The sequence below is a fragment of the Natrix helvetica genome, assembly GCF_964273705.1.
Source record: "Natrix helvetica genome assembly, chromosome: Z".
Taxonomy (NCBI): Eukaryota; Metazoa; Chordata; class Lepidosauria; order Squamata; family Natricidae; genus Natrix; species Natrix helvetica.
In genome coordinates this window covers 55,728,240-55,800,328 of record NC_138554.1, presented here as the reverse complement: position 1 = coordinate 55,800,328, position 72,089 = coordinate 55,728,240, and the positions used below count along the sequence as shown (strand labels likewise).

General features: G+C 41.3%; 1 protein-coding gene across 2 annotated transcripts; it reads right to left on the bottom strand.

Annotated features, from left to right (window-relative positions):
* Positions 1-14,648: 14,648 nt before the first annotated feature.
* Positions 14,649-61,243, bottom strand: LOC309381579 (bifunctional methylenetetrahydrofolate dehydrogenase/cyclohydrolase 2, mitochondrial-like). Of its 2 annotated transcripts, XM_081932738.1 has the most exons (8): positions 61,114-61,243; positions 42,587-42,771; positions 41,139-41,261; positions 29,874-30,026; positions 26,938-27,045; positions 26,319-26,411; positions 18,350-18,475; positions 14,649-15,617 (listed from the first exon to the last, which is right to left on the bottom strand). In XM_081932738.1, exons 1-8 carry the CDS (start codon positions 61,230-61,232, stop codon positions 15,505-15,507), a joined length of 1,020 nt encoding a protein of 339 aa, XP_081788864.1. In that variant the 5' UTR covers positions 61,233-61,243; the 3' UTR covers positions 14,649-15,504. The 2 variants fall into 2 exon arrangements, with proteins under 2 accessions (XP_081788864.1, XP_081788865.1); XM_081932739.1 differs by lacking the exon at positions 41,139-41,261.
* Positions 61,244-72,089: the final 10,846 nt, after the last annotated feature.

The window sequence follows — 72,089 nt, the reverse complement described above, 5'->3', positions numbered from 1 at the left end:
GCTACCAAAGAGCATCCAAAGAGCACCTGTATAAACAGCCCATGCTCTTCTCCTTATCTCTTCTATAAACAAGCTGAAGCCTTTGAAGTGCAAGGTCAATATGATCAAAGAGAAAAAAAAAGAAAAAACAATGTTTCCAGGACTCAACCTCCAATCTCCAAGTGGCAGTGTAACTTCTTTTCTCTCTGAGGTTACTAACCCTTTATATTCCTTTTATATCTTCTTTATGTTTCAGGCTTAGAAGAAACAACATTCTTAAATGAAACAAAATAAAAAGAAAAAATCCATCCCCACCAGTATTGTAGAAATAAAGAAAAAGATTTAATCCATAGGTAAAAAAAGAAATAGAAGAAGAAAAACTGATACTTTCACTTTAAAAAGTAGAAAATGTTTACAGAACTTCCATTCATAGAAAAAAAATAAAAAAGATAACACACTGTCCAATAATGCTTAATTTCGCCACTTCTTTTCTTTTCTTTACCAGTTTAGTTTAGCTTCAATCTTTTGGGGGCAGTCTTTTATAAAAATAAGATTTCCTCACCAGATGAACACACTTTCTCTTTCCGCTTTCCTCCCGTTGCGGAGCTGTCTCAACTTCAGCAGCTTGGGGCTGTGATTACGTTGCCAGCAAGAAGAGATTCTCTTGGATCAATCAGGGACTTTGTGGTGTCCCTGAGATCAGCAAGACGTACTCTTCCCTATCTCTTCAGGATGGTTTAGGTCCAGATGGTCCATCCAGCGGCAAAAGTGTCGACTGCGATCTCGTGTTGTCGCGATGTCAACTCTCTTTCCATCAAAAAAATATCATTTTTTAAAATGTATTTTCTGTTGACTCAAGCCAGGGTTTTTATATTGTACTCTGTGCTTTAATACCCTGTACATAAATGTTGGTTATTGTTCCCTATAATGGGAAGCTTACTGACCTCCACTACATGAAACAGTGCAAATTTAGACTTCTTTTGTTTTCTTACAAATTCAGTTACGGTCATTATAACAATGGGTCTGTCTTTTAATTTTGTTTATTAACTATGAGAATTCAACAAAACTTCTGCCAGTCTTGTTTACCTTCTAGCCAAAGTAACAAGAAAACTGTAATATTTGCCTGCTGCAGTTGTAGAGCACACACAGATGGCCTGAATGGATATTTTAGGCAGAAAATCTGAAGAATTGAAGCCAAGATCTTTGGCAAGAAGGAATATGACACACTTTGACATCACTGCCCCACAGACTATGCAATTGAGATTGTGCCTGGGGTAAGTTGCCAAAGCCAAAACTATACTCGATGACACCTAGGGAGATGGGGGAGCTCTGCACACTCATAGAAAAACTTTTAACCAGGGCCTTCATTCAACCGGATGGCAGCCGCTGTGTTTTTCAAAGAAAAGAATGATGGGTCTCTTAGGCTGTGTGTCAATTATATATGCTGAACTGTACAGTATATGCTTGGTGAATATGTACCTACTACCTCTAACGAAGGACATGTTGGGCCATCTTGAAAAGGGGAAGATTTTCAGGAAGTTGGGCTTGAGGGAGGCATATTACCAAATGAAAATTAAGGAGGATGAATGGAAGATGGTGCTCAACTGCCCTCTGGGTTGCTACCAGTTCCAGGTGATGCTGCTTGAGTTCCAGGGCCCCCCAGCAATGTTCATTCAGCTAATAAATGAAGTCCTTGTGTACCTGGGCAATATACCGATCTATATGAAAACCAAAGAAGAGGATGTAAAATTGATTAGAGCATTGCTCAAGAAACTGCAGAGGACTTTTCATGAAGTTGTCCAAGTGTGATTTCATGTCCATGAAGTTCCTGCAGTTGGACCAACTGTGCAAGAAGTTGGGCCCCCAGTACATAGGTCCTTTCCCTATCATCTGGATTGTATATCTGGTGACAGTGGAATTAAAGTTACAAAAAAACCCTTAGGTGCATTCACCTAGTGTTTCACTGTAGTTTGTTAAAGCCCTTCCTTAGCTCACTGCTAAGGCCAGCCAGCCATTAAGCTGTTTCCCTCCCTAAACATGGGTAGGCAGAGAGAAGCACTTTCAGGTCAGAGATCCCTGACTCTCGATACCACAAGGGGAAGTTGGCATTATGAAAAGGGTTTCCCTTGGCAGAAGCAGAGTGGGTGGCAGGGAGGAAGGTCCATGCCCCCTAGGCTTATTCAGAGGTTTCACTCCAGGTACCCAGACTGAATCTGATAGAATGTTAGTGTGAAAAGAACGTAGTATAGAAATAATGTCTCTCTCTCTCTCTGTGTGTGTGTGTGTTTGTGTGTGTGTTTCTTTGTAGGATCAATCTTCTTTCTGGAGGGTCAGCATCTCATGGTTGACTTGCTATGTATCCTTGCTTGCAACCAGACAACAGTAATGGAAGGGGAGAGGGAAGGCATTGGCATGTAAGGGAGGTTTGAGAGGGAACTCTGGAATGCATGTGTGCAGCCTGGAAGCATGAGAAAGACCCAAACCCCAAAGTCATCCTTGGGAAAAGGAAGACAGGCCATTTCCAAAATAAAGCAAGTGCAACTGATTGGTGGACAATGGAAGGTCCCGGGGGTGAGGGGAGTTTTCCTATGCTATTTGAGCATGAAAATGTCAGAATTGGCTTTTCTACTTCTGAACCCATATGGCCTCTCAGTAAAGTTATATTCTTGAAGAAAAAAATGTCCCAGGAGTTTCATTTCTTGTTTAATGCTGTGGGATGGTTGACAAACTGCATAGATACAGCCTAGGTGAAACTTTGTTTAATACCAGTCACTGCAAGAGGGATCTTGGAGTCCTAATGGACAATCATTTAAATATGAGCCAACATTATGCAACAGCAGCCAAAAAAAGCTTATGCCATTCTAGACTGCATTAATAGAGGGATAGAATCAAGATCACATGAAGTTCTAGTACTGCTTTACAAAGCCTTAGTAAGACCATATCTAGAAATTAATGAGAGCAGTTATTCACTTAAGAACCATGACAAGAAAGATTGTAAAATGAAGCCAAACTCACAAATGTCTTGTTTAGCAAAGGAAATATTGAGCTTAGTTGTGGTCGTAAGTTGAGAATTATTACCTGTATTTGATGTTAGTACTATTTGGGTGTTTGCCTAGGTTTTGTTTGTTTTGTTTCTATGGATTTGATACAATGGACGGAGAAACAGGATTCTATATATTTGTGTGAAAAGAGGCAAGGAGAAGTGTACCTTCCTTTATGTATTGAGTTGTCTAAATATAGAAGATCAGCACTTTCACATTCCAGAACAGGATATGGTTTCTAGATATACTAAAATATTGTTGGAATGTTGCTGGGTGAATTTTGCCTTGGATCAAAAAAACAAGTAAAGCAGATTAACCTATGAATTAATCAATGTCATTTAAATAGAATGCACTGGGTTATTAAATTAATAATAGTATAACTGTACTACTTGCAATTATATTTACAAAGATGGTAACATATGATTGCATTTAAAAAAAAAAATTCCACTAGCAAGTTGTTTCTAAAATCTCTCCCGCGGTATGCAAGATAATCTCAACATAATTTTATGAGTCTCATGGGCAACTATAAAGAGGAAACTATGATCTTTATACAGTATGTCAACTGTAAAGGAATGAGAAACTCAAATGCCCTCAGGAAGGAATGTAAAGTATTGAGGGTACAAAGGTTGCCTACCTTTCTGTCAGAAATCAAAGAAAGATACAAACACAAACTTTTCTCACAAATGAAGGCAAACATAGACTTTTCTGTTTAAATAATGCCTGGAAAGCATGAAACAAGAAAGAGCACAATCTTAACAGCCACTTTGACAAAGTTCAACTGAAGATAAAAGTCATATTTCTACTTCTTTGTCAAAGAAATGAACTTGCTAACAATGAATAAACGAAGTAGAAAATAAATAACTAAAAATAGTTTTAAAGCACCATTAAAAACCAATGACTAAAGAAGCACCCACCCACCCAAATTCGTCAGCAAACTCAACATGCTTGCCAAAAGCCTATCTGAATAAAATATTTCTCCTCTTGGCAGAAGATAAGAGTTTACCTGGAATCTAGAAATCAGCCACCAACAAAATGTCCTTTTGCGGTGGCACTGAATCCATCAATGTTGTTTTGGCCTAATATACAGCAGCATAGACTAATAAAATATAATATCTAAATGTTGCCACTGAATAAATAAGGTAGCTCATATATATGAGTAAATATAATTTTAATAAACTAATATGGAAATAGAAAAGTCACATAGCAGGATATTTTAAAATTATTTTAAGCAGAATGGGATTAAATTTGTAAGTAAGCTTTACGGGGGATGCGTTTGGCATGCTTCTAATTGTTCTAACTTTTTTTTTCAAATTTCATCCCATTCTGATAAAACCATGAAAGTTACAGCCTCTTATTTATTCTCTCTCTCTCTCTCTCTCTCTCTCTCTCTCTCTCTCTCTCTCTCTCTCTCTCTCTCTCTCTCTCTCTCTCTCTCCCTCCCTCCCTCTCCCTCTCCCTCTCTCACACACACACACCTTTGCTACATAATGAGAGGGTGGAAAAAAGATTTCCAAATAGAGTTTGAGAATTATTGGCATGAGTGAGGTCAAGATCAACATAAAGTCAATTCCTGAAAATTCAGAAATAATTTATTTGCTAAAAAGTTTTTTTTAGTTGAAGTTAAATTAAGTCACAGTTAGTTCATTATTCTATAGGATCAGGTAATACTGCGTTTATGGAAAAGAAATAACACCCATCTATCAAAAGTTCACTGATCATCCAACTACCTTTGTATGAAATCAAATCAATACCAAATTGAAAACCAATTGGGAATTGGCTATATGCATTGGCTATATGTTTAATGTATTCTTTAGAAGAATGGGCAGAATGGCAGTATGATTAACTAGATTTGACTAATTATCTGTTGCTGGAAATTGCTTGAAACTGATGAGTGGAATACTGTTTTCCTGAACTGAAAGTTTGCTATATTATTCAGTTGAGTGACTTGGGCCAATCACACCCAATCTATCTCACAAGTTTGTTGTTGTGGGGAAAATAGGAGGAGGAAGGTCAGGGAATATGTTCGCCACCTTGAGTTATTTGTAAAAAATAATATAAGTGGGATATAAGTAAAATAAAGTAATAAGTAAAGTTATTTGAATTCATATAGATATATTTTTATTGCCAGCCAGAATTAACATAATTTAGAAATCTTATATTTTACACGTCTGTTTGTGTCTTGAAGTTTAAATCCAACCCAGTTGTCATTGCTAGTGTCAACCCTGGAGTCATCTTTGAGTGTCTTCAGGGTTGCCACAGCAGGGGTGGATGGAGCTGTGGGAAAGGGAAGAGGAAATAGAGATAACTGAAGGGAATATGTAGGCAAAATAACATTCTTTCTTCTGTGAACCAAGGACACTCTTACCAGCACCTGGAGGGGTGTGGATAGGAGGCATCCAGGATGGGGAGAGAAACCTGATTGTGGCAAGTGATGGTTGTGTGTAATGTGGGGAAAAACTCTGGATTTGAATTGGATGGGGAAAACCCAGGGGACATCAGATTCGGGTTTTTACCAGCTGTGCCAATATGACATACCTAATAAATCTATACTTTGAGGAACTGTGCCTTGGAGTTTTGATTTCCTATGTGCTGTTACTTGGAATCCTGACAGCTAGCACTCCAAATGTCAGCTTAATATACTTTGGTTGTCTAGCCAACTGAAGCAACAGTTCACATGCTTTAGTAGAACTTACAGAACTGCACTAATTACTGTTCAAGTAGTTGGCCTAGTCTGTTAGTTTAGAGTGTAATAAACTGAAATTTATGACTACTCTTATCAACATGGTTACAATTTTAGTGCTCTCTGTTTCTTATCTTTTGGTCTTAATACATCCTCTTCCCAACTTGTTCAGCCTCTCCTATTAGTCATAAAAAGCAAGACGTCCATAGATTTTCAAAGGCTCTTAGTAAATTATACACAGGAACATTCTGATGCAAACCATCAGAGGCTTACAAAGGACAGCTTGAGCCAATGAAGGCACAGAGAAGAGTGAAAAGGAGTGGTCTCGAAAAGGTAAAGCAGGAGTAGGGCAAGGATGAAGTCCCAGATACCTATCTTTTCATCTTACTGTATGGATAAATTAGGTTTGCTGATTAATCTTGGGATATTGTGAGAGGTTGATCCTAATTATTTTTATAATTATGAAGTCTATCAGAGAACATATTTTATGCTGTGCTACTTCAATTACCAAACTTTCTACCCAACAATGTGCACGCAGTCAACTCTTCTGAATGGGAAGAAGGTGCTCACTCCTCCAGGATGGGCCTTTTAATGAAAAGATTAAACTCCTCAAACCTGAGTACTATATGTCAGGCACGTTGTATCATGTCTAGTTTGGCCCTCAGTTCCTGTTGCTCCTACGTAGGCCCAGCCAGAATGATAGGAGATTTCAATGATGCAAGAAGGGCTCCAAGTCTGGGGGGGGGGGGCAGGATGTAATGTACCCATATAAGGCATTTTAACCATTGCTAAAGTAAGAAACATTACTCCTTTCAACTGAGCAAGCATACAATTGTTTTCACTCATCCCAATCTAATCAAATCTTGGAAATAAAATATCTGAAGTAGGTTTTATTTGCTTTTTATCTGATTTTTCATGCTTAAGGAAGGACTAGATGACTCACTTCCTTGTTCCTAGGCCAGCACCTTAATCATTAGATCACTCTTGATCAGGGGTGTCCAAACTTGGCAACTTTAAGACTTGTGGACTTCAACTCCCAGAATTCCCCAGCCAGCAGAGCTGGCTGGGGAATTCTGGGAGTTGAAGTCCACAAGTCTTAAAGTTGCCAAGTTTGGACACCCCTGCTCTTGATGGTATTTTGATTCTTGCCCAGGGTAGAACCTACCAATTGGATGACCAGATTCACAAATTGAATCTTGAATGGATCTCTGCTGAAGCCCCACTTTGGCACCAAGTCAGTCATTAGGCACTTGACTGCTGCAATGATATCTGCCATTCTGCCCACCAGCAGGATAAATTACTAAAAACAGAAATGGAGCCATTTTTGTTATTGGAAGAGAGGTTGGCAAAATACAGTTCAAATAAAAGTGGCCAGATCAAGCTGGGGACTAAAGGGAAAATGATCAGAAACAAAATCCTCAATATGTGCCTATGGAAAAGACAGCTAAGCTGTCAAATGCTACCCACTGGTCAACTTTCAAGCCTTCCTCCCTTTTCTTTCCCAATCCCATGGGCAGCAGTAATATTAAGATTTTGGAAGGAATACCAGAAACTACGTTTTACATGTTTTCTCTTTTTATTCTCTCCTTGTCACAAGGCTGCACACTTGGGAGTTCAGATATCCAGAGTCCACATCCTGAAGTTTATAACTAAAGGTAACAATAAAAGATTTTTTTAAAAAAATCCATGGAGTACCTTTTGCGTTTAGTCTGCTAGCTGTCTGATCAGGAAGCTGCTGTTCTGTGTGGCTATCCAATCATATTTATTCCTCTCTTGTTCCTTTACTTTAGAGGAGGCTGATGAGTGACCATGCATTTTTACTATGAGAGAAAAATCCACTCAATTGCTTTTCTTAACAATTCAACATTTTTCCCCTAGAGCAAAATTATAACAGTAACTTATTGCTTGTTTTAGTCCTCCTCTCTTTTACCAGGCAAAAGGTTACTCTGAAATGTCTTGATTTCTGCCAGAGCTTTGCTTTGAGGAACTTATATATAATGAATGCATGCCTCCTCACTATAAATGAGTTGTGGACTGTTTGATCCATTTTTTTTTCTTTTCTGCAATCATTTATACAAAAACCAAAGAGCATGGATATAGATTGGGTGAAACCAGGCTTAAAAAGCAGTAACTGTGAGAAGGATCTTGGAATCTTAGTGGACAACCAAATATGAGCCAGCAGTGTGCAGTGGCAGCCAAAAAAGCCAATGCAATCCTAAGCTGCATTAACAGAGGGATACAATCAAGATCAAGTGAAGTAGTAATACTACTCTATAAAGCCTTTGTTATGCCACACCTAGAATACTGCATCCAGTTTTGGACACATCATAAAAAGATGTTGAGACTCTAGAAAAAGTGCAGAGAAGAGCAACCAAGATTATTAGGGTACTGGAGACTAAAACATATGAAGAATGGTTACAGGAACTGGGCATGGCTAGTCCAGTGAAGAGAAGGACCAGGAGAGACATGATAGCAGTGTTCCAATATTTGAGGGGCTGCCACAGAAGGAAGGGGTCAAGCTATATTCCAAAGCACCTGAAGGCTAGACAAGGAATAATGGATGGAAACTGACCAAGGAGAGATTCAATCTAGAAATAAGGAAAATTTTTCTGACAGTGAGAACAATCACCCAATGGAACAGTTGTGGGAGCTTCATCACTGGAAGCTTTCAGGAAGAGATTGGACTGTCATTTGTCAGAAATAGTGTAGGGTCTCCTGCTTGGGCAGCAAGTTGGACTAGGTCTCTTCCAACTCTGTTAATCTAATCTAAAAAGTTTCAGTGATTCTGCATTCTTGAGTTGGAAAAGTACTTAGCATGCACTCATGAAAGCTGAGTATTCTGCATGCTGTACAGGTAGTCCTCAACTTACTTAATTTTGTGATTGATCAAAGATACAATGGTACAAAAAATTACTTATGACTATTTATCACACTTACAACTGTAGCAGCATCCTGATCAAAATTCAAACACTTGGCAACTGATTCGTTTTTATTTTATTTTATGCACCCTTATGTCCCAGGGTTCACCTTTTGCGACCTTCTGACAAGCAAAGAGAATGGAGAAGCCAAATTCACTTAACAACCATGTTATTAACTTAACAATTGCAGTTGTTACTAGCTTAACTCTATTGCAGTCTCTTCCAATCAGAGTAGAAAATACTCTACTATAAGATCAAAACCTCATAAGCTATAAGATCTTTCAACATCATACTCTGCAAAAATAATTTAAGGTGGATGACAATAATTCAATGAGCCACTCATCTGTAAACACTGATGTCAACAAATGTTCATGTTTCTTTGTTAATTAATCATTCTATATCCATTAACTAATTAAACACAAGAGCTTCATAAACTATGTGGGAAGATGTGGTCTTTCTACACCTGCAGAAGTTGATACAGTATGAATGAAATGGCATTCTAGCCAACACAAATTATTCTGCACATATAAGTTCCAAAGGTGCTTTTTCAAAAGGCAACTGGACTCATCCAAGAAGCGAGACATCTTTAAAGAAAAGCCAGAAAGTCCAGTTGCCATTGGAAAAAGCATCTTTGGGACAAACATGACCTGGATGACTGAGAATCTCCATAGACATCTACATATATAAGGCACTGGCAAGCATATCACATTGATTTCAGACTGTAATCACAAGAAAATGAAAGAAACATTTTCTGAAAATGAAGAAAACTATATTGGAAGAAATGTCATTTTGAACCTAAGTGATTTGCCAACTTGCCTAAATTGAGCTTTCTAGAATCACAGAACTATTGTTGTACCAAACAGACAGCAATGAAAACATGAAATGACATATAGTGCAACCTAATGAGAAAAAGAGACAGAGAGAGAGGGAGGGAAGGAGGGAAAGTCATGTGATCAAAATTCAAATGCTTTATTTCCTTTTTGCACACTCCCAATGCAGCTGCAGGACAGAGGCAAAGAGGAGATAGATATGGCATTCCTAGATAAGCATGGTCTTTCTAGGATTTTTTTTCCACTGGCTACAATCAGGAAGGGTTAATGCTCCAGTAAGGTTTCTCAATCTTGATCACCTTAAGATGTATAGACTTCAAGTCAGGCAAACATGGGAATCAAATCCTATTGCCTGGGGAGTTCTGCGAGTTAAAGTCCATAAAATTTAAAGTTGCCAAGATTGAAAGTTCTGGCACTTGGAGAAATGACTTTGTGTTAAAATTACCCTTATCTAAGACACTGTTTTCACATAACATGCTTACTTAAGCTAAGCAGATCTCAAACCATAATATTTGATTTGTTTAGTTAAGCATATACTATAAGAATGAGGCTACTAAGTATCATCATCCTAGTATTGCTGATGTTGATTCTGGCTAAATAGTCATCTCTAGTGTTACATTCTGCTCATTATAGCCCAGATTTTTATTTAAAGTTCTGACTTAGCCAGGAAAAGCCCAGTATAGCAATAAGTATCTAGCACTATTTGCTGATGAAATTGTGATAATGAATGACTTAGTTGGGGCTGAGGAAATATACAAATAGGTGATAATTACACAGTTTTATCAGTTGCACGAATCTGGATCAAATATCAGCCACTGTTTAGAACCAGGTGGGTATCCTTTTAATGGTGTTATGTTTCAACTGCCCATAAACCTAAAGGTTGTTTAATCCATTATTGGATATTGCACATTTGGATTGCTAAAATATGTATGACTGCTAGAAGGCAGAAAAAGGATATACTAAGACAGTAATGGCGAACCTTTTTGGCACCAAGTGCCGAAAAGGGAGCACTTCATGCATATGTGCCACAACCACAAAGAGGGGTTGCCCATGGGACATGAGCGTGCTGGAAAATGTACTTCTGGTTTCCGGCGTGCATATGCACGTTGACCAGCAAGACTTCCAGTTATTGCCACACATGAGCACATGACAAAACAGCTGGCTGACGCGCATTCTTACTCCTATGGAAGTGAAATGGAAGACCAGATCTTCTGGTTTCCGGCACTGCCCCAAGCACAAAGACCAGCTGGTTGTCACATGTGCTTGCCAGAAACCTTGAAGAATGGGAGGCGCTGCATGTGCCATACAACATGGCTCCGCATGCCATTTGGGGGACTTGAGCCGTAGGTTTGGCGTCACAGCACTAAGACTGCATTGTAGAGCAAGTCCTTCTAATGGTTAAGGCGCCATGCCAGAAACTATGAGATCATAGGTTCTAGTGCCACTAGCCACAAAGTCAGCTGGGTGGCTTTGATCTAGTAGTCTTCATTCTCTTTCAGCCCTAGGAAGGAGGCAAGTGCAAACCGCATCCAAAATTTTGCCAAGAAAAATGCAAGACCTTGTTACCAGGAGTACAAATAAAACCTGACTTGAAGAAACCAAAACAGAATAACAGTTATTTGCTTCCATCTAGTGTCCATCAAGTAGGATGTCCCAAAGGTGCTTTTTCAAAAGGCAACTGGATCCCCCACCCCGCCCAATCAAGTAGGATGACGTGTTAACTCATTTCTCCCCAGCAAAACCAGCTTTAAAATTGCATATGTCAGACCTGCAGTCATATTCCTTTCTGGATCTTTGGCCTGCCACACTCTTTTATTTTACTATGCTGGTGCATTAGTGGGGAATTGGGAGGGTGTGCCTCAGCATCACCAATACCACATTTGGTATCTCTGAATGATTTCATTTTTCTATATCACATAGAGAATCCTCGGAAACCTTGCTCCGCAAATCTACCAACATTAGAGACACCATACCTGTGCTGCTAAAATAAGAATAACCATTAGAGAAGGTTTTGTGTACCTGTGCTGCTATTTACCGTATTTATTCGAGTATAACGCGCAAAATTTTATACCCAAAAAAGAAGTCAACGTTTGGGTGCGCGTTATAAACAAGGGCTGGGCTGGGGTGGCAGTGGCGAATTGTAAATTGTAAATTTCCGGACTGCAGCCTCGATCCCGGCCTCAGGCGGCGCCGCGCCGTGCTCAATAGTTGCAACTCAGCTGCCTGCCGCCTTTCCCCTCCTTTGTCTCCCCGCCGCTGCTGCCGCCGTTTAAACCAAGGAATCGTCACTCGTTCTACCTACAGAAGGTCCAGCACAGAAGCGAAGCCGAAAGAGATCCTTGCGAGGCTCTGCAGGCTTCCTCGGAGTAAGGAAGGCAACAGCTCCCCTCACCCCCCCAGAAAGCAGCAGGGCTCGTCGCGATGAAAAAGGCAGCCCTGATGCCGAGGAGAGCCTTGCAAGGAGGCGGAAAGGAAAAGCCCGAAAAGGCACCAAAAGAAGCGGGGGGAGCTTCGCCCGCCTGGTGGGCAGCCATCAAGGCGTTTTCAAAGGCGGCACCTGGGAGAGATGGGGCGGCGCTCCGGCGGTCCTGTTGCCAGCGTTCGGCGGCAGCAGCGGTGCTCCGACTATTGCCGCCTCTGCTGCCGCCGAACGCTGGCAACAGGCACGCACAGGCTGCCCACCAGGCGGGCGAAGCTCCCCCCGCTTCTTTTGGTGCCTTTTCGGGCTTTTCCTTTCCGCCTCCTTGCAAGGCTCTCCTCGGCATCAGGGCTGCCTTTTTCATCGCGACGAGCCCCGCTGCTTTCTGGGGGATGAGGGGAGCTGTTGCCTTCCTTACTCCGAGGAAGCCTGCAGAGCCTCGCAAGGATCTCTTTCGGCTTCGCTTCTATGCTGGACCTTTAGCCTGCTCTTCCTCTTCTCTATACAGCAATCGCCTACTCATTACAATGCCTCCCGCGAGTTTGGTCTTATTTTGTCTTGACTAGAGCAAAAGCTGGCGCGCCTCCGCCCCCTTCCCGCCCCGCCGGCGGCAATAGTCATTACTATTACAATGCTTGGTGTGAAACAAAAGTTTATACCGATTTTTAATCAAAAATTAGGGGGTGCGCGTTATACACGTGTGCGCGTTATACTCGAATAAATACGGTACTCATTTTCTGGATCTTTTCAGCCCAGATCTGATATCGCTATTTAATTACAACATTTCTTCACAGCTTTCCATATATAGATTCTGCATAGGACATTTAACAGGACAATTGCTTATCAAATTTGTGTGTGTGTGTATTCCGTTTTCTTTTGTCAATAATTCTCAGACATCTACAGTGCATATCTAATAACACTTAAAATCAGGATTAATTGATAACCATAGGTCAAGTGTGACTTTTTAATTGGATCTTCTTTCACTTCTGGAATCAATCCGTTCCCCTTCAACCCTGATTTTTTAAAATTAAATGAGATTACTTACCAAAGGTCCTTAATAAGCGGATATAAGATTGTATTGTAAATACAGCATTAAAGCTGTTACTATTGTAAGAACCTACATGCTATTTTACGAAAGTGAATCAAAGGGATTTTGAAATTTAATGAATGTAATCAATTATATTAAGCTCTTCTATCACTTAAAAGATTTGAGTTGAACCAGCAATATTGACACATAGAAAAATAAGTATTGACATAATTTCTTTGTACATCACATAATTGAGAACAATTATTCCAATTTATTAATTTTCCAAATGTTAGTTACCTAAAACCTAAATTAATTTTTAAGTTAAGCCACAAATATTTGGATCCTTAATCATTTTTTAAAATAAAACCAGGGCAAAACTACCTTCTAGTAAAACATATATTCAAATTCCCAGAGCCATACCAAGAACAAAGTCATATATTACATCCTCTTTTCCAATTTTTTCTGTTTTGGCCATTTGTATCACTAAGATGTCAATGAGAAAGAACTGCTCATTTTACACTAGTCTTGATATTTTAGCATAACTATACCCATTTTTAAAAAAGAAATCTATTATCTTGGAATATGGTCACTTGTTCAAAAAGTTTCCTCTTAACTCTAGTTATAGTTGTACACCTAAGGACACAGTTCTAAGAATGAAAGTTGATCTATGAAAACAGTGGCATTGCAAACCAAATGTGATTGGTTTAGTTAGAAATACATGAAGAATGAGAAGTCTGTGTTTAAGGATCTCATGGAAATATGAAATTAAAGAGAAAATACAATGAGATAATTATTATAAACGTACCATGTTAATAAAGTCTCTCTAGCTATGGATTATGGCAAAGAACTTAGGAGGAGACAAATTTATATAAATTAGTCATATAATGTATTGGAGCCATGTTTGTAATTTGTATTGCTACTACATATTTAAACTTCCAGGAAGCTAAGCAAGGTTAGTATAGAGGAGTTGGGTGTGGACTATTTGGGAATTCCAAAGACAGCCTACAAAAAAATAAATGGAAAAAAAACATTTCCATAACTATGCCAAGAAAATTATAGCAGGCAACCAGAAGAAGTTGTGTTCGGTCAGAGTGTGACCTTTCCCTTTTACATGCTTCCTGGTTTTAGCCTGTTGTAGTAGACAGCTTCATGCATGATAGCTGAAATAACATTATTGATTTCCTCCATATAAGAAAGTTTCTCTCCTCTAAGTAACAATGTTAATTAAACTGTGGAAATATGCTTCGAAGTCCAAATACTTTATATCTAAAAAAATAACTTCATTCTAATTTTAAAACAAGTTTAAGACTGCAATATTACAGGACTACAATATTATTGCATGAAATTATCATATCCCAAACTCGGAATTTATAATCTGGCATATTGTCTATCATTGTTTACAGATTTTCTTTAAATGTTCCAAGCCTGTCTCAGTGCACAAAAATGATAAATAAGCTTTACTAAGCATCTCAACTCTTAAAATTTTTTAATGACTCATATTCTATTTATTAATGTATTTATTAAATTTATCTGCCATTACCTTGCTGTGGGGCTACTCTAGGCAGCTTACAATAATAAAAAGAAAGAAAAATGAAAAGCATGTAAACAGCAGTAAAATAATTGAACAATAAAGTAAACAATGACAAAGAAATACAATGAGAATAAACACATCAATGTAATAACTAAGAAAAGGGAGAGGATTTTAAACATATTTATTTATATTTTTCATATGCAGAAAACCAATTTCGCTCTATTCTGGCAACCAAATAAAAAAGTGTAGCTAAGTGGCTGGTTGGGTTCCTAATAACATATGATCAAATATTTTACAACGTGCTTTATTTGCAAAAATCACAGGTTATCTTTTCTAAATATTCATTCTCACTGTAACACTAATCAAACCTTGTTGCACCTCCTAGGTAGAATCTCATTTGCTATGCTAAGGGAATTATGGTTCAAGTGAGTTAAATAGAGTTAACTTACTTGGTCAATGTCTAGTTCTCAGCTGTAAAAAATCAACTCGAGGTAGATGAAAACTGCTTGGAAACACAAACATTTGCTTTGGATAACATTTTCCTTTTTATATAAATATACATCTGAGAATTAGATCAAAAGCATCTTAAAATTTGTACACAATTTTTTTTATTTATTTTTTGCAATTGTGAACATATTGTATTTATCAACAAAGCTCATGTTTTCAGAGATAAACTCCCAATTAATGCCCGTTAAGCATCTATCACAGTTCTTAGGATTAATTTGAGTGTCCCCACACCCATGTGCATAATGGAATATGAGCCCTTTATTATTGTCTGCTGGAGTTGCATTATACTGTATATCTGTATATTTTGGTTTCACTTCAAATCCAGTTAAGCCTTTGAAAAACAGCACAACTCCAACAGGAACCAAACATTTAGACAGGGATTATGCATAGAAGTTACATCAATTCAAACCTCAAATCAATCAAATCAGTTCATTGCAAGTATACATTTTTGTAACAGATTTGGAAATAAATCTTTTCTTAATAATCTAACATAATTAAACACATTTAATAAATAAATTTGTAACAAAAATAAATGTTTATATAACTATAGAATTACTTCAATTTATACATTTTTAATAAATCAATTTCTTTGCAGCAATTAAGGTATTCTTCAGGAGCATGGCAACTGTCATTGGTCCTACCCCTCCTGGGACAGGGGTGATAAAACTAGCTTTCTTCTTTACTTCTGATATATATAAAAAAGAAAAAGTGTGTAAAAACATGTATTAATATATGTGTATATTCAAATGCAATCCACCCCCAACAATGGACAATAATATTTTCATAGGTTGTTTTGGGGGAGCATCTAGAGGTAGCTGAATAGCAGGATTTCTTTAAAAAGACAATAATAAATCCAAAACACTGGATTTCCAGTGTTTTGCATGGTTCTTGTTACAAAGAGTAACAAGAACCATTTCAAATAAAATAGGAATTAATAGAAACCAGTTGAAATTATATTAAACTATAAGTCAACTCAAGCTTGATTCAGACACATTAGTGTTCCTTTATCAGTATGCAAGGGTTTCTCCCACTTGCTGAATAGTTGCTTATTAATCCCATGGTCAATGCACACAGGTTTACATTTATGTCACCACGTATAATCTGTTTTCAGCAGCATCTACAAGAGGCGTCAAACAAGCAACTTGATGATTCATAAGTAGCATCATAAGTCCTACTGCTTTTGTATTAAAAAAGGGCCAAGGCTCAGGTATAACATCACAGTCACCATCTTGCCTGTTTTAACACCCCCTATGGATGCCATTGCCTCTTTCTATTTTATTCGTTTGTTATTTATATGCCTAGGAATTGGTTCAATTCTTTTTTTAACTACAGATGTATAATATCTGAAATAAATTACAGGTCCTGTTTCTTCATCGACACCGGAAACAGTATATTATTTGCTGACTTTCCTGAAACCAAAGCTATAATTACTTTTTACAAAAATTGCAGAAAATGAAGAATTTTCATTAAATTTCAAAAATGTTGCTTCAATGCAAAAGGAAAAAAAATCACATCAACAAATGCAATAGGGTTGATGAAATATAGGATAAAAATACAGACATTGCCATTTTCATTAGGCACCAACATAATTGATGGAATGACACAATTTTTTAAAAAAATATAGTTTCTATCACTTGAGTTATTCTTCCTTCAATAAACATGCCCCTCCCCCCCAAAAAACAACTTCTGGATACTTAAACAACAGCTCTCATTAAGTACATTAATAAAGTGGGGTTGGGGAACTCAGAGCAATAATGAAGGGGAAAGTCTCCCAAGAGGTTGGAAGATCTCCAATCTGTAATTCTAATTATACCATTAAAATTGATCTGACAGATAACATTGTAATTGGGCTCAGATTAGACTGTCTTCCATTTAAGAATTTTACCCTGGGGGAATAATATTATCATTTTGCAACTCCCTCAGAAATTTCAGTACTTTCAACTTCCAGAAGAAATGAAATTCATCCTTAATAAACATAATCCTCTGCACAAAAAGATCTTCATTCTTAAAAGTCCTTAAAGATCCAAATTGCATGTATCATTCCAGAAAAGTACTCAAAAATAATCTAGAAAGAGCATTATTTTGTTTTTCAAACTAAAGATTTTTCAAACCTTACATTAGTACATTTAACATTCTGTACTAATAAATTCAGGATTATTTTACCCAAATAATAAATTTAATAGAAATGACTTTCAATTATATATTTTATTTTCATAGCTACAAATTTTCAGTACAACCTCTAAATACAGGTAACTAAGTATAGAATATTTATGTAGTATATGTGAGAGCCATAAGCTATATTATTTATTTATTAAATACATATGTTCTGCCCATCTCACTGATAAAGCTATTCTAGGCACCTAGGGCATTATAAAGTTTATACAGGTAATCAACTTACAACAGTTCATTTAGTGACCATTCGAAGTTGCATTCGAAGAAAAAAGAAACTTATGACAATTTTTCACACTTATGACCATTGCAGCATCCCCATAGTCATATGATCAAAATTCAAATGCTTGGCAACTGATTCCTATTTATGATGACTGCAATGTCCTGGAATCAAATTCAATGGGGAAGCCAGATTCACTTAACAACTGTGGCAAGAAAGGTTGTAAAATGGAGCAAACTCACTTAACAAATGTCTCACTTAGCAACGGAAATATTGGGCTCAACTGTGGTTGTAAGTTGAGGACTACCTGTATATCATTAAATATCAGATTATCTAAGAGAAATCTGATAAATTAAGAACTATTAATCTGTGTAATTAAATGTAATTCATGGAAACAATGTATAGAAGCAATGCCTTGATTCCTAAGTAAATTCTAAAATATATGTCCATAAACAGAGGCAGAGGAACTTTTATGCAAACGTTGAAGGTTTAGACCAGAGGTGGGGAACTATGGCCTTTTTATGACTTGTGGAGTTCAGCTCCCAGAATTCCCGAGCCATCCATGCTGGTTCAGATATTCTGGGAGTTGAAGAGGCTAGCACTCCCGGTTTAGATTTATGAAAGATGGGGGAGGCGGGGTGGAATGTTCAGCTAAATTTTAATTATATACTTAGTGTTAAGCATTTGCTTAATTTCTTCCTCTGGAAATAAAGCTCAAGACTGATTATTAATTTCTTTAATTAAAAAATATTTTGCATTTCTAAGAACAGAGGTTGTATTCAGCATGTTCTGACCAGTTCTGGAGAAAAGGTAGCAGAAAATTTGAGTAGTTTGGAGAACCGGTAAATACCCGCTCTGAGTTGCCCCACTCCCATCTATTCTCTGCCTCCAAAGTCCCAGCTGATTGGGAGGAAATGGGGATTTTACAGTATCCTTCCCATGCCATGCCCACCAAGCCACACCCACAGAACTGGTAGTAAAAAAAAATGAATCTCACCATTGTCTAAGAACATAGGAATTTGGCTTACCTTCAAAGTCTACATCTCCTACTAACTTTGTCTTTCCAGTGACAGGATCATGAATATGGTTGATACCAACATCAATCACTGCAGCTCCTCTTTTAATCATATCAGAAGTAATTAACTTTGGAATACCTGAAACCATCAATGCAATTAAGTTTACAGAACCAGAGAAAAGTGTTTTTCAGGAAATACTAACCTGTTTCCCTGAAAATAAGACTTCCCCAGATAATAAGCCAAGTCGGCCTTTTGAGTGCATGTGCTAAAATAAGCCGGCCCCTGAAAATAAGCCCTCCCCGAAAAGTTTGTAATACAGCAGCAGTCATGAGGTGATCCCACTCGCTACTTCCTGCACCTCAACAATAATAAGACCTCCCCAAAAATAAGTCTAAGTGCTTATTTGGGGGAGGGGTATGTCAAAAGAAAATAAGACCCTAATTTTGGGGGAAACTGTGTTTGTGTGTATACATGCCAGTGACGGGTGGTGATGTTTATGACTGGTGAGGCTGGTGACGTCATCAAACTGTGTGGTTGCTCCGATCGCACGGGCGCAGCCCAAACGGAGAAGTTTCTTTTCTCAGAAATGTCAGAAAGGGACAGACAGGCTGCCGCAGCTCCACTAAAAAGACATTTCTGAGAAGGGAAACTTCTCCTTTCTCCCCCCCCCCCCCCACGATCCTTGCAAGGGGAATGGGAAAATGTGTGCAGGCGGCTCCTCAGCAGCGCACAGCCTCAGATTAGCGCAGCCGTGATTCCCTTCCCCTGCACACGTGGTTCCATTCCTCTCCTTCCTAAATCAACATGAAGGGGACCACGGCTGCGCTGATTGAAGCTGGAGCTGAGGAGCCTCCTGCACACGTGGTCCCATTTCCCTTGCAAGGATCCCGGGCTTGCCCGATGCAAAAAATGGCGAGATCGGCATACTTGGGGCTGCTGCTGAGATGTCCAGGGAGGCTAAACCAAGCTGCGCGCCTCTCCCAGCCACTTTCGCGGCTTCCCGGAGTTTTTTTTTTTTTTTTCATGATGAGAGCGGTGAGGCTCTGCCTCCCCTGCCTCCCCTGACTGCACGTCACTGATACATGCATATATGTATACATACATACATACATACAATATATATAACATATAAACTACACACACACACACACACACACACACACACACACACACAAGACAATATATTTATGACAATACTTTGTATTGTAGTGTGCACAAATAAAGATAAATTTCAGAAACCATATGAAACAATTATTTTTCACCAATATATCACTTGTTGGATCATTGTTTCAGAGTGACTGTGTTTACTTATCTAATACTTGCACATCTTCCACGATCCTAACTACACTATATCTCTTGTATCCTACATTTATCCTGTCCATTTATCACAAATTAAAAATATTGTTCAAAAGTTTTATTGAGATACATTTAGAAAATACTGCATCTAGTTAGGAAGACACAGGTTGGGAGATGGTATATATGGGCATATATTGTATACTGTTTATATGGAATATAAAGAACCATAATGAGCATATTAATCAATTTACAATTTGTACAATTAGGGGGGGAGCCGGACCTCGCAGGAATAACGGCGACCTGGTTGGGCCACGAGGGAGGTTTACCCCTCGTGGAAATGTGCCCACCAGGCTACCGAGTATTCCACCACGGGCCCAGGGTAGGGGTGGTGGGGTAGCGGTGATTATACGGGAGAGTCTGGAACCGAGAGAGTTCACTGTGCCACAGACATCCGGGTGTGAGTCTCTGGGCTTGAGATGGGGCCCAGGGAGACAGCTGGGCCTGCTGATTGTATACTTGGCTCCTCGCTATACATCAGCGGCCCTGCCTGAACTCCTCGAGCTGATCGCAGAGATGGCGGTTGAGACCCCCAAACTTTTGGTTATGGGGGATTTCAACCTGCCGTCAATGGGAGAAGCATCCGAGGTGGTTCGGGAGTTCATGGCTTCCATGACAGCCATGGACCTGACTCAATTAATTCAGGGCCCCACGCACGAGGGAGGCCACATGCTGGATCTTGTTTTTGTCTCGAGCCAGTGGACGAGTGATCTGGGAATAGGGGACTTAGTCATTACGGCCCTGTCATGGTCAGATCACTCACTTCTCCGGCTTGACTTCCCTGGCACTACCCCCCACCGCGGGGAGGCGGAACCAGATTGTCCTAGATGGTTCCGCCCCAGGCGCCTGATGGAACCGGATAGGTTCCAGACGGAGCTTGGGCCACCTCCTGTAGACCTGACCCGCTCCCAGATAGAGGACCTGGTAGCCGCATGGAATAATGCGGCCGCCGGGGTCTTAGACCGGGTTGCGCCTTTGCGGCCTCTCCTGTGGCAACGAACCACCCTGGCTCCTTGGTTTACCGAGGAGCTAAGGGCGATAAAACGCCACAAGAGACGCCTAGAGAGCAGATGGAGATCCTCCCGTTCCGAATTTGACCGAACACAGGTAAGAACCTACTTAAGGACATACCTTGTGGCATTAAGAGTGGCCAAACGCCGACATTGTGCCGCTCTTATTGCGTCCGCAGATAACCGCCCTGCCGCCCTGTTTCGGGTGACCCGCTCCCTCCTGTCACAGAGGCCGCGGGAAGCCCCCTTGCAGGGCAGGGGAATTTGGGGAATATCTGCAGGATAAAATCGCTCAAATCCGGAGGGAATGGGTCCCCCTCAGTGATCTAGGGGGGACGTCCGAGGTGAGTCTTGAGAGACCATTCTGGGAGGAGTTTGACTCTGTTGCCACCGATGATTTGGACAGGCTGCGTGGGCGACTGAGAGCCACCACATGTTTATTGGACCCGTGCCCCTCCTGGCTTGTACTGGCATCCTGGGAGGTTACACGAGGCTGGCTCTTGGGACTAGTGAACGCTTCACTGGGTGAGGGGTCCTTACCAGCCGCCTTGAAAGAGGCGGTTGTGAGGCCCTTACTCAAGAAGCCTTCTCTGGACCCAACTGAGCTAGCTAATTACCGTCCTGTCTCCAACCTTCCCTTCTTAGCGAAGGTTGTAGAGAGTGTGGTGGCCCAACAGTTCCCACGCCACCTGGAGGAAACTGATTATCTAGACCCGCGCCAGTCTGGCTTCCGACCCGGGCACAGCACAGAGACGGCCTTGGTCGCGTTGGTAGATGATCTCTGGAGGGCCAGAGATAGGGGTTGTTCCTCTATCCTGGTCCTATTAGACCTCTCAGCGGCTTTCGATACCATCGACCATGGTATCCTATTGCGCCGGCTGGAGGGGCTGGGGGTAAGGGGTACTGTTTTGCGGTGGTTCTGCTCCTACCTCTCCGACCGGACGCAATGTGTGTTGGCAGGGGAGCAGAGGTCGACCCTGAGACCGCTCACTTGTGGGGTGCTGCAGGGGTCGGTCCTCTCGCCCCACCTGTTCAACACATATATGAAGCCGCTGGGTGAGATCATCCGTGGTTTTGGGGTGGGATACCACCTGTACACTGACGATACGCAGCTGTACATCTCCACCCCGAACCACCCCAACGAGGCCGTCGAAATGATGTCCCGGTGTTTGGAAGCCGTACAGGTCTGGATGGGAGACAACAGACTTAAGCTCAACCCCTCCAAGACGGAGTGGCTGTGGTTACCGGCCCCCCAGTTCAACCAGTGGATTCCATCGCTGGCCATTGGGGGCGAGCAACTGGCCCCCGTGGAGCGGGCACGCAATCTGGGCGTCCTCCTAGATGCCCGGCTGTCTATGGATGACCATGTGGCAGCCGTGGCAAGGGGGGCGTTCCACCAGGTTCGCCTGGTGCGACAATTGCGCCCCCTATTGGACCGGGATGCCCTTCACACAGTCACTCATGCGCTGGTGATGTCCCGTCTGGACTACTGCAATGCTCTCTACATGGGACTCCCCTTGAGATGCACCCGGGGACTACAGCTGGTCCAGAATGCGGCCGCGCGGGCGATTATGGGGAGTATGAGATATTCCCATGTAACACCTCTCCTGCGTGAGCTGCACTGGCTCCCTGTGGTCTACCGGGTGCATTTCAAGGTGTTGATTACCATCTTTAAAGCGCTCTATGGCACAGGACCTAGTTATCTGCGGGATCGCATCCTACCCCATACATCCCTGCGACCAATTCACTCTCACAGAGAGGGACTCCTCCGGGTGCCGTCCACTAAGCAGTGCCACAGGGCGGCGCCCAGGAGTAGGGCCTTCTCTGTGATGGGCCCAGCCCTCTGGAATGACCTCCCCCCCCGACATTAGGACAACTACTGATCTCCGCTCCTTCCGCAAGAAACTCAAGACCCACCTGTTCCAACTAGCCGGCCTGGCTTAATTAGAACTCTATCCTCTAATTCCCCTGGCAATTTTAAATTGTAAATTTTAAATTTTAGGGTATTTTAATTGTCTTTTTAACTTTATTGTTATTGTCTTTTAACTTTATTGCTATTGTTATTTATGAATTGCTATTGTTATTTATGAATTGTAACAATGTTTTTATGTATATACCTCCTCCGTGCCATATACTTGTCTATTTAATTGTACGCCGCCCCAAGTCCCTTCGTGGAGAGGGAGCGACTTATAAATTGAATTAAAGAAATAAATAAATAAAATAAATATGCACATGTGTAATTACAAACATTTGAAAATAAACAAGGGTCCCCTAGGATTGATTAGATTAAGACAATTCCACATATCACATCTCCTCTGTAGCAGCTGACTATTCCTGAAGGCAACTTTAAACAATCCAGTCAGGACTGCAATGGTTTGACCACAAGATCAGGTTTGGTCTACAAATTCTGAATGGTTTTTCCCCTTCTTTGAGCACTTTCATCTATGTAGGAAAGGCAAATATCTATGGCTGACCTCGGAGTGGGTGGATATACTGGTGCCTGATTAAGGGATTTCCACACTAGTCCTCATTTTACTTTGCTTTCCCAGATGCACCAGTCCTCACTAGTCCATCCTTGCTAGTCCTAATTCTTTTAATTTGCTTTCCAGATGTTTCATAAATCCCTGCCTTCACAACTCTTTCCTACATTTCATTAATGTCAAAAATAATGACACCCCCCTTTCCCCCCCCCTCTTCTTCCACTGTTCCTTTGTCACTGTAATTCTGGAAAAATGAAAGCATGCAGAACAGATTGTTCCTTCATTTTTATGTTCTACCATTGATCCAAGGAAACTTTGCAGCAAGGAAAACCTATGGTCATGCGTCATATAATCGAAATGGCATGTATTGAAATTTCATGTCAATGTGCCTAATTGCAATAATTTTTTAAGAAAAAAATCCAAAAGAAAGGAAAGTTTTGCAGTACTGTGAGAGAGTGATGAGAAAACAAGAGGAACATGCTTCACCAAACCTGGATACAAACAAAAAAACCACAGAGAGTCATAAGTGCTAAATGAAGTTATGAGCTTCCATAAGAGATAGAAAAACACAAAATTGAGGAAAGTTCATTGGCTTAATGGACCATAACTTTGTTTTAAAAATGGCAGCTGTCAACCACCAGCGCATACAGAAGTTTGGCAGTTCAGTACAGAAGCAGCTGTTATTGGACTGCTTGGAAACAACAGGCAGGAGGGCCAGTTGAGATGGGGCTAGGAGTGGGTTGAGGATGACTATATCAGTTTCTGTACTCAAGAACTGGAGGATGATCCATACCAGTGACTGGAGCAAGAACAAGGTATAGATTTGCCCTGAAATTAAAATCTCCCCACTCAGCAATGAAGCTCCCCACTGAGTATGACTAGTTCTCATTTAAATTTTCTTCACAGGATCTTTCTTAAGATAAACTTGAGTGGTGAGAGATGAACTCTGTAAGTTATCTGGAGCACCAGAAAGGAAAATGAGACCTGAATTCTACAAATAAACATATAAATAAAAATAATAATATGGGAGAGAACTCTGGAAGTTCTGATCTAACATTACTGGAGAACCATAGGCTGGGAAGGACTCATACCCATCCTGATAAAAAGAGGACAAAAAGGCAAATACAGAACAGACCGATACAATACAGTTCTTGGTTAAGAATGCTTGAAGGAACCTTCCAAAGATGAAGACTGAATGACAGGTACCATAAGTGAGAAAAGAGAGGGATAATTACAGAAATGCTGAATGAGACTGTTTTCAGGCAAGAAGGAAGCAAACCTAACTTCTATTCTTGAACTGAAAAGAAGAAAGCAACAGCAGTTACAGAAGAGATTAAAAAAGGCAAATGGTTCTCATCAGACAAATGCCAAAAGTTGAGACTGGCAGAACTGAAAACAAAGCCAGCTCCCCTTATTTGATCCCTACTTCAATGGCAATTTAAGTAGGAGAATCAGAGTTCTATGAAGGAGAAATCAGAAACAGGGAGAAAGGAAGGATGGGGAATAATTGTAATATAATGCAAAATATAATTTGCATTATATTTGCATGCCAAAAAAATCTCAAATCTAGTCAAATGAAATGCAAGTCTGAAGATAACTTTTTCTATAGAGATATTGGTGTATCTAGCCTATTACAAACATACTAATTTTGAAATATGCTTCTTTTTTCTTAAAGGTAATAAAAACACAGTATCTTAATCAGAATAAAACTTAGTGACTTAGAAAAACAAAGAAAAATTCCACTCAGTCACACAACGGTAACTTGTTTTTATTATCTAGTCCATGCAAGACTATTACAGTACTTTATATGAATGTCAACAAATCAAGCTGTAAATTTAGTGGGGGGGGGGCAATATTAATTCTCATGCAATCAACATTAATTCATTAAGTAATATAATGGAGTGCATGGGTATGTTGCATGATTGTGTGCAAGGATTTGTGTTTGGGATGAGGAAAGGTGAATGAAATATCCATGTGTGTGGGTTTGTGTGTGGGTTTGTGCATGTGTGTGTGTGTGAATAAACACACAAACACACACACACACACACACACAGAGGATTTTGAGAGGCACAAAACCATGCCTATCTCTGATGTAGTTTATAAGGCTTTTTTTCAAGAGTTTTGTCAAATTGCCAATTTTTATAAAAACAAAATAAAAGCAACCCAAGAAAAACTAAAGAATAATAATAAATTGAGGTTGAAGTTTGGCTGTGAATGCTCCACAGCCATTTTAGATAATATAATGGTTTGGGGCCAGGTTATCTGAGGGACATTTCCTTGCTGGTCATATCTACCCGACCCATCAGAGCAGGGAGGCAGGGAATGTTGCGATCCCCATCCTGAGGGAGATATACCTGGTGGGACTCAGAAGAAGGTCCTTCTGCGTGGTGGCTCCCTCTCTCAGGAACATCATTCCCCAGAGATTAGAATGGCCCCCCACTCTAATACTCTTCCAGAAGACAAGACAGGACAGGAACCTTATAGAATATAGAATAACAGAGTTGGAAGGGACCTTGAAGGTCTTCTAGTTCAACCCCCTGCTTAGGCAGAAAACCCCACACCACTTCGGACAAATGGATATCCAACATCTTCTTATAATATTGGAGCATTCACAACTTCTGGAGGCAAGTTGTTCCACTGATTAATTGTTCTAACTGTCAGGAAATTTCTCCTTAATTCTAACTCGTTTCTCTCCTTGATTAGTTTTCCCCCAATGCACTAAAGACCTAGGTGTGCCAGGGGGCCTAGGGAACCCAAAGCAGGATGGAGCCCATTAAATGTCTTGTGTGATCTGCTGTCGCCAGGGCAGGGGATAGGAGGTGACTTTGTTATGTTGGACTATATTTGTTTATTCTTTTTTGTTAGTTTTTATTGTTTTAAATGTAGTTTTGTATTCTGTAAGCTACTTGAATTGCCATGGGTGAATAGGCGACAATGTAAATTCAATAAATAAATACATAAATGATTTGCATTATTTGTAATTGCATACTACTACACCTTTAAAATCTACATTGATTTTCATATTATCTTAGCAAACTTTGTTTTAGTGAAACACGTTAAATTTTGAATTACAGAAACAGCCCAATACTGATGTTTAATTCCATATAATAACTTTTAAAAACTGATAATGCTCCTCACCTGCAGCAACTATCACAATGTCCGCAAGCTGTGTATGGATCATCAGCTGATCTTTTGGTGTATATCTATGAGTTATTGTCACAGTAGCATCACCTGTCACATATATAAGTAAAAAAAAGGCAGTATAGAGAAAAGTCAGAGAAAAGAAAAAGCACACTTTGGTGGTCTTTGTGAAAAAGTGAATTATCCTTCAGTGCATAAAGATGGAGTTTTGTATTTCTAAACAGAAACATTAGTTTTCCCATGTTATTTTTAATGCATTATTATTGATAAAAATGTTTTTGGTCTTTTAAATAAGTGCAAAACAGAATATAATCTCACCCCACCCCTCCAATCTTAAGAATTCTGGAAAAGAGATAAAAATAAAAAGACTATAACTACAAGTTTATCATTTATTAGCAGTTGCAATAGGATATTTATTTATGTACAAAATAAATTTATCCCCAAAGGAAATCTTATTTTAGATTAAGTAAAACTGATTTTACTGCTTGCACAATACTGCTTTTACTGCTTACTGCTTGCACAATAAGGAATGAGGTCTTTTTTCTTTTTCTAGCTCTTTCCCTTCTCTCCCTGTTAAGGTTTCCAATAGAATAATGTAAAATGTTCTTCAATTTACCTCCAGGCCTTTCATGTTCCCCATCAGAATGTAAAAGCATTGAAATTGGCATTCCAACATTTTTCGATCTTCCAACTACAACAACATTTCTTCCAAATGTCTGTATTCCTTAAAAAATAATAGTAATAATTTAAAACACATGGACGTTTGTGAAATTAAATCTTTCATTTACCTGACTACACATTAATTTAATTTTTCACCATAGAATTACAATAACAGTAATAGATTTAGGTTTTTACAGCTTTTATTATTACAAAAAGTTTAATATGAGTTTTTGAAAACAATAATTTACAAATAATAACCACAATAGTCAATTGCAATTTTATTTTGTTCATTGTTAAATTAGTATTTTAAATTTACTTTATATAAAAAACAAAATATGATCACTAAAGAGAAGATGGACACCATAACAAAGGACTAAGAAGAATAAGCTCTGTTACTATGCCTAGGATAATTCAAGAAAGCTTATTCTGTACTTGCTGCTCACTCTTCATTTTCAAAAGAGCATCTATATAACTGAACTGCCATTACATTATTATTTCTGGAATTTAAAATCACAAAGATAGAAAGCATGTGTGCAAGAGAAAACTGAACACTTCACTAGAAGAATTTAGAAGAAACACTTCACTGCCATGAATTTCTACCTGGAGCAAATTAACTACCCATAAATACAACAACATCTTCCTTTGCTACCCTTCTTCTTGATGAGCTATAATCCCATTAAAAAAAACCAGTTGTGCGTGCATGCTTGCTCCATTGTTTTCTGTAATGATTTCTTCTAAAAGTTAGTAGAAAGACTGTAAGTCTTCAATAACGGTATCTAACCCTATTCATTGTTTCATGCAGGAAACACAAGTCATATTGGAAATACTGTAGATAATCAACACTCTGCTTATACTTCAAAATGTTAAAGAGTATTAGATAGAAGTATAACTACCACACATACTCACAGATAAGCTGAGAATTTTAGGTGCCATCTCCAAAATTGGGTTTATCTAATTGTGGACAGACTTATCTTGAGTATATGTGGTAGTACTTTTCACATTACTTATTTCTTCTCTTTTTTAAGTGCAGTGCTCTCAAGCTTTCTTTATAACAGGGGACCTCGGGTGGCCAGGGTGGATGCGGAGAAGCTTAATGTCACTCGTATCAGGAGCAACTCTGTTTTAGGCTGCAATGGCTTCCTGCAACCCTCTGCCAATGAAAGCAGAGCTCAGTGGGGCTGCATCCAGTCCTTTGCTGTTTCCAGGATGGTCCCGTGGACCAGATCTAAGCACCCGCCAGGCCGGATCTGGCTCCTGGGCCTTAAGTTTGACACTCCTGCTTTATAAGGTAGCCCAGATGAAATGTGAACAATATTTTAGACATGAAAACAATTCCCTTCTGAACAAGCAGATTGTTGGGGACATATAAAGCAACTAATGGGGCCAAACTATTGAGAGACTGTGTCTCCCCAGGTAAATCTACCCATTCTATTAGTTTGGCAGAAAAGTCATGTTAAGAGTCCTGCCAATAAGGAACATCATAGGATCCAAGAATTGAGCCTTGTTTGCTGTGGCTCCTGCTCTTTGGGACAACTCCTGTCCTTCTCAGGTTAGATGAACAATCACCCTGCTGGCTTTCTGGCAGGCTCTTAACATCATCATGCAGTATCAAACCTGTTGGTTAATTGCATTGTTAATAATTAATTGTATTCTTCTGCAAACTAGTTTTTTTTAAATAAACTGTTTAATGGGGCTTTAATGGTTTTATTTTACTTTTAATTGTTGTTCTTAATTATGTAAACTGTGTAAAGTTACTTAGGTGAAATGGGTGGCTATATAAATTGAATAAATAACCAGTTCCAATGACAAAATTCATTGAGCATTTAAATAAGGAGAATGAACAGTACTTTGCTAGTACTATTCAGCATACAATAAGAAAAAAATAATGAAGGAGAACAGAAGACAGTTTGATGATACAAAAAATTTCATGACAGCTTAAAAAAAAAAGCACTACAGTATACAAGTTAGAAAGAAGTCACATCACCTAAGTACAAATAAGTACTCAGTTAAGGAATAATAGTCTCAGAAATCTGAATGAGTTTGCAAACTAAGAAGAGCAAGACTTCTTTAGATCAATTAAAAATAAAAGGAACAAAGCAGATCCAATATATGGGCTGTCCAATGAAACAGCAACAAGAAAGAAAGAACAGGAAGAGCTATTCAACTTATATTGACTTTTCTAACAAGAGAGTTCCATCAGGTAATTAAAAGAGAAGAATAAAAGGGCAGTAATAAAATTTTAGATTGATAGAAACATGATCAGGGAATATCTAACAATTCTGAATGAGTTTAAATTTCCAAAAATGGAGTCACTAATACTATTGTATTAGTGTCAACCCGTGAAGCTTTCCTGACCCGCTTCCGAGTTGCCATAGGCAGGGGGATGGGAAATCACGCCTCGCAGCTGCACCTAGGAGTTCGCACCTCAGTCTAAATAAAATACATCCTGCCAGCCGAAGTCAAGGTCATCTCCATGGAGATCCATAACAGCCAGAGGGAGTGACTTCTACGACCCATGAAATTGCTTCGTTGGGGAATGTGACTGGTGACAGTCAGAAGGGCCTTGGAGGGAGGGGTAAACAGGGTCAGAGGCAAGGCACAAATTGGGTGAAGTCAGAGCTGGCTTCACTTGGTTCATGCTGACATGGCACTCCTAATAAACAACTGGATTTTTTCTGAAAGATGGCTTGACGCTCCTGCTTTTATTAGGGCATTGGTTGGAATCCTGATAGCAGTGCTGATCGAATTTTAAAAGAAACCTATTTTAGTACTGAAACTATTTGAAAGAATGGGGGTCTGATAGTTTATAGTTTAAGCTTATACTTCTTTTTCTCAGATAAATTTCCAGAATGCATTTAACCCCCATTTCCTTAAAACACTTGATTTAGTTACCAGTTCTCTTTATTATTTCCCAAACTGCAGCAGCAGTGGCAGGTATAATGGAAGGCTGGTCGAGGCATAATCGCCCAATATTGAAAATATGGAATCCATCCACATCCTTTTCAGGAGCAACACTATTGCACACAGTCCTTTCATCAATGTGATCTGGAAAAAAAGAATTTTTCTATATTTAGTTCTTACTTGAAAATACAGTTAGCCTAATAGTTGTTATTTATCTTGTTTAATGTATTGTTCCAGTTTTTAAGGGTAAATGTAAATATATAAGGAGGTAATTTCATATGAAGTGTTAACCGTCTATAATGGGATTCCTGATTTTGATTCCAGTGACTGGTCACATCTTAATTTAATCCAGTCAGGAATGGTGGAAAATATGCATTTAATTTCACTCAATTAAAAAATACCACCTGCAAGGAGCCATTTCCCCTGTAATGGTCAAACTTTTCCACAGGACATGTTAGAAATTATTCCTTTCTCCATTAGAAAGAGGATGTCTTTGATTTTGCGATATGTAGGGAAAAAGTACTTCTGTTCACGAGAATTTATGAATCAAAAGATATGGCAAATGTTCTGTTTCTTCTCTCAAGAAATAAACAATTTTAAACTGCTTTAATAAAGCATAAGCAATCTGGTGTTATTCTTTGAAAAATGTAATTGGAAAAAAAAACAGCATTTGCGTGGCACTGTTAATTAAAAGCCCTTAAGTTGTCATCTTTCTATTGGGGATTCTGGGTTAGGAAAAGTGCTGTTCTCTTTGTTTTTTTCTCATCTCTCCAGGAAAGGGGACTCAAGAGGGGTACAATATATCTATAGTGATATAACTATGCTGACTATTGAAACAAATCCTTCTTCATTCTAGTCAAATGGGATCTTAAAACATAAAATAAAAGAGTTGGAAGGGACCTTGGAGGTCTTCTAGTCCGGGGCTGGGTTCACTTCACATGTGCTTTGCTCGCACATGTGCAGTTGGCTGTAAATGGTTTTGTGCATGCATGAAAACCATTAAAAGCTAATAAAAAAGATGCCAGCAATGGCAACGGAGACGGGGGAACTGGTCAGTGGCGTGGCCAGCCTGTTTAACTGCCGGTTTTGTGACCCAGGCCAGATTACCACTACCGGTTCAGCTGAACCAGGCCAAACCGGGAATAACCCGCCTCTGTTCTAGTCCAAAACCCTGCTCGAGCAGAAGACCCTATATCATTGGACCAATACCAAGTGGTTGTCCAATGTCTTCTTAAAAGCCTCCAACAATGGAGCACAACTTGTTGATTGCTCTAACCATTAGAAAATTTCTTCTTAGTTCTAGGTTGGTTCTCTCCTTGATTAGCTTCCATCCATTGTTTCTTGTCTTGCCTTTTGATGCTTTGGAAAATACTTCATCTTTATGGTAGCCCTTCAAATATTGGAACAGTGCTATCATATCTTTCCTGATTCTTTTTTTCATTAGACTAGAGCCATACCCAATTCTTGCAACGGTTCTTCATAAGTTTTAGCCTCCAGCCCCCTAACCATCCTTGTTGCTCTTCTCTGCACTTTTCCATTGTCTCAATTTTTTAAAATATTGTGATGACTAAAATTGAATGCAGTATTCCAAGTCTAGTCTTACTAATGCTTTGTAAAGCGGTAGTACTTTTTCACGTGTTCCTCATTCTATCCCTCTGTTAATGCAGCCTAGGGTTGCATTGGTGTTTTGGCTACTGTCGCACACCATTAACTCATATTTAAATGATTGTCCACTAGGATTCCAAGATCCCTGTTACAGTTACTGGTATTGATCACATCAAGATCCCTCTCATACTTACTGGTATTATCATGATTTGATATTTCTTTTGACATGTATCATGTGCTTTGAATCCTATTTTTAGGATGCATTAGCTTAAAAACCCAACACACAACTCAAATTACTCATTTCTAATAAGTTAATTCATAGTAAGAAATTCTGTGCTTCTAGGGTCAATAAAGGTGATCTAAAAAAATCATTTTTAGAAATGTGTTAAATCATCACAAATCTGATTTCAGACCAATTTCCCATCTTTGTTTTGAGAACATGCTACAAAGAGCAGGATCCGTTCTTATAATTGATGGAACAGCTTGTTCTAAAAATTGTGTTTACTCCATCAATATAAGTTTGGTAATCATCAATATTTGAAGGTAGCATCTATACCAGCTGTAACTTGGGGAAGGAAAGAGGGACAAAATGAATTTAATTTTTAACTGAGTATAATGTTTAAAATAATGTTTAAAAGATAAAATTATAAGATCTCTTCTTAAAAAGCCTGCTTTAAATCCCTTGGAGATGGCCACAAATCAGGCTTTGATCTTCTGAAGAGATGAATATAAGTTTTCCTACAGATATTTCTAGACAGATTACTGTATCTTGAAACATTTCAAATTGGATTTATTGAGGGCAATGCAGCTAAGACTGTCTTGGTTGACTTGCTGGACGATGACTGAGGATTAGCATAGGGAATTGGTAGTGGTTCTTCAGCAAGCTTCGATACCACTGACAATCATATCTTCCTTCTGGATCACCTGGGAAGTTTGGTAATCTATGCTCCTGCTTTATAGTAATTCCATTTCTATTCCTTAGAAAGGTGTTCAGGTGTTATTTGGAAACAGTTGCAATTCAGATGTTGTAGAGGGAACTGTACCAGGAATGCAAGGCAACTCCTGCAGCATGAATGGATTAAAAGTCTCAAACAAGCTCAGAAGACCCACAGGGAAAGAAGAGAAGACTTTATGGAAAATGAAAGTTTTACTTGGGTGAGTTCAGTTGAGACATGTAATGATCAGAGCTCTCTTTGTTCTCTTTTTGCTTTCCTCTTCTCCATCCACCAAAAATTCCTCAGTAAAAGCAGACAAATGCTAAATTGAAATTACCTTGAGTTGCTTTTGTTGCTTTTTGCAATTTAAAATGAGACTTTTTTTCACTTATAATCCAGCCTTCCATTTGTTATGCTGAAGAGACAAGCATTACAACACCACAGCAGTTGCATTTATCTTCCAACCTCTTCTTTTATACCAATTGCAAATCTGTGCCTATAATTCTTCTCTTCCTACGAACTGAATGGTTCTCCAATTTTGACTATGTTTTATTTATTTTTATTTTTTAGACACTAACTGTAAAGTAAGATTTCAAATTATTGAGAAATGTAAACTGCGTTTACATTAACAAAGCAAGGCTTTGTTCACATTAATTACAAAGCAAAGCTGCAAGTTTTTTGAGGATTGTAAACTGTGAACTGAGGAGACAGAGAAGAAACCTAATTTGCTCTTCTCCATTGTATATAAGTATTATTTCAACATTAACTACAAGAGGGAGCAAAAGGCTAATCTGAGAGAAAGATCAATTTTTAACAGAAGACTATGTGATTTAGGGCAAAAAAAAATTCTATTTTTTATCAGAAGGCTGTTTTGCTCCGTTATATTGAAGTGTTATTTCAACATTAATCACAAGAGGGAGCAAAAGGCTAATCTTTATCAGAAAGCTTTTTTTAAAAAAAATCAGAAACAGTGTTGCGGAATTAACTCTTTGACACAGATAAGATTGTTTTATAAAGATTCAATTTGCCTGCGTCTTGTGCAGTTATAAACAATACCACAAAAGAAAAACCATAGTATTATTGGATGCATTTGTATGGATAATAACAAAGCCATGGAAAAAGAGGCTAGCATTGTAGCTACCTACAATATATTTGTATTCTTGCCCATCTATATCAAACGTAAATTAATTGAATTACTTGAAGAAAAACTGAAGAATCTATAGACAAGGCTAGCCACTCTGAAACCAGACATTCTGAGACTCATTGGTGAACATAATGAACTCCTAGTAAAGGCAGATGTCTGTATCCAAACCAAACACAACAAAAAAGAAATAACTATGAAGAAACAGGAAAGGAAATGTCAGCATGTCACTCAAAAGTAAACAATCTGAAAAGGCTGTTCCTGCCATTTTTTACCCTTTGTCTGGAAGGAAACATGCAGACACATGGAGAAGTATGTTTGTCAAGTGGTCCAGTGACAGGAAATAAAACAGCTTAGACTCCTCCCTACCCCAAAAAATTAAGGCATGGATGGGTTAATGATCTATGATTCACTATTCAGAACAGAACAGAAGGAACAGAACCATTTGTAAACCTCTCGGCTTACTAAAATAATCTAGCCCACCGATTATTATCTCTTTCTTCTGGGACAAATTGTGCAATTAAGAGCCTCAGAACAATTTCAAGCGACTATGGGCAGAAAAGCAAGGCAATTTGGAAGCACATGTGATGTTTTCATCTCCAATGGAAGGTCAACACCCAACAAGGGAATGGAGGATTCTAGAAGTAAACCACTGGCTCAAGAGATGGTGCCAAAGAAAGAACTTTGGATTTTTGGACCATAATTTGAATTACCTATAGGAAGGACATCTGGCAAAAGATGGGCTGCATCTCATAAGAACCAGGAAAAATGTGTATGGCAAATAATTGGCTTGGATTATCCAAAGGGCTTTAAAGAAAACTGGAAGGGGAGGAAGACCAATCTTTAAGCATAATCCCCAAGACAACCAACCAGACAGTGAGAAAGGGAGTGGTGAAAAGGACTGGGAACTTAGGTATAAAATAGGACAGTAGAAAACAAACAGAAGATCAGACATAAAAGGCTCAGATGCTTATACACTAATGCTCAGAGTTTGGTTAAGAAATAGGGAGAACTTGAAGTTTGAATACATGGGAGTAGGTATGATGTTATTGTAGGGATGTGATGGCTCAGTGGCTAAAACGCTGAGCTTGTTAATCAGAAAAGTTGTCAGTTTGGTTCGAATCCCTAGCGCCGCGTAACAGAGTGAGCTCCTGTTACTTGTCCCAGCTTCTGCCAATTTAGCAATTCAAAAGCATGAAAAAATGCAAGTAGAAAAATAGGAACCACCTCTGGTGGGAAGGTAACAGCGTTCCGTGCGCCTTCAGTGTTTACTCATGCCAGTCACATGACCATGGAGATGTCTTCAGACAGCGCTGGCTCTTCAGCTTTGAAATGGGCTTTGAGATGAGCACCGCCCTAGAGTCAGGAACAACTAGCACATCTGTGCGAGGGGAAACTTAACTTTTACTTTTATGATGTTATTGCTATTACTGAAACTTAATAGGAGGGAATCCATGATTGGAACATACTGCTAGAAAGATATAATTTGTTCAAAAGAAGGAGAACTAACTCAACAGATGAGGAAGAGTACCTTTGCATGTAAACAATTACTAGACCTCTACAGAAATATGGAATACTAGAGATGAAAACCTTCTTGAAAGTATTTGGGTAAATATTAGAGGTAAAAGAAATAATATTGCCATAGGCACATACTACAGGCATGTACTATTAACCAGATGGAGAAAATAGAACAATCCTTTGCTAATCAGTTAGCTGAAGTGTGCAGGAAACAGTCCATTGTAGCAATGGGGGACTTTAACTATCTGACATCAACTGGGAAACAAACGCTGCAAGTAGTGGGAGATCGAATTGGTTCCTAATGTGCCTGGCTGACAACTTTGTCACCCAAAAAGGGGAGACAGGAACCAAACAATCAGCTTCTCTGGACTTAATCCTAGCTGTGATGAAATGATCATGGGAGTAGAAATTTGAGGAATGTTAGGGCAGAGTGACCATGTCATACTAGAATTCACCACAACAAGGGTAGAGTCAGATTCATGTTTTAGGTGTTAAGAATTCTGACTTTAATAAAATAAAAGAAAAATTAGGAAGGAATCCATGAACAGTTACGGGAGCTTGGTATGTCTAGTCTAACAAAAACAAGAATTAGAGGTGACATGATATAAGCTATTTACCAGTATTTGAGAGGCTATCACATAGAAGAAGGGGTCAACGTATTCTCCAAAGACTCCTCCAACTTGGAAGTAAAAAGAAATTTCCTGACACTAAGTACAGTTAATCAATGGTGCAGCTTGCCTTTTACAATTTGAGTGCTCCATCACTGGAGGTCCTCAAGAAAAGATTGGCCAGCCATCTGTCCAGGATACAGTCTCCTACTTCTCAAGTCCCTTCCAGCCCTGATTCTATGAAATGGACAATTGCATGACATAAATCAGTTCTCCAATTCTGTGCATTTCAATATCTACACGATACTGCTAAATATTAGCAATTTTAAGCTGAATGCTACCAATATACTGATGACACTCAAATTATTTTCTATATCCCTACCAGATAATGATTGATAATGGAGTGGCTCTCCAAGTGCTCATGTTTAATTGGGAATGGAAACTTATTTTATGTACTATAACCACAGCAAGACTCCTGCATGCAAGAAGGTAGGAATACTTGCAGTATCTAGAATGGATGGTTAGACTGATGGCAAAACTGGCAGAATGGCAAAATTGACAGCTTTGATTAAAGAAAAGAAAAGCAGTTTTATTTCAACCATACTTAGAAGCCAATTTTGGACTTTTTGCAAAAAAATGAGAAAAATGAAAATTTGATTTTGGGATTCGATGATTAGAATCATATGGGATTATAGAAGTAATATAGACAATTGTTAATTTTAGATTGTGTTGGATTTTTATGTACATTTGTACCAAAGAGAGTTGGAAGCCATTCTTTGTGTCTTTACTTTTTCCTTTCTTCTTTTCTTCACACTTTTTTCTTGATTTCTGTCTGGTTCTTTCTTTTCTATTTTTCTTGCTTGTTTAGTTTTTATTCATTCTTCTGAAATTTAATAAAATCATATTTTAAGAAACGAATAAAGGATTCAATATGCTGAAACAGAATCAAGGCAAAATTAAAGTGCTTTTTGTGAGATTTCATAATTTCAGGAGACAGTCGATCAACCCATTGCGAATGTGTTGTAGAAACCCAAGGCAGTAGAGATACATTCTTTTTCAACGCTGCAGCAAAGGCCAGGGCAGCTGTTTAGTGCAGTGGTTCCCAACCTTTTTCAGTCCACCGCCCCCTTGGTGCTACAACTGATCCTCAGTGCCCCCCACCCAGTAGTGGAATTCAAATTTTTTTCTACCGCTTCTGTGGGTGTGGCTTGGTGGGCATGGCTGGGGGGGGGGTCATGTGACTGGGCTGTTTGCATGACAGAAGGAAGATAGTAACAGTAAAATTCAAAACTGTAATAATTAATTGCACATTTATTCAAAATCAATTTAAAAACTTTTTTAGTTAATGTTAATTCAACAAAATTGTTGAACATGATCCAATGATATCAGGTTTTCAAAGTCTGATAGTCATTTATCAAGAACCTTAGTTACTAGTAACTTAGTAAACTCAGTAAAAATTAGTAACTACTTCACTGTTCAGTAAATTCTTAATGTGATGGATGGGCTTGATGAAGTGATACCAGTTTCCCAATGTCTGGTTTTAAGTCACTTAGCAGAAGTCTTCAATCACCACGTTCAGTAATCTGGAGTTGATTTCTTTGCTTGGAGAGAAGTTAGATGACCACACTGAAGCCACGTTCCACCAAATATGATGTTGGAAATGCAACAACGAACTTCTTAACCACTGTCCATAGTGCAGGATCAGAAATTTCTTTCTGTAACCAAAACTCTTGGTACGATTTCTTAAACTTTGGCTTCAGCTCAATGTTATTTTACAGCTCTATGAGTTGTTCCTCCACTACCCCATCTTCCTCAGTATCTGAAAATGGATTTATCACCCAATCTGGAATTTCCATCAAAAGAAGATTTTGATATCGCTCAGACATATCTTTATGTAGCATGTCCAAATGGTCACAAAAAACTTGAAGATCATCATCTTGTATCCCACCTTTCTCTTCTAGCTCAGAGAAGCTCAGAAATTGGTATAGCTCGCAACGGCCTATATTGCGCTTGAATAGAGTTAACTTTGAAATAAACATAGAGATGACAGATTTGGCCTTAATAAGAATTGACCTAATTTCCTTGCAACAGCAAATTCACTTCATTAAACTTTGCAAATAGTTCTGATAAATAAGCAATGTCATGCCTGATCTCTTTGAGTTTACCACTAAGCAAGGCATTCTTATCTTCAAAAAACTCCACCACAGTGTCAAAAAGATTGTAAAAGCATCTCACACAGTTGCCTTTTGATAGCCAATGAACTTCTGTATGAAGCAGCAAACGATCAAAATCTTCATCATTGAAAAGGTATTGAAAAAGTGACTTATGACCATTTTTGACAGTTATGACCACTGTAGCATCCTCATGGTCGTAAGATCAAAATTTGGATGCTTGGCAATTGACTCATACTGTATTTATCATGACTGCAGTGTCCCGAGGTCATATGATCATCTTTTGCAACCTTCTGACAAGGCAAAGTCAATGGAGAAGCCAGATTCACTTAACGACGTTAGTAACAAGTGCAGTGATTCATTTAACAAGTGGCAAGAAAGATAATAAAATAGGGCAAAATTCACTTAACAAAAGAAATTTTGGGCTCAATTATAGTCATAATCTGAGGACTACCTGTAGTCTGCAGCAGGAGGAAAAAGGCTTTTCAGAGAGCAAAGAGATAGCAGAGTTTGGAATGTAGGCAGGAAGAGAGCAAGTTTGTATCTTCCCTAGCAATTTGTGAAATACAGGTGGTCCTTATCTTACAACTATTAGTTTAGTGACAGTATGAAGTTACAATGGTACTGAAAGAATTGAGTTATGACTGTTTTTCACACTTATAACCGTTGCACCATTCTCATGTGATGAAAATTCAGACAACCTACTCATATTTATGATGGTTGCAGTGTCCCGGGGTCATGTTGATCACTTTTGTGACCTTCTAAAGTTTTCAAAAAAAAAGATCATCACCTCATTTTCACAATTGCAGTAGAGGAAATCTGCTATTTGGTATGAGGGTGATTCCATTCCAGGGCTCCCCCCCCTCCTCTTCTGGGGGCAGGGAGCAAAACAGTTTAAAGCCGCTTGTCCAAGGGGGGGGGAAATCCGCCTCCCTCCAATCACACTTCCCAGCCACAAGTTGAAAGTTTTTCTAAAAGGCTGACAGTTTTTTTTTCCCCTTCACTCATCAAAGGGAACGGGGGGGGGGGAATCTCCATCTCACCGCATTGCAACTGCGTCCTTCGAATCTTGAATTTCATCCGGCTGCCTCAACGCAAAGACGCCGTGGCGCCTCCCCTCTTGCCTCCCGGTGCCTAGGGCGATGCGGGGAGCCTCCCCAGTCGCCACCGACACAGGGGATCCCCCGCTACGCCGCCCCCTCAGCAGGAGCCCCTCCAGGGCGTCCTGTGCCCCCCCGATCAAAGGGGAGCCCACCAGGAGTGCGCGGGGCAAGCAAAGCTTGCCCGTTGCGTACCGCAGCCGGAACCGGAACCTCACTTTTGTGACCTTCTGACAAGCAAAATCAATAGGAAAGGAGGAAAAATGGCACTTCATAGCTAGTACAACTAATGATTAAAGATCTTTCACTCATTACTGGGAACAAGATCAGGGCAATGACAATTCATTTTGGGTGGAAACTCAAGGATGAAGTCAGGACATGATGTTAAACTGCAATGTAAGCTACTTTTATTAGGTGTGTCAATGCTTGAGAACCACTTGTCTCAATTCCACAAACTATTCGGAACAAAACGTGCCTCCCTCTTCAGCAGATCAGCCAGCCACTAATGCTAAAAAAATTATTACTAATTTAAAACACATTTTCTGGAGTATTTCCAGCAGTGGGCAAGATTAAGATTGTTTATTAATCCAGATGATTTTAAAAAGAATCCTATTAACACTACTAATACTATAGAAAAAAACCCTGCATCTATGAAGTAGTTGCAAAATCACGCCCTGCCCCAGCATGAAAGGATTACAATCCACAACCTCTTTTGTACGCTGTTCAATCCTTATTTATAAAAGAAAGTAGTTCAAGCGGAGTAGATGCTCTTCCTCTTAGAATCAGATTCCAAAATTTCAGCTTCCCCTGCAATTTTTTACGGAGGCAGCAACTCAGTTTCTACACAGCATGACAGACCGGCCGAGGGTCTCTGTGCGCTCATGTTGGGTGGGACAGGACCTTCAGCTCTTGTGAAGCTGTTCACCCACACGCCCATTCGTTAAATAACAGCGGGCCGCGGAGAAGGAAGGTGGCAAAGCCGTCGAGCAGCAGGGAAGACAACTCCATCACTACGTTTAGGGGTTCACGGCCGCCGCCCCCCCACAGCTGGAGGCGCAGTTTTAACTGCCAGTCTCACATGATGAACAAGAACCCAGCCCTTCCACCCATTGAAGGTGCACGCGAGACCCAAACCTTCCCAAAGGCGCGGCATCGCCGGTTCCTGGTGAAGCGAGACTGAGCCGCCACCTCCACACAAGCCGCGTGGCGAAGGACTCTCGCTTTCGGTCCCATCACATTCCCTTCCGCACCTGCGCGCTAAGCTAGGCGAGTCAGGAGTACAGTACAGCAGAACACCTCCAGCACTCCTCTGCCACCTAACTTGCCTCTTAGTGCCCCCCCTGCCACCGCCCCTTGCCTCTTAGCGCCCCCGTCACCCCCCTTGCCTTTTAGCGCCCCCTGCCATCCCCGTTGCCTCTTAGCACCCCCCTGCCACCCCCTTGCCTCTTAGCAGCCCCCTAAGTAATCCCCCCCCCAGTGGGCAGTACCGCTCACTTTGGGAACCACTGGTTTAGTGGATGGTTCAGTGAATGTTTCAATAGCATCCTTTCCTGGAAGATGATCTTAGAACAGAGCTACCAGCACTGATAACCTCTAGGCTTAACTCTTGCATGTACTCTGTGTGGTGCGATTTTTGGATCTATCCCAGAAAGTCTGGACTTGAGAAGAGTTCAGAATATTTCTGTATTAAGAGTACTACCATACATTGGCTGCCAGTTTCTTTCAAAAAGTGCTGGTTATTGCCAGGAAAGCCCTATGTGGCCTTAAATAAAAGTTATTTAGGAAGACTTCCTTCTTTATGTTTCTCTCAGCTTCAGTCATGGCAATTTAAAGCTGAACTTTCTCCGGAGCTACTGTTAATTTTGGGGACATTTTTGGAAAGGACAGAACTGATCTCTTGACATCTGCAATGATGTCCTACTGGTAAAATATATGGCAATTTGGCAATCAGATTTTAACTTTGCTTGTAAAGGACTAAGCATTGTAATACACGTAACAAATATTTAGAAAAAATCATTAGATAAATAAATGCTAGTAAAGACAACAATGACCTAAATAAATTGATTATTCATAAATCTCTTCCCTAGTACAAGAACAGAGGTACTAGTTTAACTGCATTTTTCTCACATATTCTCAGTCATTTTATTTTCTGACTCCATATGAAACAGAATTCATTACCTGGCAAAGGTAACTGGACTAATATGCCACTGACTCTTGAATTCTTGTTTAATTTGCCAGTGAGATCTAAAAGTTCTTCTTGAGAAATTTCCTTGGGCCTCAGTATTATTTCACTATAAATGCCTAAAACAATCCACAAAAGAAATATCCTTAGCATTTTGTCTCTTGCAAAATTTGCTACACAAATCAAATTATGTACTTCCACATTTAATGGCATTATTATTTATCTTTGCTCAAGCTTCTAAAACATGTAAAACAAATGCACACATGCTTAACTATCTAGGACATATGTGGACAAATTGGAACTGTTGAATCTCTTTTCTGAAACCCAATTTACTGAAAATTAAAGAAATGGTTTTCCTAGGAGCCTGAAGGAAGAGAAGGCGGGTGAGGGGGGCAAGCAACAAAATGTACAACTTACAAATTTGCCTGTGACATTGAAACAAGTTGAACTGTGATGTCATGACATGTTTAAAATGTTGGCATCACTGTGATCCTGATTGGGTGCCTTTTTGAGAAATATATGAATTTAGACATCAGTGAATGGGTCAGGCTACGGGAGAGACAGTCTCATCCCACTGGGATTGGCCTGTCCCACCCATGCTGGCAGAGGAAGCATGCTGCAGATTCGGTCAGCCTGATTATTTTGGGTGGATCCAGGAGAAGGGGCTTCTCTGCCATTGCGCCTGACTTGTGGAACATCTTGCCCCGCCGGTGTGACCTTCCAGAAGATCCTAGAGACCTGGCTCTGATTGTTAGCTTGGGGCTCTAAGTGGGGAGCATCACAGTGAATGTGGTTGATCAATTAACGACAGATCCCACCTCCCACATATCCTGTTCCTGCCCTCCTCATTTTTTAATTGGGCCATAGTGCTTGGCTTTTGTATTAACTTACTTAAGCTTTTAGTTTATATAGTTTTTATTTTTTATTATTGTAAACAGCCCAGAATTACCTTGAGATAAGATGGGCAGCCTATACATTTTGTAAATTATTTAATTAATAATAAAATAGGTATCACACTGAAATGGTACATAGGAATGACTTTGGGAGACTGCAGAGAGATGTTGTCTAGGAAACAGATAATGGACAGAAAAAAGGCTCAGAAAGGACCTCCCACCTCATTCTCAGGTTGCAAAGGAGATGGCACAAGTTTTAGACTTGCAAGATTCTATTAATGTAGCCTTACAATAAAGTAGAATAAGGGCCACATTTACTGTCAGTTGTTATTGGTAAGGCTGATATTAATCTTGCCCTACCTCACCCAAATCTTATGAAAATATTGTCCCTGAATAGGTGTGATGGGTCTCCTGCTTTGCATTCACTGCCACATCCGCTAAAGCCTCACTATTCAAAAAAATAAAATTGTATGCAAGTAAAATATTATATATATTATAAACAATCTGGGTTGGCAATGCACAACCTCTATTTTTTAAAAAAAATGTCATACCTACAGCTGCTGCTGCTTTTACTTTATTTCTTACATAAGTATGACTAGCTGGGTTTTCTCCTACTAAAACAACAGTGAGATGAGGTCTCTTGTGTCCCAGGATAAGCCACGATTCGATATCTCTTTGTATTTCCTCACAGACTTGTGCAGCCAGTCTTCTCCCTGAGATAATAGTTGCTTCATTCCTATAAGAGATGAATTGAAAACTTTAAAGAGAATCCATCATAATTTTTACAGCCAAGTAAATTTCAATATAGTACTAGTCATACTTTGAAACATATAAAGCATGTTTTACTGCAGCACATTTACTTGTTGGACAATTCATATAAACATATAATATTTGAGGGGAAACTGACTTAATATTAAAATATACATAGATGATTTTGGAATGGCAAATTCATCTAGCCTGATCCTACATTTTCTGAAGATTGTCCCTTAAGTTTTTCAGATTCAGCTAGAGCTTCATTCTGGCCTATTTCAGAAGTGCCTAGCAAACTACAGAGTAATGCAACATCCCTGAGTGAAACGAGTCATTTTCATAGATAAAATTATTAGCATAGCAATAAAATGCTTTGAAAATGATTTTCATAAATATTTTTATAACCTACATTTCTTGCGATTATTGCATTTTAATAATATCCACAAAATAAAAGTAGGAGGGAAAGGAAATGGGATGTGGGAGTTGGAAAAAGCAGTCTGTTACCATTGCAGCAGAGTTGGCTATGTTGAAGGACAGTATTCAGCAGAATGTGGTATTAATAAAGTTAGTCAATTTAGTAAAGTGTTAAAGGCAGAAAAGGGAAGCAGAGAATGTATTTGTGCTTAAAGAAGAGGATAGAGCATTGGTTTGAACCTCACTTGCTGATTAAACCTTGTGATGCACTTAAAAACAACAATAGGAAGAAGGCTGAAGAATATGTTCTAAGACTAAGAGGCTGAGTCCCATTGAAGCATTCTGCAAAAAGAGCAAAAGATTAAGAGACAAACCTCTGGCTAAAATCTAGATTTCAAAGAAGAGTCCAGAAGCCCCGGGCAAAGGATCTATCAAATTTTGAGGATGTCAGAGGATTGAGAATACTATCAAAACTAGCCCTACAGACACAGACTTAATTTATTATGGGTTTTGGAAGCAAGGAGTACATCTCTCTGACTGGAAGTCCTTGGTACACTTTGAGCTTGGTTGTTTGTTTGCAGATGTTTTATTACCCAATTAGCTAACATAATCAGTGCTAGTCAATGTATGGTTTACTTTCTTTTATATATAGTGCCCTCCACTCTGGACAGGACATCAATCCAGCTAACAAGCAGAAAATAATACCCTAATCAAGAAAGAACCAAGGAGAAAACCGCAACCTCACCAACACTAGCAGGACAAACATCTTATACAAATAGTGAGCAAACTCTACATTCATTAGCACTGATGCTGCTACATAGTTAAGATAGTGAAACATCTGCAAACAATCACCAAGTTCAGAGAGCACCAAGAACTCCACAATTCAACCCTAAATTATGAATATTCTGTTCTATTGGATCCTCTCATTGATGAATTAATTTAAAAATTTCATTATATTAAAAAAGCCTAATCAGGATTTAGATCAAAATTCCAATTTGTATAATATTTACTGCCAACTATATATGAGAATGTTACTTAAATCTGCCACACATGCCAGTCCTAATCATTTACAATTATCATTGAAACTTAAATATCCTATGGGTACAGATTCTGTTTCATAATATTCTGTGGTTTCCTAGTTCTTTTTATTTTAATCTTGCTATTGTTATGATTTTAAACATCTTTCTGTTGATGTAGGTCAGGGGTGATAAACTCAATTTCATTAAGGGCCACATCAGGGCTGTGGTTGACCTCGGGGGGGGCAGGTGGGTGTGGCTGGCTGGGCGTGGCCAGCTTGATGCCACTCACTGGGTATGGCCAACTGGGTGGGCATGGCCAACTGGGTGGGCGTGGCCAGCTTAACACCACTCCCCAAACTACTGGCATGTTTCCTCTTCGCATTGGTTAGACTGGGCCAAAGCCACGTTGCCCTGATGTTTCCTCTTCGCATTGGGTAGACCGGTCAAAGCCACACTGGCCTGATGTTTCCTCTTTGCATTGGGTAGACTGGGCTGAAGCCACGCTGGCCCGATGTTTCCTCTTTGCATTGGGTAGACTGGGCCGAAGCCACGCTGGCCCAATGTTTCCTCTTTGCATTGGTTAGACTGGGCCAAAGCAACGCTGGCCCGATGTTTCCTCTTCGCATTGGTTAGACTGGGCCAAAGCCACGTTGCCCTGATGTTTCCTCTTCGCATTGGGTAGACCGGTCAAAGCCACACTGGCCTGATGTTTCCTCTTTGCATTGGGTAGACTGAGCTGAAGCCACGCTGGCCCGATGTTTCCTCTTTGCATTGGGTAGACCAGGCTGAAGCGATGTGGGCCCCTTATAATTTCCAGGATGCAGATCCACCCCGTGGGACTTGTGTTTGACACCCCTGATGTAAGTTATCTTAGCTATTATTAATTAACATAATTAATTGCATTTATTTTACAGCATTTATTTTAAAAAAGACTGAGAGATTCCTCACCCTCTATTTTATCCCCAGAATATAATTTACTAGATAACTGCAAGAGGTAACTCTTTACATTTGCAGCTGTGAATGCAATGACCAGCAGCTAGGGTCTATATCATCATATGGAAAACAATATAACTGCTTGCCAGGAGCTAATTCTTTTAAATGACGTTGTGTAAGGGGTGATGAATGGCAATCTTATTCAGAATGCTGCCAGAATGCACATATGAAATGTATAATATGTGCATTGTGGCAGCATTCTGAATAAGATTGCTATTGAGGTTATACATTCAGCTAATTTACTTGTATGAAAACACAATATCTTTCAGTTTTGCAAGCATTATTAGTTTTAGTTTTATTAATTTTTTATATATTGAAGAACATTTTGAATTCCTTCTTACATACAGATGGAAGAATATTTCTGGATGTAATCCTCTACAGATATGAAAGAAGCAATCAAGCAATATAGAAAAAAAACTTCTATGAAAATCACAACATGAATGTTGACATGTTCACATTTATTAATAGGTAATACTGTAATCAAAATCAATTAACATATCAAGAGAGTTTCTGGCTATTTCTATAATACAACTTTTAAAATGTGAAATGCAAATGCTATTGGTAATTATTTCAAGGGAGATATTTTTATCTAAACAAATTAAATACTTAAGAACTTAAGAAGCTGTGGTACCATGTTTATTGAAACTAAAAATTTATGAGTAACACATCTATGGAAAAATACCTTTTAATATCTAAATTTATTACTTAACAGCATCCCTTTGATTCATAAAGTAAATGAGTTTAAGGGGCATGGGGGAAGCAGAGAAGCCTGAATTCCGAAGATGGAATCTCTTCTCTCTGATGTTCCTAGAAGAGAAAAGAGAAACCAATAAGCATAGGCACACTGCCTTTGGTTTTCCCCAGCAATGTTAATCGAAAGATTGGTGGTGACCGTCCCATAACTCATCTTCATAACTGGTTGATAGAAATTCTGCCTTGGAAAGCTGCAGAAGCTCTGAATCTACTGAATACACCCAAACTAAGCTATCATACCAAAGCACGAGGAGTTCTCATGTTCATTTAGCTGCTCCAACCAACAAAAAGACTCAAGAACAAGCTATCAAATGATGGTGCATCGGTAAATTGTATGGGCTTTTTAAACCAGAATGAAAAAATCTTATAGGAATTTCAAAACAGGCCTGCATGAGGCAAAACAGGTAATATTAATTAGCTGTAGTGTAGTACCAAAAATCAGTAGAAGTTTGGTAGCAACTTTTCTGACTAATATATTTTATTGAAAGACGTAAGGTTTTCTATTTATTCTAGATAGAATCCAGAGGGGCATTGCTGGCACATTTATTTTTATTTATTTTATTTATTTTTTATTTTATCCAATTTATAGGCCGCTCCCTCTCCACCAAGGGACTCTGGGCGGCGTACAATTCATTACACAACAAATAAATAACGAGGAGGAGATATACAAAAACATTGTACAATGCATAATAAATAAATAATCAATTAGTTAAGAACAACATAATGCAATTAAAACAATTAAAATACCCAAAGTCAAACTTAATTTAAAATTTAAAAATTATCCAGGGGGATTAGAAAATATAGTTATAATTCAGGCCAGGCCGGCTAGTTGGAACAGGTGGGTCTTGAGCTTCGTGCGGAAGGAGCGGAGATCGGTAGCTGTCCTAATATCGGGTGGGAGGTCATTCCAGAGGGCTGGGCCCATCACAGAGAAGGCCCTACCCCTCGGCGCCGCCCTCTGGCATTGCTTAGTGGACGGCACCCGGAGAAGTCCCTCTCTGTGAGAGCGAATTGGTCGCAGGGATGTATGGGGCAGGATACGATCCCGCAAATAGCTAGGTCCTGTGCCATGGAGCGCTTTAAAGATAGTGATCAACACCTTGAAACGCACCCGAAAGACTACAGGGAGCCAGTGCAGCTCGCGCAGGAGAGGTGTCACATGGGAGTACCTCGTACTCCGCATCACTGCCCGCGCGGCCGCGTTCTGGACCAACTGCAGTCCTCGGGTGCATCTCAAGGGAACCCCCATGTAAAGAGCATTACAGTAATTCAGACGAGACGTCACCAGCGCATGAGTGACTGTGCGAAGGGCATCCCGGTCCAATAGGGGGCGCAATTGGCGCACCAGGCGAACCTGGTGGAACGCCCCCCTTGCCACGGCTGCCACATGGTCATCCATAGACAGCCGGGCATCTAGGAGGACGCCCAATTGCGCGCCTGCTCCACGGGGGCCAGTTGCTCGCCCCCAATGGCCAGCGATGGAGTCAGCTGGTTGAACCGAGAGGCTGGTAGCCACAGCCACTCCGTCTTGGAGGGGTTGAGTTTAAGTCTGTTGTCTCCCATCCAGACCCGTATGGCTTCCAAACACCAGGACATCACGTCACCTCGTTGGGGTGGTTCGGGGTGGAAATGTACAGCTGAGTATCGTCAGCGTACAGGTGGTATCCCGCCATAAAGCCACGGATGATCTCACCCAGCGGTTTCATATATGTGTTGAACAGGAGAGGCGAGAGGACCGACCCCTGTGGCACCCCACAAGTGAGTGGCCTCAGGGTCGACCTCTGCTCTCCTGCCAACACACATTGCATCCGGTCGGAGAGGTAGGAGCAGAACCACCGTAAAACGGTGCCCCTTACCCCCAACCCCTCCAGCCGGCGCAGTAGGATACCATGGTTGATGGTATCGAAAGCCGCTGAGAGGTCTAACAGAACCAGGATAGAGGAACAGCCCCTATCGTTGGCTCTCCAGAGATCATCAACCAACGCGACCAAGGCCGTCTCTGTGCTGTGCCCGGGTCGGAAGCCGGACTGGCGCGGGTCTAGATAGTCAGTTTCCTCCAGGTGACGCGGGAACTGCGTGGCCACCACACTCTCTACAACCTTCGCTAAAAAGGGAAGGTTGGAGACCGGACGATAATGAGCTAGCTCAGTTGGGTCCAGCGAAGGCTTCTTGAGTAAGGGCCTCACAACCGCCTCTTTCAAGGCGGCTGGTAGGAACCCCTCACTCAACGAAGTGTTCACCATTCCCAAGAGCCAGCCTCGTGTGACCTCCCAGGATGCCAGTACAAGCCAGGAGGGACACGGGTCCAATAAACATATGGTGGCTTGCAGTCGCCCACGCAACCTGTCCAAATCATCGGAGGCAACAGAGTCAAACTCCTCCCAAAATGGTCTCTCAAGACTGTCCTCGGACGTCTCCCCTGGATCACTGAGGGAGACCCATTCCCTCTGGATCTGAGCGATTTTATCCTGCAGATATTCCCCAAATTCCTCTGCCCTGCCCTGCAATGGGGCTTCCCGCGGCCTCTGTGATAGAAGGGAGCGGGTCATCCGAAACAGGGCGGCAGGGCGGTTGTCTGCGGATGCAATGAGAGCGGCACAATATCGACGTTTGGCCACCCTCAATGCCACAAGGTATGTCCTTAAATAGGCTCTTACCTGTGTTCGGTCAGATTCGGAACGAGAGGATCTCCATCTGCTCTCTAGGCGTCTCTTATGGCGTTTCATCACCCTCAGCTCCTCGGTAAACCAAGGGGCCAGGGTGGTTCTTTGCCACAGGAGAGGCCGCAGAGGCGCAACCCGGTCTAGGGCCCCGGCGGCCGCACTATTCCATGCGGCCACCAGGTCCTCCGTCAGGGAGCGGGTCAGGTCGACAGGAAGTGGCCCAAGCTCCGTCTGGAACCTTTCCGGTTCCATCAGGCGCCTGGGGCGGAACCATCTAGGACCGTGATGGTGAACCTATGGCACACGTGCCACAAGTGGCACGCGGAGCCATTTGTCAGGGCAGCGAGGCTCTGCCCTGTCAGCTGGCCAGTGCGCATGCGCGCGCTGGCCAGCTGAGTTCACCTTTTTAAAAGCTATTTTTCGCCTTCCCCAGGCTCCAGAGGCTTTATAGGAGCCTGGGGAGGGCGAAAAGAGCCTCCCCCGCCCCCCCGGAGGCTTCAGGGACCGTCCCTGAAGCCTTCGGAACGCTTAAAACCACCCTCCGAGCAAACCGGAAGTGACTTCCGGGTTGCTCGGAGCGTCATTTTAAGCGTTCCAAAGGCTTCAGGGACCGTCTGGACGGCTGAGGGAGGGGGGACTCTATGGCCTTCCTGCCATGTGTCCCGCACAGGAATCCGTCCCCTCGGGGCTTTGCGCGGGCATCGCAAGGATTAAGCCGAAAGGGGGGGGACGGGGAAAGCGAAGGGGGCTTTGTTGTCCTCCTTCTCCTTCTCCTCCTTTCCCCCTCCGGCTCGAACGCGGCGCCAGGGCCTGGCAGGCAGCAAATGAATCGGAGCCTGCCGACTGGAGGAAGAGGGTGAGAGGCGGGTCCTGTGAACGGCGGTAGCAGCGGCGGCAATAGTTGCAACTCGGCGACGGGCCGCCCCGGCTGGGAGACAAAGGAGGGGAAAAGCGGCAGCCAGCTGAGTTGCGACTATTGAGCGTGGCGCGGCGCCGCCTAAGGCTGGGATCGAGCCAGCTGCGCGGCCTGCCTGGCGTGGCGCGGCTAGAGGAGGAGGAGGAGGCGAGGGCGGCGCGACTTCCGGGTGACTTGGATGGTCGTTTTAAGAGCTCTGAAGGCTTCAGGGAAGCCTCGGGACTGTCCCTGAACAGGCACGAGACGTGCGTCTCGATCGCCCGGGCTCGGATCGCCTCTGCCGCGTGGGCCTCGGGCCCGGCATCCTTGTACCGCTCCACCCAGCCTCTGCGCACTCGCCAGCCGCCTCGATCCCTTGTGCCGCTCCGTCCTGGCGGCGGCGGCAGCAATGTGAAGGCCGGGCGAGCGTGCAGAGGCTGGGCGGAGCGGCGCAAGGGATCGAGGCGGCTGGCGAGTGCGCTGGCGAGTGCGCAGAGGCTGGGCGGAGTGGTACAAGGACGCCGGGCCCGAGGCACCACGCGGCGGAGGCGATCCGAGCCCAGGCGATCAAGACGCACCTCTCGTGCCTGTTCAGGGACCGTCCCGAGGCTTCCCTGAAGCCTTCAGAGCTCTTAAAACGACCATCCGAACAACCCAGAAGTCACTTCCGGGTTGCTCGGAGGGTGGTTTTAAGTGTTCCGAAGGCTTCAGGGAAGCCTCCGGACGTTCCCTGAAGCCTCCGGGGGCCGGGGGGAGGCTCTTTTCACCCTCCCCAGGCTCCTATAAAGCCTCTAGAGCCTGGGGAGGGCGAAAAAAGTGTGCAAAAATGGGCGCGTTGTGCACGCATGCGCACTGGGGGGCGCATTGCATTATGGGTGCGGCACGCCCGCACACGACCCCCCCGCGCTCCCCCCACTTATGGCACGCGAGCCAAAAAAGGTTCGCCATCGCTGATCTAGGACATTCTGGTTCCGCCTCCCCACGGTGGGGGGTAGTACCAGGGAAGTCAAGCTGGAGAAGTGAGTGATCTGACCATGACAGGGGTGTGATGGCTAAGTCCCCTATTCCCAGATCACTCGCCCACTGGCCAGAGATAAAAACAAGATCCAGTGTGTGACCTCCCTCGTGCGTGGGGCCCTGAATTAATTGAGTCAGGTCCATGGCTGTCATGGAAGCCATGAACTCCCGAACCACCTCGGATGCTTCTCCCATCGACGGCAAGTTGAAATCCCCCATAACTAACAGTCTGGGGGTCTCAACTGCCATCTCTGCGACCAGCTCGAGGAGTTCGGGCAGGGCCGCTGATGTATAGCAAGGAGCCAAGTATACAATCAGCAGGCCCAACTGTCTCCCTGGGCCCCACCTCACACTCAGAGACTCACACCCGGATGTCTGTGGCACAGTGAACTCTCTCGGTTCCAGACTCTCCCGTATGATCACCGCTACCCCACCACCCCTCCCCTGGGCCCGTGGCTGGTGGAATACACGGTAGCCTGGTGGGCACGTTTCCACGAGGGGCAAGCCACCCTCGTGGCCCAACCAGGTCGCCGTTATTCCTGCGAGGTCAGGCTCCCCCTCAGAAATCAGGTCTTTTATGAGGGGGGCCTTGTTGACAACAGACCTTGCATTACACAGCATCAGCCTCAGGCCCTGGCTCTGCGGATCCTGGCCACCTAGTATGCGGGGGTTGGTACAAATGACCGGGCGTGTCCAACGACCACGGTCTCCCAACCGACTGCAGGTATTATGTGTGTCCTCGCACCTACCCCTCCCTACGACCGTTGGTATAACAAAGCCCTCTGTAGGAATACATGATTGCATGTAGATAGTTCGCACTTTACAATTGTTCAAAATTATGACAGCGCTAAACAAGGGGATTTATGAGTCCCACCTCCATATTATACAGGAAGGCCGAGGGGTAGAGCACCAAATCTCCTTCCTGGACACAATCTTTGGAAGTGATCTCCAGGGTAAGTCACATGTGAGTTGGGGAGGTGCTGGAGTGCAGGCCTTGCACGAGTACTCTCAGGCTCTCTCTCTCTGAGTCACCCCATGTTCCGCTTAACAATCTACACGGTCACTTCATGACCACAATGTGGGGTCATGAAGTGGGGGTTGGGATTGTTAAGTGAAATGATCGTGTGGACACTTTCTTTAACTACCACCAGAATTGCAAGTCATAAGTAAGGACTATCTGTATCACATTGGAGGAAGAGTATGTAAAGGTACTTCTAATCTTATGTTTGTACTTGTTGGGCCTGTGATGATACTGTTGGCAAAATAGACATCTGCATATGTTGCAGGGAAAGTAGACATCTACAATTGTAGACATCTACTTTTCATATAAACATTACTATCATGTGGTGAGAATCTGCTTCAAATTGGGTGGTTGTCTGTATGAAAGTAAGGTTCTATCACTCAGTTCCTGAGAAAGTCCAGTATTAGGGACATTGTCCATGGATTTTGTTTTTTTTTAAGAAGTCTGTGGTCTTTCAGATATAGTTGGAAACATTTGAGCCAAGCGCTGGGAAAGCACAATGAATGTTTCTTTTATTTTTATTCAGAATGCAAAGCTCCTTTCATTCCTTACTCTTACATATTATTGGATGTCTAATGTTTCGTGAGGTAACTGGACAGATGAATTTTCCTAATCTAATCAATGTTTAAAGTTTCTTTGTTGTGCGTAGCATAAAAAGTAAATGTTATGCCTTTGTTCTAGGTTCCTTTCTCTTAGAGAATCCTTTTTAATGGAAAGTTTTGAAATAAAATAGTAAAGTAAATGATTTTCCTTGCCTTGATTGCTTAATTGGGGCCAAGCACACCAAGGAATGAACCTAGAAGTTGTATTAGGCCATCTGTGATAAGTGCAGTTATTCTAAGATAACATTTTGTTCTCTAAACCAATTCCACTCATTTTTGTCTTTTTCTGTCCCAATTGAATATACCTCTGAAATTTTTTTTAGTCACCATTCAGTTAATTCACTATTTTTTAATCTTCTAAAAATTGATTCACATGGGCCCAAGGGGCACTGTACGATATATACAGGTAGTCCTTGAGATACGGCAGGTGATAACAGATGCCACAAAATTATACATTATCCTGTTTTAAAGTTACAATGGCTATAGCAACCCTGTGGTTATTCACTTGCTGGAAGTAAACTCCCGTCTGGTTCCAAGCCAGGAAAAAGATGCTGAAATGAAATGGAACTAGTGTCAGCAGGAGGTTTCTGGAGCAGTTGACAAAATGGGGTTCAGAGTACGTGGGGTTTTATATATTGTTTGGGGCTTTGTGATTGAGATGACCATTCCTGTGTAAGAATGTGTCCTTTAATATTTTAATGGCTGTTGCCAGATTCCTATGGGTGTAGGGGTCATGGCTGGCTCTACAGACAAAAGGGAAAATGCAAATACTAGCTATTTGTCTGAGCTAACCTTGTTAGCTTTGGCTTGCCCAATTGTGTTGCTTATTTGGACTCTCCTTGTTATGAATAGATTGGTCCAGTCTTTCTGCATGGATACAAAATTTTAAAGACCAGCCTCTTCAAGCTTCTGCTTGAGGTTGTTTTCCTATGGCAGGAAGACTGGGGCTGTTTTCTGTTTTTTGTTAAGATTTTTTCTCCTCTTCTCCTTTAGGGGAAATATTCTGTCTTGCCTCTTTTTAATAAGAAGAATAAATAATATTTTAATCTGGACAGGGGCCTTCCTTTACATCCTTACGAGTGACTGATCACAGGGATCCTGCAGGACCCACCACTCTCTTCCCTCATCCTACTCTGCCGGGACACTGCAGCGCTTTGGCCTGCCCCAATCTCATTTACCTTTTAAAGCTATTCAAACCTCATGTTTGGGAAGTAATGCAAATCATGTGTCCCTGGACCACTAGGCAGAGACTTGAAGATAGGTGGCCTCTTTTGTCCAGCTGCTGGTGGACAAGGAGAAAATGGTGGCTGCCATAGAAAGTGCTTTGTTTTTCTGCTTTAACAAGATCTTCATAGCCACTAAGGAAGCTTCTGAATACTGCAGGAAGCTTTTGCAGCATTCTGCATATCTTGTTAAGGCAGTAAAACTAAAGCAGGTTGTCCCCAGGCCGCATGGTGACAACCTAAACACAACCACCATTTTATCCCTGCCTACTTGTGGGTGTGGACAAAACGGTGGTGGCCAGACAAACTGCTTCATTTTTCTGCCTTAACAAGTTCTGCACAGGGTTGCAAAAGCTTCTGAATGCTGCAGAAAAGCTTCTGTGTGCCTTATTAAAGAAGCAGAACAAACCAGTGTATCCCTGGGCCAAACTGTGGTGTAGTGTGAGAGGGACAAAATGGTGGTCACTTCTAGAATTGCACCATGTGGCTGTGCAAAGAAGTGAACCACCCAAGCGCTCTAGAAGGCCTTGGAGTTCTTCAAAAGGTAATGAGGAGGATGTTTAGCCTGATGAGATGGGAATCAGCATCCCATGCTATTTAAAAACCTGCCCATTTGTTTAACAATTCATTGGGCAGAGCAGGGATTGGGGGAGGTCATAAAGTGAGACACTTCACCTAATGACAGTTATGACATGAGACCATTATGGGCAGGCACCTTTATCATCATATCTCAAGAACTACTTGTGAGTGTGCTTGAAGCTACTGGTTTCCATATAGTACTAGTTTTTCATTTTTTTTTTCATTTTGTTTTCAGAACTTAGGAAACATGGAAGAAGCCAAGGGAATCCTGTGTCAGGCCTACAGTTTTCTTTTGGATCTTTGGCTGCCACACTTTCTATTATTCTACTATGCCTTTTTCTATTTTGGGAAAATGGGAGGGGGGATTGTACAGAGTTACTCACTGTGTAGCCAAAACAAAATTATTCCTAGAAAGCCAAGGTCATGTCTCTGCACCTCAGCACCTGACAGGAACTGGATGGGTGGAACTGCCAGCATGGCAGTGGAAGATTGGACCATGTGATGGAATTGTGGGTGTGAGGCAAGATCTTGAAATTTCAACTAGGTGGAGAAAACCTGGAAGCTTTCAGATTAGAGTTTTCCCAGATGTGCCAACATGACTCTCTTAATAAATTGGAACTTCGAGCAATACGTTGCCTTGGACATCTATATCATCATTTATTTTTGGATGCTATTTGGAACCCTGACATCCTGCTGGGCACACTGACATCTGCAATCATCATGGGGATTTTTATACTCCTGTTATATATCAATTGAACGTATTCTTTTTATTCTCTCATCACTATAATTCTCACAAACAATAAGAAGCTCCAATGCAGATTCTGCTTGTATTCAATTATTGATAATTGATAATAACAAATTATTAATAATAACATAAATTATTAAGTTAGCATATTGTTCAACACTTTTTTTTGCAGGCCACCATTTTACAAATATAAACATGCAGAAGAATTTAAAAATATAATTCACAAACAAACAAACAAAACTATGTATAGATGTAAAACTATCTACCTCTTCTTTCTGAAAATATTCTGAAATATTTTTAGAAAATTGAAATAGCATCTTTTCTATTCTTCACTTAGTTAAATCACTACATATATTCTAATCTTGAATGTATGCAAAAAGAATATGTAATGGACAAGCCACAGGTTTCCAGTTCTAAGCCCTGTTACACTCCAAAGTCTAATATTTTTCTCATTCCACAGGGCTCAACTGATTACAGACAACATAGGACGAAAATAAAACACATTTCTATGCCATTGATTTCTGGAAAATTATTGCCTATAAAATTCATAGTTTTTATAGAATCAGATTGTCCCTGGATAAATGTTGAAGGATCCAATCTGAGTTGATCATCAGGACCAAAGGTTTATTCTTCCAAGGTTTCGGGCTTGTGCTGGAGCCCATCATCAGTTCCCATACCCCCTTCCCCTCACAAAAGATGTACCTTGTATGTATTAGAGAGGGAATATGAAAAGTTAAATTGTTCCTATATCACTTCTGCTGTTTTAAAGTATAAATTTATATTTTAGCATAAACATTGGTCTACTCTAGGTGGAAGGCCAGTCAGGGTTTTAATATATCTGAATGTACAATATTTTTCAAGCCACATTCCTTCTTTATTTTATGGCATATCATTCTTCCAAAATAATTTTAACACTGTAATACAAACATGACTAAAATACACTACATGTAAAAAGCACAAACACCCAAAGACATGTAGAATTATCTCAAATGACCCCCTAGTAAAATTATTACAAGCCAAATAAATGCAGCATTATAGATGTCTCAGTTTCATTAAAAAAAACTGTCCCAAAACTATTTAAGCATAAATACCACAATTTTATTCTGCTAAATATCTGAAAAAAATAATTGCATTTATTCATAAAGGCCTTTTTTAGTTATCATAAGGAAATAATTCTTTTTGGGAACAATATACATCTCTCTCTCTGTCTCTCTTTTCTATTTGGATTCTACTTCCAGCAAAAGCTGGACAAACTATACAACCCTGGCTTGTTTTTTCCAAACAGTTTACAAATGGAAGTGAAATGGGTGATGGCGCGAACACAGTTTCAGATATTGTCTTATAAGAAAGTGAATGAGGAACAAAGCAGAAATACTTATACAGAAGGTTTCAGCAAACTGCTTATTGATGGTGCCAAATTTCTGAATGGCCTTGATAGATAAATCGATCTTTGCAATGACAAATCAAGAAGCTAAACTCATGCAGTTAAGATCTATGCAGTCATTGTTCTTCCTGATTAGTCAATTATCTATTATACAGGGATATCTCTGGTGTCACATCTGAACCTGGACTTGCACATTGTGTCAAGAAAAGCCAAGATCACAAATCCATTTGAGAACAGCTTACAAATAGTTCCTTAAAATGCAATGCAGCACAGTCCTAAGGTTGATATAAAAACCACATATCCATTTATGCTTTGCCATCTGATTTGAGCAATGAAGCAGGAATGTCAAGACTGGCCAAAAACTTTTGATATGAGTTGTCTTTAAAAAGAAAAATAAATCATACAGTGGCTTTGAAAATCTTCATTCCTGTTATAATAGAGTGACTGATTACCTCCTCCAGAATAATAATATTAAACTGTTAATGACGATGCTTATGATTACAGGTAATGTTGACTTATAACCATTTAGTGATTGAAGTTACCATGACACTGAAAAAAGTGAATGTTTTTCACACTTATGACCACTTCAGCATCCCCATGGTCACATGACCAAAATTCAGAAGCTTGGCAACTGGCACACATTTATGATAGCTGCAGTGTCCTTGAGTCATGTGATCACCTTTTGCAACCTTTTGACAAGCAAAGGCAAAGGGGAAGCTGGGGCCACTTAACAACTGTGTTACTAATTTAACAATTGTAGTAATTTACTTAACAACTGTGGTAAGAAAGATCATAAAATGGGGCAAATTTCTCTTGTCTTGCTTAGCCATGAAAATTTTGGGCTAAATTGTGATCAAAAGTCGAGGACTATCTTGTATTCCAGTCCTGACAGAAAATAATATCTGACCATCTACCTCAATTTTTTAAAGTTCACATTTCTGACACTCTCACTCCCTCCGAACAGCAAGAGATTAAGGCACCAAGTTAGTAAGTAAGTGACCACCCATCTTAGCCATGAAAGTCAGTTGAGTGACCTTGGGCCAGTCTCTCTCTCTCAGCCCAACTTACCTCACAGAATTCTTGTGGTGAAAACTATAGATGACCAGGCTTAGCCCAAGGTAGGGGTCAAGCATGTCATCAGTCTTGACTCCCTGTGCACCCACAAGAGATCTAAGTCCAGCCTATCTTGAATTCAGTTGACTCTTATCTGGCGGCAATTTGCTTTGACCATTAGTAGTTCAGATTCTTGTAGAGAGTGCTAGCATGCATTAAACCTGTTTGCATTTGAACCATCTTGCTTCCTGATTTCTTGTGTCTGACAAAAGGAGGACGAAGGAGTATTGTGTTCACTGTCTTGTTTTTAAAAATAATGAAGCAGGATACAAATAAATAATAATAAATAAACTATAGATTGTTCTACCTGCCTACTAATAGCTGCACTGGCTACCTGTGGCCTTTCGGGTGCGTTTCAAGGTGTTGATTGTCATCTTCAAAGTGCTCCATGGCTCGGGACCTAGTTATTTGCGGGATCGCATTCTGCCCCATACATCCCTGCGACCAATCCGCTCTCACAGAGAGGGCCTCCTCCTGGTACCATCCGCTAAACAGTGCGGGCGGGCGGTGCCTAGGAGTAGGGCCTTCTCTGTGATGGGCCCAACCCTCAGGAATGACCTCCCCCCCCCCCCCCGATATTAGAACCACCTCTGATCTCCGCTCCTTCCGCAAGAAACTCAAGACCCACCTGTTTCGAGTAGCAGGTCTGGCTTAATTACAACCATAATTGTAACTGCATTTAACATCTATTCAAACCTTCCTGGATGGCTTTTTAAATTTTATATTGGGGTTTTAATGGGTTTTTAAATTGCTCTTAATATTTAAATTGGTTTTGGGATTTTATAACAGACCGTGTGTGTGAGTTGTTTATGTTGCATGTCTTATGTCTTATGTCATTTTATTGTTTTGATTACGAATGGTCTGTACACCGCCCCGAGTCCCTACGGGGAGAGGGGGCGGTCTATAAATTAAATAAACTATAAACTACAAACTATAATATAGGAGAGTAAAGAATGGATCAACCCTTTAACTTTGCTCTGTTCTACTTTTGGTGTCCTTAGAAATATTTGTCTATGATATGTGTTCTCACAATATCTGATTAATGAAAAAATATGAATTCAGACAAGAAGTTGCAACATTAAGCACAGAACAGCACAAATGAAGAATGTAGAACTTTTAAAAAACAAACTAACCTTCTTAGCGAAGGTTGTTGAGAGTGTGGTGGCGCAACAGTTCCCTCGACACCTGGAGAAAATTATCTATCTAGACCCGCGCCAGTCCGGTTTTCGGCCCGGCCACAGCACTGAGACGGCTTTGGTCGCGTTGGTGGATGATCTCTGGAGGGCGAAGGATGGGGGTTGTTCCTCCATCCTAGTCCTGTTAGATCTCTCAGCAGCTTTCGATACCATCGACCATGGTATCCTACTGCGTCGGCTGGAGGGGATGGGGGTGAGGGGCACCGTTTTACGGTGGTTCTCCTCCTTCCTCTCCGGTCGGACGCAATGTGTGTTGACGGGGGAGCAGAGGTCGACCCTGAGGCTGCTCGCGTGCGGAGTGCCACAGGGCTCGGTCCTCTCACCTCTCCTGTTCAACACATACATGAAACCGCTGGGCGAGATCATTCGAGGATTCGGGGTTGAGTGCCATCTGTATGCAGATGACACTCAGCTATATATCTCTACCCCGAACCACCCCAACGAAGCCGTTGAGGTGATGTCCCGGTGTCTGGAAGCCATCCGGGTCTGGATGGGTGACAACAGACTCAAGCTCAACCCTTCCAAGATGGAGTGGCTGTGGCTACCGGCGCCCCGCTTTAGCCAGTGTGTTCCATCTCTGGCCATCGGGGGGGAACAACTGCCCCCGGTGGATAGGGCACGCAATTTGGGCGTCCTCCTAGATTCCCGGCTGGCGCTAGATGATCATGTGACAGCCGTGGCTAGGGGGGCGTTCCACCAGGTTCGCCTGGTGCGCCAATTGCGCCCCCTACTAGAGCGGGACGCCCTTCGCACAGTCACTCAGGCCCTGGTGACTTCCCGCCTTGATTACTGCAATGCTCTCTACATGGGGCTCCCCTTGAGATGCACCCGAAGGCTCCAGCTGGTTCAGAATGCAGCCGCGCGGGCTATTATGGGGAGTACTAGGTACTCCCATGTAACACCGTTCCTGCGCGAGCTGCACTGGCTGCCTGTGGCTTTTCGGGTGCGTTTCAAGGTGCTGATTGTCATCTTTAAAGCGCTCCATGGCTCGGGACCTAGTTACCTGCGGGATCGCATTCCAACCCACACATCCCTGCGACCAATCCGCTCTCACAGAGAGGGACTCCTCCGGGTACCTTCCGCTAAGCAGTGCGGGCGGCGGTGCCTAGGAGTAGGGCCTTCTCTGTGATGGGCCCAACCCTCTGGAATGACCTCCCCCCCCCCCGATATTAGAACTACCTTGGACCTCCGCTCCTTCCGTAAGAAACTCAAGACCCACCTGTTTCGACTAGCCGGCCTGGCCTAATTGTAATTACAAGTAACACTTACTACTGACCTTCCTGGATGGCTTTTTAAATTTTAAATTTTGGGGTTTTAAATTGGTTTTAGAATTGTTTTAATTATTTAATTAGTTTGGGTTATATATATAGACTGTATGTTTGTGTTGTTCTGTCTGGTGTTTTATATCATGTTTTGTTGTTTTTATATATGAACGGTCTGTACACCGCCCCGAGTCCCTGCGGGGAGAGGGGGCGGTCTATAAATTTAATAAACCTAAACCTAAACCTAAACCTAACAGATGTGGCATCACAAGGGAGTGCTATCTATTGGGGATGCTCATTTATAAAACTGCAGTCATGGACAAATCAAATATTTTGAATGCATTTTCCTTTAGATAATGCATAATCCATCCTTCCTCAAAAAAGAAAGGAAAATTTCCTAACTAACAGCAATATTATCATGATGAGTTTCAAACAATGCAATCCACAGTTAGACATAACATATAAATGAAGGAGCATTATTCCAATATCTCAGAGGTAGCCACAAAGAAGAGGGAGTCAAACTATTCTCCAGGGCACCTGAGGGTAGAACAAGAAGCAATGGGTGGAAACTAATCAAGGAGAAAAGCAACTTAGAATTGAGGAGAAATTTCCTGACAGTGAGAACAATTAATCAGTGGAACAGCTTGCCTCCAGAAGTTGTGAATGCCCCAACACTGGAAGTCTTTAAGAAGATGTTGGATAGCTATTTGTCTGAAATGGTATAGAGTTTCCTGCCTAGGCAGGGGGTTGGACTAGAAGACCTCCAAGGTCCCTTCCAACTCTACTATTGTATTGTATTGTAAGGAGTGTTGTTACAAAATCAGGGGCATACAAGAAACTGGACCTCTAACTATCCATCACTGAAATATCTTTTTCATGAGAAGTTGAGGTACCTATATAGCTGACATAAGAAGGAAGATGCAATGACGAATAGTCGTCACTAACAAGTCCCAGCTGTCACGTTTCTTCATCTCTTCTGCTCCACTTTAGTTTCAAAACCTAGAGATTAGGGATTCACGCGACTTAATGAGCTGCTTAGCGAGTAAATAAACAGTCCTAAAAATACAAAACTGAACCTGTGGCGGAAATGTCCTCTCCACTCATGAGCTGTGACTCTCCTCGAAGTGGGTGCAAGAGGTCTCTCTGTCTCTCTCGGGCCTTTTGGAGCGGAGCGCGGACCCACGTTGGTTTCTCAGCGTTTCCGTTCCGGAGGCGCTCAGACGCGCGGTTCCCTACCGGATTGAACCTCCAGTCACACCTTCATGGCTGGAGAGAAGCCGGCAACTGAGTTACCTCGGCAGTCCCTCCTTCGGTTCCTTTACTCCTTTCTGCTTTCTCTCCCGCTCGACAAGCGCAAAGACACAGCCTCCAAGCATTGCTCGTTTGCAACCTAAAGCCGGGGAAGGCTTAACGCTCCCTGAAAACCGTCCGACCCTTCGCATTTCCTACCTGGTGCCGCCCCGGCTGCAATTCTTAGAGGTGTTTCTTACGCCCGGCAAGAGGAAGAAGCCTCCCTGCCGTCTCCCTCGTAGCAGTAGGAGACGGCTGGGGACGCTTGTCGCCGCCATAGCGAGGTCCTGGGTGCTCAACCACCCGGCTGCCTTTCAATCCGGCCCCGCCTTCTTCCTGCGCCGCTCCGAATTGGCTGCGGAGATGCTCTGCCTGCGCAGCCAGAGGCAATTATTTTTGAGAACTGACCTGCGATATCTTTTGGGATAGGAAAGAGAATCTTTCCCCCAGAGAATAGAAGGCTGAGCAGATACAACTCTGCAATCCATGAGCAAAGAGCTTTTTTAGGAGGAGCAATGAAGACCAATCACGGAGGCCCCTGTCTCCAAAATATAGTTTAATACTAGTACAAATTATTAATTGATAAGAGGATTGTCCTTCAAGACAGGCACATCACACATTATAGCATAATATCAAGAAAGGCTGCCTCTCACCCACCCCGGATACATTGTTTTTGTGGCAGATTAAAGCTACCATGTTTGGCATGCAATCTTTCACCCCCACCCCAGTGACTGCTTCATGGCAGCAAAGACATACTGAAAACTCTATTGCTTTCCTAGTGTACATTGTGACCTTGCCACTCAAAACATGGTAACCTCATACATGGACTCCTGTTTACTTGGCTGAGTATTCTAATGGACAAAAAGTGATGCAGTATATGGATTCAATGAACATTTTCTCCCTATACCTTAAATCAAACCAAATCTTTATTATGGCCAGCAGAGGGAAGCAAGTACTGTAATGGTACTGTAGTTACAGTTTGCCATCTCAATAACAACCTTGTGAAGTTTGCTGGGCTGAGAAAAAAATGACTGGCTGAGAAAGGTGCGTCTTATATTCTGAAAATATGGGTAAATAAATTAGCTATCACGCAGATTTCTTGGGAGAAAAAGAGTATCAAAATAGTTATATAATCCAGAAAGAAGGCATCCATGTTTTTGGCTTTCTTGCCAGCAATGTTCTAGGGAAAGATAGTTTAAATTATGATCATAGAAGAATCAGTTAGCATTAGGAACATCAATCAATTACCTGACTTAAAACATCAAGGGAAGAAAGAGTGAAGACAAATTCAGGTTTACAGCAAATGAGAGCAGGTTTGGTCTAGTGGTTAGGGCTCTGGGGTAAAAATAAGGAGATATGAGCTCTACTTCTGCATTAGCAAGATAGCCAGCTGGCTATCATTTTCCCCCCCTCAAAAAAGAGTCTGAAAATCTGGGTGTGTCTTATACACTGAATACAGCATTTTTGGCCTCCTGAAACCCTGTCCCCTTTGCAAAAATGGCTGTGCATAGACTTTAGGAGGCTTCCAGAGTGCTCCTGGGTGCTGGGGAGGGCAAATATCAGCAAAAAACAGGCCATTTTTGCCCCTTCAGCCCCCAGGAGCACTCTATAAGCCTCCTAAAAGCTATGCATGCCCCTTTTTTTGACAAAAAGAGCCCGTTTTTGCAAAAAAAAACCTGGCTATTTTGGGGAGGTCTGCAAAGTGTAAAAACTTTTTTTAAAAAGTTGCCTCTTCAAAATCTTGGTGCGTCTTATACTCCAGTGAGTCTCATACTCCGAAAAATGTGGTATATCTGGTAGGGCGCTTTATAATCTTTAAGCATGAGCAAGTGCAAAACATGGAAGACCTTGTATCTTGTATCTAAAATGGTCTAGATTTTGCACCAGATCATATTTTAGGTCAAAAGCCACTTTTCAGGTTGGCATGATACTATTACATGAAAATACTTATAGTATTAAAAAGGAATCACTTATCATAAACTATATTATCATAAAAATTCCACCATAAGCCCATGCCACAGCCAAATAATAATAGTTTGTTCCGGAAGAAAGCAGAATGTGCAGAATGGTCAATGTGCAAAGGCTTCGCAATCTGCTACTTTGCCTGAAGATTCATCCAAACCAGGATGGCCGTGACACTTGCTCCGGGTTCCGAAGGCGCCAAACTCCAGATCACGGATGCCATGTCCACAAACAAGCAACTCTCTCCCTACCAAAGCAGCCAACGGCACACAAGGCAGGAAGTAATGCCATTGCCATCTGGGTAAGGCAGAAAAGTCCTTGGCATTGTGCAAAAGGCAGCTGCAGACCTAATGGAAATCTCCTGGGGCTTCCCCCTAGATTTCACCAGCCTGGGAGGGATCCTCCACAAAGCCGGCCTCAGGATACATGACTTCAGACCATTTTTAGACATCCACTGCCCTCGAGGATTTGCTGCAGAAACGGCGGAAGCCCACAGGATGGAACGCACATGATTCTCGAAACAGAGTGGGATGCTGGGTATGTCGAGGAAAAAATGAGTAAAGAGCAGAAGCTCTGAGGGAAGCTCTGCCAGTGGGAAGCAAAAATGGTTTGCGCTGGCTGACCAGTGGTGCTTTTTCTGGTTAGTTTTCAGAAGCAATCACTAAGGATCAGCTGACAGTAGACATGGTATCAGGCATTTTCTCAGAAACCCACCTCTAATTTGTAAGCTGGTCTCATGTTCTGTCAGAGGTTAGGTTCCAGGATGCAGCCTCATTCCCCTTACACATTTAAGGAGCGTGTGTTTGTATGCATGTCGATAAATGGCCTTGAATTGCATTAGATCCATCATACCAGATTTCATTTATTTTGCGGTAAATTTCATTATTAAAGTGGCAGACTGTGAGATCCCATTCTTAGTTGGGAAATTGGGGGCTAAGTAGTAATACTGTCCTGGGCCATTTCCCCCATTCCACCATTGGTTTGAAGCATTGTCTCTACAAAACCAAAATGATGATTAAAAAGAACTTGATCACTGAAGAGAAAGCCGGGTTTAGAGAGGAGGGAGGCACCAGAGATTAGTGCTTAATTCTTCATCATCTGATTGAAAAATACATATCAAATAGATCTGTATCATTATACGCCGGTTTTATAGATCTCAAGGCAGCCTTATATACAGTTACCACGACTAAGCTATGGGAGAAGCTGGAAGTTGCCTCAATCAACCACAGGCTTCTTCATCTATTATGAACATACTAAAACATTCGTCAAGGTGAGGTGTAATATGCAACTCTCAAAGTCAGTTAAAATTCAAAAAAGGGTTAAATGGGTGCATTTTGGCCCCCTTGCTTTTCAACTTCTATGGTAAAATAGTTAAACAAGCCAAGTTACCACCCCCCAAAAAATAGGTAATCAAAACATTGCCCTGCTGCTCTGTGAGATGACACTGTGATCCTCTCTAGGACACCACTAGGCCTTAATGGAACCTTGCACACACTTGTTCAGTATTGTAATTACAATAAACTGGACATAAGTTATGAAAAAAATGGAGATCGTGGCCTTTGCAAAAAAGGCATAACTTTATTCATGGCATCTAAATGGCCATAAAATAGAGCAGATAACCACCTTCAAATACATGGGGGTGGTCATTCAGGCCAATGGTTCAAGAAAAGCAAATGGAGAATATGTGGCTGCCTTGGGCCAAAGATCAGCGAGCATTATCCTTAAATTTTTCCGCAGAAAGGGAGGATATTATGTCCCTGCCGCAATTACGCTTTTTCTAGCCAAGTCACTAGCACAGCTTCTTTATGGGACCTTCATATTTTACACCATTATTAATAGTTCAATCCAAATTCATTAGATCAATTCTCCAGATGCCGCTTTGTGCCTCAAATGCACTTCTGCATCTGGAGACAGGATTGACAAAAGTTGAAGCAAGAATCTGTATAGTGTCCTTAAATCTCTGGCTAAAGCTTATCTTTTTTCCCACAAGGTCTTGCTCCATTAATCCTCCAAGACAAATTCTCCTTGTCATAGATCAAGGCTAAACAAAACTTGTGACAAAGGGTGGAGGACATCAAGAGGCAGGCAAAGCTCCACTGTTTCTGGCTCCAGATCAGGGTTGAAATTCAACTGGTTCTGACAGGTTCTGGAGAACCAGTAGCAGAAATTTTGAATAGTTCAGAGAACTGGCAAATACCACTTCTAGCTGGCCCCAAAGTGGGGTGAGAATGGAGATTTTGCAATATCCTTCCCCCAGGAGTGGTGAGGGAATGGGGATTTTGCAGTATTCTTCCCCTGCCTGCTCACAGAACTGGAAGTAAAAAAAATGAATTTCACCACTGCTCCAGATGTGTTGTTGCTCCTACCAACTATCTTAGTCAGTTGGAGTCAGCAAACCACCAGAAAACATTTTCACTCACACCATCTGCTTCCATCGGCTGTCCTGTATGGCAAGTATAAAAGGATACCATTGACATAAAGACTCTGTTCCTGTGACTCAGGAGATGTGGAGCCTGTGAGTCACATGCTCCTTAGATGTTCTTTTTACACAGAGATTAGAAAAAACATGTTCTGCCAATAACTGCTAGGCATCCTGGCTGTTCCGATACTACCTATCTTCAGTGGCTGTGTAAGGGTGAACAGTCTATAACTACAGTGCAGGTGGCCAGATTCTGCACAGCAGCACTGGGGATTCATCGTAAACATGTTTCTTCTCCACCATAGTTATGTTATATAATAAATGTGCTAAACCGGCTAAATCTTTTAACTTTTAGCATTGAATTTACAACAGGCCACACATTTTATGGGTTGTAATTTTAGTATAGTCAGACCATATATGACAGACTAGGTTTTATTATAGATTTTAATTGTTATTTATTATTTTATACTAGAATTTTTAATTGTATATTTACTGAATATTTTTATTTATTCTGGTCTCTGTCTAAGACTGTAATAAACGGATTGATTGATAAAAAGGCTTTCCATATTACTGACCTTCTCTTGCATTTCTGACATTTGTTGTAATAGCACTAGCACTTAATAATAATAATAATAATAATAATAATAATAATAATAATAATAATAATAATAATAATAATATTTAATGCTTCTAGACCGCCCCCTCTCCCGCAAGGGACTCGGGGCGGTGTACAGTTCATACAAAATATAACAGGATACAATAAAATTAAATAGATTTGTATCATTAAAATTAAATTAAATATGTACAGTTGACAATTGACTTAGACTTATATACCACTTCACAGGGCTTTACAGACCTCTCTAAGCGGTTTATAGAACCACAATATTGCCCCTAACAATTTGGGTCCTCATTTTACCCACCTCAGAAGGATAGAAGTCTGAATCAACCTTGAGCCTGATGAGATTCAAACTGCCAAATTGCAGGCAGTCAGCAGAAGTAGCCTGCAGTACTGGATTCTAACCACTGTACCATCGTGGCTCTGTAATGCTCTGGCAAAACATCTTGTCCAGATTTGACCAATCTCCAGTACACTGGAACTGAACAGTTATCAAGAAATAATTATTTTCAACAACTTAGTACATCTGACTTGGTGCTATTTTGTAGAAAATTGGAATTGCTCAAATATGCTTCCTCTATTGCATTCAATAAAAGAGTGGAGTTTTGCTCTTCTTTCCAGTACATGGTTAGAATCCTGGAGAGGAAATATGTTTATAGAATAGGTGTGGGGGAGGGATTATGATTATGAAAAGATTGTAGGCGGAAAACTAAAATTCTCCAAGTTGAGCTCAATTCCATATGGTCTTATCCAGGAAGTTTAATTAGCAATAATATAGAAATATTTGTCATCATTTTCTTCTGATAACTCACTGATCTCCCAGTCAGATTATCCAGAGCATTGGGGTTTGTGGCAGCAGCTTCACTGGGAGATGATTACATAGCCAAACCAAAAGCCTAAGAAAATCTGGACACTGAAAGAAGAGTTCTTTGTTTTAATGAATATATATAAGGCTACAATGTGAACTGTCAGGAAGCATAAACCAAGAAAATGTCATGGGTTTTTTGCTGGCAAGGGATTAGTGTCTACTGTTTTTATTACTTTGAACAGCTAATTTTTAAATGGTAATTTATTAAAAGTTACACTTAAAAATTACACAGACTAAAATAATAAACATATAAAAAGAAATTAATTAATTGCTCCTTAATGTGTAGTTTAATTCATAGATTGAATTTATACATTGTGCACTAAGCCAAAGTAGTTTGGTTTATGGCTTAATACAATGGTTTCCAAACAGCACAATACGCTCTAAAATAATAACATGAATTTGTGTGCACCTTCCCAATATGACTAAAATAATTGTTTTATTTAAATTAAAATTGGGCAAGAAATATGCCATTTCTAATTTTTAAATAATTATCTGTCTGCTCAATAGTAACAGAATTGGACAAATGAAATAAAACATTTTCATTAGAAAAAATCCCAAAACTGTACTTTAATGGAAATTGCTTAACTTTTGCTTCATTCCTGAGATGTGCATTTGATTTTGAAGAAAGCTAGATTCTATTTTAAATCAGTTTTTCTTTTACTGTCTTAAAATAATGCAGCTTGAAAATTGCAATGCCAGATTGTAGTTTCTGTAACTCTTACTGTTGTCTCTCCTACCTTCTTTTCTTTTTTTCTTTTTCTTTTCTTTGTCCATCACAATTCCTGTTCCTAAAGTTTCTCTAAGGTGGTGACTTTCATCCTGTATCTCACAAACTCCCTGTGAATTGTGACCCATACTTGGGGAAACAACAGCTTATGGCAATGTTAAATCTTTGGCTTATTCAGCAAATTATGGTAAATAAGTCAGAGATTTTGCAAATGTGCCAAGCAAAAACTGGCAAAATCAACTTAATTTCTTTTTTTAGCCACTAGATGTCAACAGGTGATTAAATAATGTGGGAATTACGAAATAGAGTTCTTTGGATATTTTAAGAGTAAACATGTTCAGAAATAATAATGTTAAATGTTTTCATCAGAGAGAGATATTTCAGTGAAGTTCACAGTTTTTATATGATTGAGAATATAGCATCTCTCTGCAATAATTAATACTGCTTGACTTTTTCAGGCTTCTGTATGCATTTGAAAAAAAATTCTAAACCACTTTTGAATCATTTTTTGAAGTATGTGCTATCTTAATAAAAAGCTTTTGATTCCAGAATGTTCCAAAAGCAGGGATAGTACTGATAATGTTATTCTATCTGTTCTCCGCTGTAATATATTAAAAAATGAGTCAGATAACATTGATAATTCACAGCTGCTCAACTTGTTTAGTTAGAATTCAGTTGGCTCCATAGTTTACCAAGGACCTGGGTGTGATAAAAGAGATGGAGTATCAAGTATCAGAGTTAGAAAACAACCTGCCTGGACATGTCAGAAAGCCAACTTACCGGCTTCTGAGGTGACAGCAGTGCAAGGAAGAAGACAGTCTTCCTACCGTTTTGATTCTATCGTGCAGATCTTTCTCATTAGTAAAATGCCTTTGGCTTCTAAATATGATTCACCAAAAGATCAAAGATCAAATCCCACAGAGATACTTTCACATACTTTTTTGTTTGTAACATAACATCAAACAGCTTTGTTCTGATTAATGCCATTGTGCAGAGTTTAATCATAAATGTCAGATCATGTCACTTGTCAGTGGTTTTACTTATTTATATCACTTTGCCACAACTGTTTTAAGGAGGTTGATGGGTTATCTGGCATTCTGAAGGTTATTTCAGGAAGTTTTATCTTTGGTCATAAGTGAAGCTGCTTGGGATAATCGTCAAATGAATGTCTACTTGCAAGTATAATTTTAAAGAGATAATTATTTGCATACTGAGTTTTTAATTAATTGTTCATGGATAATTTAACTAATTTTAGATTATTATCTAACTTCCCCTTTCTGGAAAGGGTGATAATAAATAATTTTCAAATGGAATAATGATAGACTATTTCAAAACATCAGAGTCTATAACTTTAAAAAGAATTCTCATTACAGTATCAGGTGTTTTATGTTTAATATACAGCTTTTTTATCTTTGCACTCTAGTGATACAGAATTCTGCTCTTTGTTACAGTGATATATGTCTGTGGCTATACCTAATTAACTTATGATCTCTGTAGCAAGCATCAACTTTGCTTAATCCAGTTTAATAAATCTGCATCTAGATTGTATTGCTCTGCCTCATCGTAAAGTGGGAAGGGAACTTTACCAAGATAGTGTTGCATTAGGAAACCAGTACAGCCCATACCAAACTGGAAGTCACTAGAACAACAAAGCCAGCATATATTCTAAAAGAAACCTCCTGAGAATAATTACCAGGATATTAGGACAATTAGAAATAGCTGCAGAGTACAAAATAATACAAAAGACTTAGAAAGTGCAGGAAGAAGTTACCTTTAAGAGAGAAAAAGGTCAGAGTGACAACAAAGACTGATTAGCTCAGGGCAAAGATGTAAAAATAAGAAATACAGTAGAAGACACTAGGGCTCATTCCTGCCCCATGGGAATTACTTTAGGACAGAGGAATAACAAAACGCAAGACAGGATTAGAACCATTAGCAAAGGCACACACAAAAAGTGATAAAACAATAGTACAAAGAAAACAAAAGGACTTCAAAGAGGAAAATGGTATAAAAAATGTACACTTACTGTATGTCGGGGTCAGCTCACTCAGGAACACTGATCTACAGTACATCACTGTTGGTCTTGCTTTCCTGAAATAATAAAGACAACTTGCTTTCAAACACAGCTTGCTTCGATCCTAAATTCATTTACCCAGCCGGTGACGCTCTCCCAGCCGGGAAATCCGAACCCGCAGAGGAAACCTTTTTTTCCATTTAACAGTAAGTAAGAAGGCACTTAAGAGATATTCAAACTAGCTTGGGATTTATGGTAACTTGGATCTAAAATGCACATCAGGTTGTCCCTAAGCTTTCACTACCCAATACATTTTAGTAACACCCCAACAAGGATGTTCCATAACAGGTGTTCATAAATATAGTTCTTTCCTCTTTGTTCTCGTTCATCTGAAAGTTTGCAGAAAACTTGCATTTTTATATAAAAGGTTCAAAAAACTTAGTTGCGAAAATTATCATTTTTTAAAATTCTCAAGGATTAACTAACAATAAACTAAAATAGAATATATAGGATGTATATTTGAATTTATATTCAATGTAACAATTTTAAAAAGGACTCTTTATGAGCAAATGAAATCAGTTTATCTCCAAATTTAACAATTTTCTAAAGCTTTTCTTTATTTTCTTCTTACATTCAAACAGAAAGATGTATGTGAATCAGTGGTGGGTTTCAAAATTTTTTACAACCAGTACGGTGGGTGCGGCTAGGTGGGGGCGGGGCGTGTGACTGAGTGGTCATGGCCAACTTGATGTCACTCAACATGACCCCCCACCCCACCAAGTTAGGCTGATTGAAACAGTAGTAAAAATTTTTGACAAAGGGGGGGGTCACCAGGCTAGGGGTCTTCTCTGTCTCCCGGACAGTGCAGGGGGAAAGCCAAGCAGCCTGCTCTTGAAATGGCGGCTGTGGCCAATGGGCTTGGCCTGGGCTGTCTCTGCCTGAGAGATGGAGCCCAGGGAGGAAGATAACAGCCATTCAGGCGGTACCACCCAGCATCCTTTGGAGACAACTTGCGGGGCAACCTACAAGGTGGACATGTGCCCCACCCCCACCCCAATGGACAGCACCTTCCACTCATACCCACAGAGGCAGCAAATGCTACTCCCTGCCGCCATGCACCTGACCTCTGCCTTCAGAGGTGATGGAGGCCAGTCCTTCTCTTGGTGTGGCGGCTGTGCTCGAAGCCTCACTCCCCCACCCCACCCAGCCAAACCTGCTGCACCAAGAGGAGTGCTTTCCTCTGTTGTGTCCATCTCCACCCACAGCACCAGCACCTGCTGCTCCTGGCCTACCCCACCCCCACCCAGTCAAGCATGCTGCACCAAGAGGAGCGCTTGCTTCCATTGCCTCTGAAAGTGGAGGGTAGGTGTATGGCAGCAGGGAATAGTGGGTGCTGCCGGTGCTGCTGGTGTGAGATGGACCCAACGGAGACAAGTGCTCCACTTGGTGCAGCAGCTATGCTCACCCGCTCTGGCCTGAAACCTCGCCCCACCCCACCCTGTCCTGCCAAGCACAGGGAAAACCATGCACAATAAAGATTGCCAATTGCTCACAGGCAAGCCTCTCCCAGCCATGGGTTGTCTCAAAAATCTAGGTCAGGGTGTGAGGAAAAGGGAAGCCCACCTGCCCCCCAACCACCCTAAAATTTGCCCGAGCATCTTACTCGAGTCTGGTAGCTCCACTAGGCTGCTCTATGCAGAGAAACATTTTGCACAGTGAAAAAAAAAATCACGAATGCGAGCAATTAGCAATCTTTACCGTGCAAGGTTAAGAGGGGTCTTAGGAGGAAAAGCCGCGGTATTGCATCCCACTGGTGAAGAAGTGGAGCAAGAGGCATGGAAGCTGCCAGCGGGTGGATGGGCGGCAGCCCCTCACACGGGGAGTGGGCCATGGCCAAGCTCGGCCACGCCACTGCAGAGCTTGGGTGCCGCTGCTTCATCTTGGGGAAAATTAGTTCGCCACAATTCTAGTGCGGCGCTGGTTGCTTTCGTTTCCTGGTGGGAGAAGAAAGAAAGTGAATGGCGGTTCCACGGTGGTGCTCTGAGAGGGTAGGTGGATCTCTGCAGCCAGCCACGGAGGGAGGGCATTGAGAGCGGTGGTGGCAGCTCTTTCCAAGTGCAGTGCACGGAGGCGACAGGCAAGGTGGGCAAGGTGGCCCCAGCATGCTTGTTGCTTCTCTGCCCACACCATGCCCTGCTCTGGCTGGCCGTTTGAATGCAACTGCAGTGCCAAGGTGAAGTGCCACCCCCCAAGCTGAAGGGAAAGAGCCACATGCTCTGTGATGGTGTGGCTGGGCTTGACCCAGGCCGAAGGGAAAGTTCCGCCTGGCCTGCTCCCTGCATGAGGGATTGCTGCCCACCTGCCCGGCGGCAGCTTCCATACCTCTCACTCTGCTTCTTCGGTGGCAGGAAGCAGCACCATGGCCCAATTTCCTTTCCCCGAAGCCCCGCAGAGCTGGCACAGTAGACACATGGGCCTGGGTGGAAGGCAGCCTTTTCTGCAGTATCCCACTCCATTCTTTGGATTGCC

What these genes read in the sequence shown, in the direction of transcription:
- LOC309381579 (XM_081932738.1), bottom strand. Translation starts at nt 61,232, where the DNA reads ATGGCGGCGACAAGCGTCCCCAGCCGTCTCCTACTGCTACGAGGGAGA. An exon ending in TGCAGCCGGGGCGGCACCAG is followed by an intron (nt 42,772 to 61,113) that starts GTAGGAAATGCG and finishes CATCTCTTATAG; the next exon opens with GAATGAAGCAACTATTATCT. An exon ending in AAAAGCAGCAGCAGCTGTAG is followed by an intron (nt 41,262 to 42,586) that starts GTATGACATTTT and finishes GGATTGTTTTAG; the next exon opens with GCATTTATAGTGAAATAATA.